Source organism: Lactuca sativa, chromosome 9, assembly GCF_002870075.4.
Source record: "Lactuca sativa cultivar Salinas chromosome 9, Lsat_Salinas_v11, whole genome shotgun sequence".
In the NCBI taxonomy this organism is placed as follows: domain Eukaryota; kingdom Viridiplantae; phylum Streptophyta; class Magnoliopsida; order Asterales; family Asteraceae; genus Lactuca; species Lactuca sativa.
In genome coordinates, this window is record NC_056631.2 from 155,953,165 (window position 1) to 156,025,253 (window position 72,089).

The 72,089-nt window shown below is 39.1% G+C and overlaps 1 protein-coding gene across 2 annotated transcripts; it reads right to left on the bottom strand.

Moving 5' to 3' along the window:
- Positions 1–24,311: 24,311 nt before the first annotated feature.
- LOC111884540 (putative protease Do-like 14) lies at positions 24,312–28,002 on the bottom strand. 2 transcript variants are annotated; one of them, XM_052767506.1, is made up of 11 exons: positions 27,858–28,002; positions 27,632–27,731; positions 27,122–27,238; positions 26,850–27,032; positions 26,632–26,759; positions 26,307–26,518; positions 26,144–26,225; positions 25,410–25,552; positions 25,167–25,287; positions 24,987–25,079; positions 24,312–24,825 (listed from the first exon to the last, which is right to left on the bottom strand). In XM_052767506.1, the coding sequence occupies exons 1-11, from the start codon at positions 27,870–27,872 to the stop codon at positions 24,709–24,711; spliced, it is 1,311 nt and encodes a 436-aa protein (XP_052623466.1). In that variant the 5' UTR covers positions 27,873–28,002; the 3' UTR covers positions 24,312–24,708. The 2 variants fall into 2 exon arrangements, with proteins under 2 accessions (XP_052623466.1, XP_052623467.1); XM_052767507.1 differs by lacking the exon at positions 27,858–28,002 and having other exon boundaries at positions 26,850–27,007.
- Between the last annotated feature and the right edge of the window lie 44,087 nt (positions 28,003–72,089).

A 72,089-nucleotide genomic window follows, 5' to 3' on the forward strand; every position in this document is an offset into this window, starting at 1 on the left:
TCCTCGCTCTCCCTCCAGGAGACTCTGGTTACACTTCCGGGGAGGATTTACTGATCATCCATAAAGGGTAGTGACAAACTCACAAGCTAGTACTAAACTATTCATAGGGCTCTCATACGATATCAAACATACAAAAGATTATGAAACATAATACATTGAATATAGATACATACAATGAAACTATCTGGCAATACATTCAAATGATACGGAGATAAACTGAATCAGACATAGTTTATCTAATAACTTTATATAGATATCAGTACATGATAAAACGAACACTAAAGAATTCCCAAATTATTCCCATAATAATTTGATTAGTTTGGTTATTTTCTTAACTAAAATCCATTTAGTTGTAATTGATAAATCATTCCTTATGCTCAGCATAATACATAAGGAGTAAAAGTGTTTATAAATTTTCCAAATATTATATGAAACACATCAATGTTATGTTTTTGAAAACAGTTATAGTTTGCTTGTATTCCCCCCTGGAAATATTGAAAAACACGGAAAAAGCGTAGGGGTATGAACTCACCGGACGAGAAACGTGACAATTTCGGATGCTAAACGTTGGTCCGGGGCTTGCAAAGGCACGAGGTTCCTAAGTATAATGTAAAGATACATATTTGTATCTAATTAGGCCTTAGATTGATTATTTGTTAGGGACAATTATTTCTAATCGCGAAAAAACCCAATACTAGTGTTTGGAGGGACCCGGGTGGCATTTGGGGACACATTTAGCTAGGATAATGACTTGGGACCTCAAGAGTAAACTCCTTAGGGAGTTTACGGCCCTAATGACCCCCTCCCCATGAGTTTACGGCCGTAAACTCATGGTGGGGTAGTTTATGGTGCAAAATGGCTTGAAACACTTAGGGGATAATTTCTAGGTTTGGTTTAAGGGCTTTAAATAATTTTTAAACACCAAATGACATACTTAAGGGAGTTTACGGCCTAGCATAGGACTCATGGCCGTAAACTCGTATAAACCCATGAAAAATTGTGTTTTTGATTCCAAACAAATCACATGTGATTGCTAAAATTATTTCAAGGCCTTACATGAATTTCTATGGAACATTTGAGGTGTTTTTGGAGTTTACGGCCTATGAGACCCCCCTCATGGCCGTAAACTTTCCTAGAGAGGGATTTATTATGTTTTAAGGCCAAAAACTTGTTTGTAAACACTTCTAAAAATTATTCTAAGGCTTTAGGGGTGTTAAAGTGGCTTTCTAACACCTTAAATGAGTTTACACCCAAGGTTGAGGAGTTTACGGCCCAAGCACATGCCTTGGCCGTAAACTCATATAAATCCCCCAAAATTTATGTTTAAAGTGTTCCAAGGCTAAAGCAATTAATCTAGAAGTCATATCCATGTCTTGTTGAGGTTTAGGAAGGGTTTAAGGGCTTAAAAACCCTATTATTATGAGTTTACGGCCTAAACACCATCCTTGGCCGTAAACTCCTATACAAGTCTCTAAATGATAGTTTAATGCATTCTAGGTTCATTCCTTAAAGCCATCTAGCCATATCTAAGTCCCAAAATTGTTTAGGAGGGGTTTAAAGGCATAAAAACCCACTAAATATGTGTTTACAGCCCAAGCTCCTTCCAGGGCCGTAAACTCATCTACATGGTCTTAATTCATGTATTAATCTCGAATTTGAAGGCCAAATATGCTATACAATGAGTTTAGAAAGGTACCTTAGAGATTTGAGGCCTTAAAATTGAGTTTTGGACCCTTAAACTTGGATTTAAAAGAGAGGTTAGAGAGAGAGTAGAGAGAGGAAGAAAAAGCTTCAAATGGATGTTTAAACACGTTTATATAGGTCCTAAAACTTGGACACTATGGAATTCTACCCGATACCGGCCTTAAACGGGGCTTTAGGTCGCACCCGATTAAGTTTCCGTCACCCGGCGGGGACGTTTCTAAAACTTATGAAATGAATATTTTGGGCTAATTTCATGAGTTCCTAAAGGATTTGGACACTCATTGGATTTATAATAACATATAAATTTAAATTATTCAACCCAAAATGAAAACGGAACGACTGACAAACAGCGAATCTTTACGGGTAGTACGGGTTATCGGTGATGAACAACTTCGGGTTGTTATATTATTTATATGACATCCCCATTTTCACGGCTAGAAAAGACTGATTTTTGTTTATGCTTTATAAAAATCAGAGTACCTCTTTCAATAAAAATGTTGCGGAATTTGTTCCCAGTAAAACATGATAAATACATTATCAAATCATTTCCGAAGAAAAGTATTTTTATTCATTTAAAAACATTTGGATGTCATCGTCAATACAGAAACATAAACATAAAGAGAACTTACATTCATTATCACTAGTGATTTATATCTCCTTAATCTATCAGTGTAATGTGACTTCATATCAACACTTGTGATATAAATAAACTGAGTGGATCAGGTTGGGAAACCTGGTGAGTACATAGGGTTTTCAACCCACAATAATATAATTATTATGTTTAAACATCAAACAATCAACCCAATTACACATCCCCATTATCTTTTTTACTCTTAAGGATCTACCCTAAGAATCAGCTATTCTTCGTTCATTTATTCCTCAGGACCATCCCAAGGAATCGACATGAAGTCCATCGTTTCCATGGTTTACACAATAGGCACTAAGTCTGCATAGTCGCAAGGGATTAGGCACCAAGTTTGCATGGTCACCAGGGTTTAGGCATCAAGTATGCATGATCGCCAAGGTTTAGGCACTAAGTCTGCATAGTCACCAAGGTTTAGGCAGCAAGTCTGCATAATCTCCAAGGTTTAGGTACTAAGTCTGCATAGTCACCAGGGTTTAGGCATCAAGTCTGCATGATCGCCAAGGTTTAGAGTACACTGGGTGAACACATCGTTCACAACACCTACAGGTTGCGAGCCTGCTAGTGTTCCACTGGACTGTCTAGAATAGTCCGTTGTTGTCATCCATACTCTGCTAGATGACGAGGCCCGCATTTGGGAACAAGGCTTCTCACATCGTCCACCTCTCACCCTTACCTCATGGTCTATATCGCCTCTCAACTCATCATCCAACTCATATTTCATCTACCCATGTTTTACCCAACATATTATGTAGATATAAATACATATACTGTTTAAATCATATAAAACTTGTATAAAATCGTTCATCCAGCATAGATAGCAATTATACATATAATATGCACATATAGCACGTAGTTTATATAAAATACTTCATATCTATGTGTAATATGAAAGGGACCATGCACTCACTGGGTAAGGTGGTGAGTCGACACTCGGACAACACTTCGTTACTCTTAAAACAATTATCCCTTGATGAAACCTAGTATCATTACCACTAGAGTTTAGTCTAACGTTTGACGACACTAATTAATAGTCTAGCTATTATTAGTATTATATAAGCATTAAACAATACTTATATAACCCATAATAATAGCCCAAATATTCCTTATAAGCTCCTAATAACATTACTATATTGAAACATAATTTATACTAAAGATAGGGTAAGCGTAGCTCACTTACAGCGGGTTTTCTCGAAAATCGGGCATCACTGGAGCAACGTTCCTGAGCCGAAAGGTTCTTTTCTCGGGGCTTCGGGAGCCTCAGGGCTTCCTTCGGGTGCTAGGGGGTTTACCTAGACTTTAGGTGGGGGTTTTGGGGCTTAGAGAGAGAAACTGGAGAGAGAAAGAGAAGTTGGAAGGTGTGAGAAATGAGGGTGCCCCAACACTCTATTTATAGTTTGGAAATCACCAATACTCATCGATTTGGTCTCCAAGTTGTCGCTTTCTAGGCTAGGTGTCACCATCAGGTGGCTAGCCTTGGGGAGGAAGCAACGGCTGTGATCGCGCCACGTCACCCAAACTCGCATAACACCCTCCCGACTTAGAAAAATCATAAATCTCACATACAAGCTCCGTTTTTGATGTTTTTATATCCACGCGTAGGTAAAAACAAGAACTACAACTTTCATTTAGACTCCGTCGGCTGGTTCTCGACCGATCTTAAATTTAACAGTAGGAGGAGATTATACTGTTAAATGTCCGCGTAAAATTCATAACTTCTACATACAAACTCCGTTTTCGTCTGTCTTTTTATCTTTGAGTTCCTAGTAATGAGGTATTCAACTCTCATTTAGGTCGCGTAGGCCAAAAACAGCTCAAACTAAAATTCGAGTTTTGGGCCGCCAAAACTTAGAAAATTCATAACTTCCTCATACGAAGTCAGATTTGGGCATTATTTTTTTGTATGTTCTCAGTTTAATGTATACTATAAATTTTGTTTATATCACTAAAACTAAAAAGTATTTTATCAAAAATTCACTATTTACGTCTCCCGGTGTCGTGCCAATTTTGCCGTAAAACTTCGACGGGTCATAACTTCTTCGTTATAACTCGGATTTCGGCGTTCTTTATATGTACGGAACCCTTGAGACATATTCTACAACCCGGTTAAGATTATTTATTCTAAATAATCCTTTGTCGAAAAGTCTTTTTCAACCCCTATTATCTCAAAATTAACTAGCTCGGATCTATAGGCGTTATAATTACCCCCCCCCCCCGGGATGATTACGTCCCGAAAGCATCAATGAAACAGGGCTCACATGATCACTCCATACGTTATCTCTTCATCCTAAGTAATAACCGTAACTTTGATGTGTCTTCGAACGAGTATCAAACTCTAAGACTTCCTGATTGCAGGCGGTGCTCAATCTTGCACTTGTTCTCTATCTCACGTTAGACTCCAAATTATGACCTTCAAGTCACATTCTCGATCCTTACTGGAGATTGTTTCTTCTTCTTAAAAACCTTAAGATAAGTTATTTTATTTTTACAATGGACCAATGTGTCATGTTCTAATGACTTATCATTGTATGTTCCCAAGCTTAGACTCATGTCTCTTAGAGTCTTCTAGAACAGACTATACATTTCTTCATGTTCTAATCACATCCTAAAAGGTAGCATTTCTAGCTACAAGCAACTATCACGATACCTCTACCGATCTCTTTAATTATCTTTTATTTCAATCTTCTGACTTTAGTCAGATGCTACATCAAACTTGGTTCTATGAACCAAGTAACATACTTATCGTAGTCGGACTCAATTCGATACGACCACTAGGGTCGGAATAACAATCATCCTCTTAGTCATTACCGAAACGATGGTAACGACATATTTGAATAAAACGGTATCAATTACTAGCTTCTTGGTAACCTTGTGACTTTTCCTGATCCAAGCGTGAGTCCTGTGCTTCCGGTAGTATAGGCCTCTACTACCATTCACACCTACTCATACTTGTACCAAGTATTGTCTCGGAATTTCCCAAGTCACCATACATAACAGTTTAACACACCAGATAACAAAGCGAAGGTTTTATTATTCCTTGAAACTATTACATAGGTGTTCAAGTTCACCCTAGACTATGCCTCTAATACACCATACGATACTATCCACACGGCAACTGCATAACTCGATCTTTGGATATGAAGTCCTCATCCTTGATTCCTTGCGTTGTTTTCTGCTTCGTCGAGGATCATGTGGAATGCCCATTCTAACAACCCGAATTTTTTTTATTTTATAAGCTCAATCGGTCAACTCAACTGAGTGTCAAACTCATTAGTACGGAGTTCTAGCTCGGTTTAAGGTCATTCTAAGGAGTTTTGAGCCTAATGTGTAGCAAAACGAACCCTAACCTCATCTAAGTGAGTTCACGACCACAAGACCATGAGTTTACGGACGTAAACTCATGTGGCCGTAAACTAAGAGCATATATAAGGCAAATGGTCATTTTAGTCATTTTTATCATTCCTTGGCAGATTGTCCTTCATTCTCTCACAACTATCATCCAACCTTCTTCCTAGATCTTCAAAAAACGTAAGTATTCTTCCTAGATTAGTTGATACATCTTATTAACTAGCTTCTTACATTGATTTCATCCACGAAAATCATGTTTGTTTAGATCTTCAAGTTTCACCATGAACACACACTAGTGTTCTTGGCCAATATCAACCATTTCAAGCTTCTAGATCGTAAGTGCTCTTCCCTATATCACATATTTAGATAGAACTCATGTTTAGACACTTAAAAACATCAAGAACACAAGATGAAATGGAGTTTACGGCCAGGCCATCTCCCAAGGCCGTGAACCCCTTAAAGGTTGCCATTTTGGCCATTAACCCTCCTAGATGCAAAGCTAGTGAACCAGGACCCTTCATGGATGAGTTTAGGACCTTAAACAACTCTTATAAACATAAATGGTCATGATTTTAAGGCAGTAAACTCATTAGGGTCGTAAACTCACCAAAGGCTTCAAAGAAAGTTGTCTTTGTCATCTTTGTGTAGAGCTAAAGTCCCTAAAACTTCCCCAGCCTTCAAACTTGCCATTATACATGAGTGACCATGAGTTTACGGCCATAAACTCCCTTGGGCCATAAACCCATGGTAGTAAAATCATGTGAGGGCCATTCTACCTTCCCTTGTTGAATCACATATGATTCTAACACTTGGTCAAGGTGTTTCCTAGTCCCGGAAGGTGTTTCCTTTCTTATAGTTGTTGTAAACACTATATTCATGCCAATATGTGTCATTATATATCATTTAGGACTTGCTGTGTCTCGGGACTTCATTCATGGAACTTCTCATCCTTACACGCGTACCCGTTTGAATCACCCACATCAGGTGAGTTCATACCCCATAATGAATCTTTTAAATGTTTTAACTATTTTAGGGGGGGCGGGGGAATACAAGTTGAACACAATGATAATTGTGTAATTCATTGTTACAAACATCTTTCAAAATGTTGCTTATGTTATTTATAAGTTGTCAATACGTTTCAAAACTCTTTTAAAGGTTATGTTACTTTATAGTTATACAAAACTCTGTTTTTAAGGTACAAGCTAACTTAGTAGATAAACGAGTCTTTTCAATAACAGTCCAAGTAGAACATTAGTAAACTATAATAGGTACAGTTTAGGAGAATGCTATTCATTACTTCTAGTACAATGAAGCATACAAAGAGTCGGTTCATTCATGAGTCTATACTAATACAATACACTTACCTGAATACATTAACATAAATGTGATCCACTGTATCGGAGCATGCCTTCAATGTCATGGCCCGAATTGTAGCCAGAGGATCTTATAGGGAGAGCATGAGTTTGCGTATAGATCTATACTAGATTGACTATCCTACACCTTGCTGCTAGCTACAGCCGGACCTGCAGGTCTGCGGGTGCCAAACGTCATACCTTTTTACGACCTTCAATGTTGTGTTTACCAGTCAATAGTATGGTACAATTAATCACATAATACCTTAATATAAATTTGGTTTAAGGTAGTTAGTACAGAAGTAGTCACTTATTACAAATACTACAGTATTTACGACAATTACAAAAGGATATACATTTCCGGTTAATATATTATTAATACCTTTACTATGCGTCATATTCACATAATCGATGAGGTGGATTAGCTTTCAATAATAATAGTCGTACAGTTAGGTCTTGCTAAAAGAATACTTTAAAAACAGTCGGGTCTTGGTAGAAGGATACTTTCAAAACAGTCGGATCTTGGTAGAAGGCTACTTTTAAAAGTTAGGACCATAATGCTAGTCTTATGATTCCTTAATGTATACACCACAGGATACATATATACTAATAGGTTCCGACAGCTAATAGGATGTGTGCTCTACCCTTCATTTCCTGTTCCTCGTTGGGTTGTGGGCTTGGAACGGATTCACCCAATCTATTATCTACCCGATTCTATATACATGTATGCTTATTATACATTAAGTCATCATAAGGGTACTAGGTATGGGTCAGGTTATAGGACACAGAGTCGAAGCACAGTTTTTCTAGTACAAAACATACTTTCCAAAGTCAGTACTTTTGGTATACAAAACTAGAAATTTCCCAGAAAAAGGTTTAATCCATTTTATTAAGTCGGTACAATTTTAAAGACTTTAGGTGAGTAACTCTATAATACCTTAGTTTATACACCACGTTTATATATAAAACTAATAACCAATATGTAGTTAAATGTGTGTTTTCCGCCTTACTTCCTGTTCCTCGTTGGGTTGTGGACTTAGGGCAGATTCACACAATTAACTTTCTATCCGATATCAGATTATATATAGCAGTATAAACTAAGCTATTATAAAAGTAGTCACTGTGGTCACTATTTTACTATAAGAAATATAGGTTTTCTTAAAGAACTTTTCATTAGATATAAAGGAACCATTACAATTAACTCCATGAGTAACAAGTGAATACACTAGGGTTATATATGACAACGATCTAACAACCAATGGGATGTGTGCTATCCGCCTTACTTTCTGTTCCCCGTTGGGTTGTGAGCTTAGGGCAGCGCACAATTGATTGTTTGTTTACTCTAAGTTTTATATAACTTGTACCCACTTAGCACCCATAGAAAGGCTTATAGTGTCATTTTACTTAACTTTCATTCAAGTAGGAAATATATGATTTTCTAGAGGAACAAGCAAACTTTTCAAAATAGAACTTACAGCTTACACCACTTTTACATATACCTTTTCAACAACATTTTACAGCTTACACCACTTTTACTTATACATTTTCAACAACACTTTACAGCTTACTCACATCACTAAAATATTATGAACTCACCAGCTTAATTGCTGATCAACTCTTTCAAATAACTTGTATTCTCAGGAGGCTATTAGACAGGTGCTCGTGCTGGGGATTTAGAAGATGAAGCATTACAGCTTCGAGTCTTGTTTTGTTATTTATGTATAACTTCTATGTTTTGTGAACACACATTGTAAACACTTTCTTTTGAAATGAAATGGTTGTTTATTTCTTGCTTACCATATACATATCTCGTGATACTTAACATGGCGTCCTCCACCCCCGAACGTTTCCACCGTTCCGGTTTTGGGGTGTGACACCCTTGGCCTTGGTGGCGTTTCTGTCCTTGCCGCCTCGTTTTTCTTTGGGCAGTCTTTAGAAACATGCCCTTCTTTGTTACATCTATAGCACACCCTCTTGTTGGATGTACACTTGCTGGCGTAATGCCCTATCTTTCCATATTTGTAACAAGTCACCTCCTCGCTACATTTCCTGAAGTGTTTCTTTTTACACTTCTCACACCACTTAGCTTCACCTCCTCTTCCTCCTCCTTCAGTCTTTGAGAATTTCCTTTCTTTGTTGGATTTTGAAGATCCTTCATACTTCCTTTTCTCGCCAACTTCAGCTCTCTCCAGACCCTTTTCCCTAATATGGGTCTTAACATTCTTGGCTTCTCTAACGACTATTTTCAAGCTAGTTGCCATTTTGACTGTTGGGCCAAAGTCTGTGGGCAGTCCGTTAGCAAACCTATTGATCTTGGAGAGTTCAGTAGGCACCAAGTAGGGGAATAGCTTCATCCTCTCGGTGAATGCGGTGGCATACTCATCTACACTCATCTTTCCTTTCTTCAGGTTATGAAATTCGTTGTTTAGGTCTTTCAGATCTGTCTCTGAGCAGTACTGCATTTTCAACTGCTCCACGAATGCTTCCCAATATATTCGCATGGCTTCTCCTCATGGCATTGTATCTGCCAACAACTTCCACCAACTTAGCACTCCAATCTACAGTTTTCTGGCTGCAAAGACGATCTTTTGCCTGTCACTACAGTCACAACTCTCAAACAACATCTCCATTTTGGAGATCCAGTCCATAATCTCAACCGGCTTCGGGCTTCCGGAAAGGCTTGGTGGCTTGGCACCCAAGAAGTTCTTATACATTCGTTCATCCTTGTCGTTTCCCCTCTCTAGGCCATTCCTTCATTCTCCTTGAGTCCCAACTTGACTTACAGGGCGGCTATAGTTCCCTTCCTTTGATTGCTCGGGAATCAGCTCAGGTTGATCAATGGGCATCGTAGGTTCGTCCCTATTTTCATGAAACATCCACCTCATTTCTTCCCTTTGTTCAGCTAACATAGCCCGAATTATGGCTTGTACTCCAACCATGGTGATTGGTTCATGTGCAGCTTCTACTACAATAGGTATTTGTTCAATCACTAGGGGCTGTTGATTCCTATTTCCATTTGCGTTCCCAAATCCACTTCGAGTTCTTGCCATTTCAATATATACACCAATTCAGACGTTCGGTGTGTAATGACGAGAATTAAGATAGGAAAGATTTTATTTACGACCAATGTGTAAATCTCCCTATCACTCCGAAAAGTTACATGCCAGTTCTAACACCGTAATTAAACGTTTCGAAGTCTAAACACGTAAAGTTTCCAGATCTGATCGGCAAAAGACCATAGATCCGATCATACATTTAGTATCATAAAGCATCATAAATCATTTAGCACATAAAAGCATGTTAGGCATTTTCCCTAAATAAGCTAGTGTTGTGTCTATTCAGGTGTATTACCTAAGACACTCCTCACAATCATTGCTTAGCATTCTAAGTTTAAGTATAGAAACAAATTCATATTCCTAGTTCGCTTAAACTAACGCTCTGATACCAACTGCGACATCCCCATTTTCACGGCCAGAAAAGACCGATTTTTGTTTATGCTTTATAAAAATCGGTGTACCTCCTTTAATAAAAATGTTGCAGAATTTGTTCCGAGTAAAACATGATAAATACGTTATCAAAGCATTTCCGAAGAAAAGTATTTTTATTCATTTTAAAACATTTGGGATGTCATCGTCAATACAGAAACATAAGCATAAACAGAACTTACATTCATTATCACTAGTGATTTATATATCCTTAATCTCTCAGTGTAATGTGAATTCATATCAACACATGTGATGTAAATAAACTGAGTGGGTCAGGTTGAGAAACCTGGTGAGTACATAGGGTTTTCAACCCACAATAATATAATTATTATGTTTAAACATCAAACAATCAACCCAATTACCTATCCCCGTTATCTTCTTTACTCTTAAGGATCTACCCTAAGAATCAACTATTCCTCGTTCATTTATTCCTAAGGAATCGAAACGAAGTCCATCGTTTCCACGGTTTACACAATAGGCACTAAGTCTGCATAGTCGCCAGTGGTTAGGCACCAAGTCTGCATGATCACCAGGGTTTAGGCATCAAGTATGCATGATCGCCAAGGTTTAGGCACTAAGTCTACATAGTCACCAGGATTTAGGCATCAAGTCTACATGATCGCCAAGGTTTAGGCACTAAGTCTGCATAGTCACCAGGGTTTAGGCATCAAGTCTGCATGATCGCCAATGTTTAGAGTACACCGTGTGAACACATCATTCACAACGCCTACAGGTTGCGAGCATGCTAGTGTTCCACTCGATTGTCTAGAATAGTCTGTGGTTGTCATCCATATTCTGCTAGATGACGGGGCCAACATTTGAGAACAAGGCTTCTCACATCGTCCACCTATCACCCTTACCTCATGGTCTATATCACCTCTCAACTCATCATCCAACTCATATTTCATTTACCCATGTTTTACCCAACATATTATGTAGATATAAATACATACACAGTTTAAATCATATAAAACTTGTATAAAATTGTTCATCCAGCATAGATAGCAATTATACAGATAATATGCACAAATAACACATAGTTTATATAAAATACTTCATATCTATGTGTAAGATGAAAGGGACCATGCACTCACTGGGTAAGGTGGTGAGTCGGCACTCGGACAACACTTCGTTACTCTTAAAACAATTATCCTTTGACGAAACCTAGTATCATTACTACTAGAGTTTAGTCTAACGTTTGACGAGACTAATTAATAGTCTAGCTATTATTACTATTATATAAGCGTTAAACAGTACTTATATAACCCATAATAATAGCCCAAATACTCCTTATAAGGTCCTAATAACATTACTGTATTGAAACATAAGTTATACTAAAGATAGGGTAGGCGTAGCTCACTTACAGCGGATTTTCTCGAAAACCGGGCTTCACTGGAGCAGTGTTCCCGAGCCGAAAGGCTCTTTTCTCAGGGCTTCGGGAGCCTCGAGGCTTCCTTCGGGTGCTAGGGGGTTTACCTAGACTGTAGGGGGTGGGGCTTAGAGAGAGAAACTAGAGAGAGAAAGAGAAGTTGGAAGGTGTAAGAAATGAGGGTGCCCTGACACTCTATTTATAGGCTGGAAATCACCAAAACTCGTCGAGTTCCAAGCCAGGTGTCACCATCTGGTGGCTAGCCTTGGAGAGGAAGCAACGGTTGTGATCGCGCCACGTCACCCAAACTCGCATAGCACCCTCCCGACTTAGAAAAATCATAACTATCGCATACAAGCTCCGTTTTCGACGTTCTTTATATCCACGCATAGGGAAAAACAAGATCTACAACTTTCATTTTGACTCTGTCGGCTAATTCTCGACTGATCTTAAACTTTACAGTAGGAGGAGATTATACTGTTAAATGTCTGCGTAAAATTCATAACTTCTACATACAAACTCCGTTTTCATCTGTCTTTTTATTGTTGAGTTCCTAGTAATGACGTATTCAACTCTCACTTAGGTCGCGCAGGCCAAAAACCACTCAAACTAAAATTCGAGTTTCGGGTCGTGTACTGTTATGCCAAATTTTAGAAAATTCATAACTTTCTCATACAAAGTCAGATTTGGGTGTTCTTTTTTTGTATGTTCTCTGTTTAACATATACTAAAACTTTTGTTTAGATCACTAAGGCTAAAAATTCCTTTATCAAAAATTCACTATTTACGTCTCCCAGTGTCGTGTCGGTTTTGCCGTAAAACTTCGAAGGGCCATAACTTATTTGTTATAACTCGGATTTCGGCGTTCTTTATATGTACAGAACCCTTGATACATATTCTACAACTTGGTTAACATTATTTATTCTAAATAATCTTTTGTCGAAAAGTCATTTTCGACCCCTATTATCTCTAAATTGACTAGCCCGGATCTATGGGCGTTACATTTTATTTTAAGAACATCCCTATGAAAGTTAAGTTTGCAAAACCAATAATAATGGAAAACTCAATGACATGTCCAAATGGTATCAATACTAGAACATAAACTAGAATCTAACTACCCAAAAGCCCCCAATCCTCACCAAGCCATCATAGCATGCTACCTGTACCAATGCAAGGCAAAAGCCACAAGCAAAGAAACAAGTATCAACAAATGCTAAGTGAGTCAACCGTAAGTATAATGCTAGGAAAACCACACATAGCATAACATCACACATTCATCACTTGGATATCTTTAAGGTCTACCGTTATTTTTTACCTTTTAATATTAGATAAATATTAATTATTGCTAACCCAACCCCTGGGTCCATCACTAACCCATAAGGTACATACCCCACACGCAGGTCCATCACTAACATGTAAAGTAGACACCCTACACGATCACTAACCTGAAGGAAAAACTCGTTCACTACTAAGTGACTGGCCCAACCCTTCTGTATTGGGTCCATTAACAACCCAAGAGGCAAATACCTCGTTCACTACTAGTGTGACCGACAAGACCTAATCCCCAAAGTGAGGCGCGAATCTCACCTGTAACATTGCTCACAATGTGTTGTGTTCGCTACTCCAACGATACAAATACAAGTATGTGCATTGTTGTTTGAGAGTGGTACTTATCATTGCTTCCCATCACTAGAAACTTCCCACCCAAATGTGATGTTTGATCTAGCGCCATCACTAGGCCAATATCATACTAGTTCTCGTAATCGTGGACCATGTCTCGAATGGTGGTCTAGAAAAACCACTTGGCATCACTATTGAGTTAAGCTCTTTCCCTTTAGGTGTATTTCAACATATAAGGCCCTCACAAGTATCCAGATAGGATACACACTGTAACACCTATTTTCCACACTGGTTTAGCTTAAGACTTAACGGGATCATATATGGAGTTTTTGGGAAAAACTCCATGCCACGACGTGGTGCATGGATGCCCACAACGTGGCATGACTTAAATGGAACGTGTACATCTGATGAGTGCTAAAAAGTGGTAATAGGATGGCCACGATATGGCAGTTGTTCTGGCTCAAGCCTATAATTTTAGGGTTTCTCTCATATTTAAGCATCACACACCAAGGATTAGGGCATCCTCTTAAGCCTCTAACCCTCTATCATAAAGCCCTAACCTCCCTTTGAGAGTTTTGGATCATTTTGGTGCTCTTGGTACACTTTGAAGGAGAAGAATAAGGTTTTAGAGCAAGGCTCAAGCAAGCCGCTCTACTCCACCCTTGGAATCATTCTTTGGACCATTTTTAAGACTTAATGCTCCTACCTTTATGAGTCCTTCCTTGTAGATCTAGCTTTCTTTGTATGTTTTATTCCATAAGAGGAGTTTGTATGTTGGAGTGAGATAAAGTTTACAACTTTATGGCTCATTAAGGTACATTGAGCCTTATACCTTTCAGATCAACAATATGGTTGAGATTTGGGAGCTTTGCATGAGTTTTAGGTCATATTTCTTGCCTTTTAACATAGATTGGGTAAAGTACATGCATGGTTCATGCATATCCATAAAGTTGACATTTTTATGAGCCTTTTGAGTCAAGCTTTCTGTAAAGTAGGATTTGAAGGCTTAATAGATTAAGGCCTAAATCCATTAAGATGTTCCCAGCTATTGGCCACGGCGTGGCATGGAGAGTGCCACGACGTGGCGATGGAGGACTCCTCGACTATTTTGTCCAGACATATCCATGACGTGGCCAAGGAGGGCCCACATCGTGGTGATTGCTAATTGAGTTGATTGTGACTGAGTTGTGGATCGGGACTGAATTCGTTAGCCACGACGTATCCAAGGACTGGCGATGACATGGAAGGCAACTAATGATGATTTTGATTGTTGACTGTTGACTTTGACCGTTGAATTTTTTCCTAGGTCGACTTTCATTCAATTGGCTAGTTTTAGAAGGTAGACTAAGGGTTTGCCATGTGTGGTTTATTAGGACGTGTTTAGCACCAGTTCATTGGCTGTGAGAATTGATAGTTGTTGACTACGTCTGCAAGGTGAGTCTTCTCACTATACTATGTAGGATACTAGTTGTCTTTGTGATACTTGCATGGAAGACCAGGGTCTGGCCATTGGCATATGTATGAAAGACCAGGGTTTGGCTCCTAGAAATTGTATGAAAGACCAGGATTTGGCTCTTGTAAATTGTATGCAAGACCAGGGTCTGTCCCTTGGCATTTATATGTAGAATGCTAGTTTTCATTGTGATGCTTGCATGGAAGATCAAGATGTGGCTCTTGGCACTTGTACATAGGTTCAGAGTTTGGCTCCAGGCATTGCAAGGAAAGACCATGATTTGGCTCATGGATGATAGTGATAGTAAGACTATGGTTTGGCCCATAGCATTCCCTAACCTATGTATGATATGTGGTATTTTGGGGAACTCACTAAGCTTTGTGCTTACGGTTTTGTGGTTTAAATATTTTCAGATACTTCCAGTTCCAAAGGGAATGGCCCGACTTGGCTGCACATCATTCCCTGATGGCTTTTTCCGCACTGTTTATTATTGTTTTACTCTGATGTTTGAAAGATACATTATATTGTGAATGATTTTGGAACAAATGTTTGAATTGGTTTGATGGTCTAAAAATTGTTGGTATTTTTTGGAACGTTACAAGCTGGTATCGAAGCCTTGGTTTAAGGGATTCGTTCACACTCTCGGGTGTGTCTGAACTCAAACTGAGGATGTGGTAATATTTTTGAAAGAAAATAATTTTTCTAAGCAGATTTTTACAAAGAAAGGGGTGCAATGCGTGCAATCGGCCGATCTAAAATAAGTGATTCCCAAAATATCCATACATGTTGATATGTTATAAGTGTTATAGTATGATATGCATGGTAGAAGTTAGAATAAGGAACTGTTCAGGGTTGCATGCTAGATTGCCTATTAGGAGAGATGTCTATTAGGAAAGATGCCTTTTGATGCCTTGTTGCCTATAGAGTTCTACTGATCGAATGATGCTTGCTTTGTGCATTGCATGGATTATATTGATGTTAGTTAACAATTAAATGCATATGTTAAGTTACATGATGCAAAGGTTAAATAAATTTAGAATAAATGATATGGCCCTATTGTGCTACTCTTGTCTGAGTCCAACTGTTGTAAGGCATAATCTTTTAGTCAAAAAATTATTTAAGTTTTGTTGCATTGTAACATCACGAAAATGCATGGAAAAAGTTTCATTTTTAAAACATTAATCCATACAACAATTGGTTTCCAAAAACATTCAAGGTGAAACATAATATTTGAACATCTGTGTAAAAGTCATAAATAGCTACCATGAAATAAAAGTATGGGGGATGTTGTGCAGTCATGTCGGGCCCTTCCCTTCTGAACTGAAAATACCTAAAACCGTAACCATAAAACTATAAGCACAAAGCTTAGTCAGTTCCCTAAAATACAACATAGAACATGTATACAAATATAATAGCACATGGTTGTGTCAGGTCCGTAGCAACCCCGAGTCCATAATGACTCTATGTAACAGCTTGGTACTGTGTCGAGTCCATATCAACCCCCGGGTTCGTATCAACCCCGAGTCCATAATGACTCTATATAACAACTTGTTGCTATGTCGGGTCTATATCAAACCCCTGGTTTGTTTCACCCGACATACAAAAGCATACAAACATATAAGCATGGGTCACCAAGACGACAAGCACATACAGGCATATCATCAAGTGTCACAAAGACAACCATGATCCTATAAACATAAACTAGTGGGCCGGCATTGGTTCCTTCGACCCACGAGTACATTAAAGAGACTCACCTCAGTTTGATGTCAATAAATCACACAATCAAGCTGCTGCTACCACGACTTCTCATATTGAACATGTCCAAGATCAATCCTAATCAATAATTAGGGTAATAACCCATAATCAAAGTTCCAATCATATTCTATCATGCTAAGGGGTAAAAGACCATTTTACCCTTCTCATACTTGACCAAACAATTCATGGACCAAAACCCTAAATGACCTAAAGCCCAAATGGACCACAAAGATATTCTGGCGAATACGCCCCACGTACCACCCTAGTACGCCGAGTGTGTTGCTCGATCAAAGAAAGGGTTAACGAGCTGAACTCATTATGCGCACCAGGAGGGTACGCCCAGCGTAACTCGTTGATGCCTAAACTCAATTCTAATCTTCTTAATACCTTAATACTTTAAGCCCAACACTCATATCTAATTCTAAGGGGCGTCTTAAGTCATAAATTTCCTAACTTTATGACTTTGCATGGCTTAATGGAGTCTAAACCAAAGCCCTAGATTCATAACTTCACCAAAAGGTTGTTGGGTTATTTATTGTGTTGTGTCAGATTAATTATGTATGTATTTAACCTTTATTGTTATCGGATTGGGCCTGTCCATCCACATTTATGCAGCTAGGGTTAGGATATTAATAGTGCATGCATGCAACGCTTTTAGGGGTAATCGATTGTATTGCCGTACATTGTCTTTATAGAGAAGTTCACACAGAAATCTTATTAGGATTTGATAATATAATCATTCGACATCTTCTTGATTAATTGTTCTTCTATTTTATTTCCTTAATAGTTAAAGGATCTTTCGATCTTAAGTTTATTGTTTCAACAATTGGTATCAAAGCGACAGATTGTGTAATACATACGCATATCTTCTATCGATTTCAACTAGGTTTTTGAGTTTTTGTTGGATCTGTTCTAGCTGTCTTCATTGTTTTCATCAATTTAGACGTTAGATCTGGGTCATTGTTTCACCCTAAACTCAATTAGTATCTTACATATCTGATTCTTTACAGTTTCGATTATCTTGTCAAAGATGAATCAAGAAGATCCACATACTCTATCTTTCAATATCTCTAGTAGTATCAGATCTATTACTAGGATCCCAATCCTTTTCCTTCAAGATCCACACGCCCGACATCGGACCTTGGTCTGGAATATCATACTAGCATATAATGCCTAGGGCTAACCCCCGGGTCTTCTTACTCATAACTACATGGGTCGGCATTGTGGCCTTAGACCCATTCACACAGTGAGGAGACTCACCTGCACTGCTGAACCTTGCTGATAACCTTCTGGATGCTAACTGGAATTTCCCGAACTGCTACCTCCAGCTCCCCGAGCTACCAATACCAAAATAACCATTAGCCCAATACAATAATCCTCCTTAGGGTAAAATGACCATTTTACCCTCTAGTCCCACTCGGTCCAAATTTAAAGCCCAAACCATAATGAAAAAAGGCCCAACACTAGGTAAGCTTCCCAAGCCCACTAGTGGCTCACTAATGGCCTAATTTGATATATTGGGCCCAATACCTTATTGGGCCTTGCCCTAAGCCTAAACATATATACTTGGCCCATATTAACTGACTCATGATGGCCCACTAAGGCCCAAAGACCCAAAGTCCAAAGCACAGCCCACACCAAGGCCCAATTACTCAAAACCCAAACTAGCAGAGTACATGGGGCGTACTCCTAGGTACGCTAAGCGTACTAACTGATGGCTTGTACGTCATGCGTACCTCCTTGTACGCCCAGCGTACAGCCCTGTTAAGCCACTTTTCTATTAAGTGCTTAATACCCCGTTCCAGAGGCTACAAACTCATGCGTACCTCCTTGTACGCCCAGCGTACAGTCCTGTTAAGCCACTTTTCTATTAAGTGCTTAATACCCCGTTCCAGAGGCTACAAACTCAGATCCAAGTCCTCTTCCACGTCTTAATCCATAAAGTTGCTTACTTGATGGCTTGCAACCCATCAAATAAGCCCAAACTCAAAATGTGACAACCTACTTCCATGAAAATGGTCCTATCTCTTGCATGGCTCCAAAAAGACCATCAAGGTATCAACTTTTTGCTCTAAGGAGTCATTTAGCACCAAGGGTGGCAACCCCTACCTGGAAATCGGATATAAGCTATAAAGCTTCCACCTTTGGACCAAAAACTACTCCATAACTAAACCACACTAGATCTAAGCACCCTTAAGTAAATTTGTGAACTTTATACCTCCAAAGAGTTCCAAAAGATGATGATATCTCAGATCTACGAGCTCCAGCTTCCAAGGTTCCTCCTTGCCAATCTTCTTCCTTTCCTCTTCCAAGCTTACACCACCAAAATGAGCTTATTGAAGTCAAAATCACCCAAGGATGAAGAGATGAGGCGTTCTAAGGTTTCTCTGAGGTTGAGGGACAGATAAGGAGGCTAGGTTTTGGACCATTATGTTCCTTATATAGTGGCATGCTCTAAAATTAGGGTTTCTCGGCGTACCTCCTGTACGCTGGGCATACTCCAAAAAGCTCCCGCATCCCTTTCCTTTCATACACTGGGTGTAACCCAGATTACGTTGGGCTTACCCACGCGCCTCCTACTTTCCATGCATGGCCCTTCTTTGCCAACTTTTCCATTAAGGGACCATAAATGACAACAACTTCAAAATGTTATAACTCCTTCATCCTAAGTCCGTTTCCGACGAACTTTATATCCACGAAAAGGTGGCGAGAAGCCCTACAATTCTAGCGATACACCCTAGCCCAAAACTCCTCAAATAAAAATCCGAACCCTTGAAAGACCAAAACGCCCCTAGCCTTGGCCTCCGAAATTCTTAAATGAATATTTTTAGAACATGGTGTTACACGCATACGGGGATGCTGACCAAGTACGCGGGGTGTACTTCTTCCTACACAGGGCGTACCCTCGCAAATCCCAAAACCTTGTTAGGTGCTTAATAGCTTAAGTACTTAAGCCCAAACTTCAGATCCATGGTTCAAAAGTACTCCCAAATCATAAAGTCTCAAACTTTAACACTTTAGATGTCCAAAAAGGCCTTAATCCATTAAGACCTCCCACAAGGAACATGGAGCCAAACTAGCTAAAGGGACCTCATTTTTATGTCTTAGAACCCATCCTAGGGTCTGAAAGGACAGCCTAAAACGTCCAAAACGAAGCATGCATAAAAATGGTACTTATGGGATAAAAGAACACCCTAAAGCTACCAATATGAGATCCAAACAAACCAAGCATAAAGGTGGCACCTTTTTACCTTCTGGAGCTTCTTAATGAAGTGATGATCCAAGATTTACTAGCTTGCTTTAATCTCTAATCACCTTGATGCAACTCTTTCTTTTTCAAACCCATAAGGAACACACTCTTAGTTCAAAACACACACTTATGGAGTTAAGGTTTTCCAAAAAACGACTCAAGAACTTTGAGGCTGGAGAGATGGGAGTAAATGGTCCATAAAGATGCTTAAATACTCCACAAACCCTAAAAATTATGGTTTTCACCCGGACACACGTACGCACAGCGTACATATGTGTACGCCAAGCGTACTACTCATGCTCCCAAAATTACCATTTTGCCACTAGGGCTTCCCATGGCCACTTCTTTCCAATCCAAGGACAAAAATGACATAATTAAAACCCAAGGGATGAATTTGAAATTACTTGAAAGTTGGGGTGTTACAATTATGAATATCTATTGGTCAGACTTGTATAAAAAAACATGGTTACCTAAATGTGGACAAAGACCAAAGTTCATTATCAATTTTGGTAATATTGGGTTCTTAATGTGAAGTGCAAGTAGTCATAAGAACCATTGATGTGACATGGAATCGGGTCATAGGGTCTTGGTGTCGGATTTGGATCATAGATCGGGAGTAGGTGTTGTTAACGAGTTCCCAACTTGATTCCTAACTGCCATCAAAGAACAAACCGTTAGAACCGCCTTAGGAGCAGGCTCCGAAAATCAAGTTAGATTGATGTGTATGAGGAGATGGTTTCTCTTATATGGATAGAACCATCTTGGTGGGAGGAGTGTATGTATATAGTGGAGGCTCATGTCTAAGAATGAGAGAACCTCTTCATTGAGGATGAGGTTTTTAATTTATAGAGCTAGGGGACATTTAGGTCGGGCCATGGGCCAGCTCAGCTAGTTAGTTAGGGGTTAGATTGTGTTGTCAGGTAATACTACATGGGGGTGTTGTCATGCGGTGTTGCCACGTCGTGTTGTCATGTGGTGTAGTCATACTGTGTTTTCAAGCAGTGTTGTCATGATGTTTAGGTCATGTAAATGGACCTAACATCATCACCCACAAAAATACACTAACAACATAAATACAAAAATGAAGTACACAAACCTCTTACAAACACACATTCCATAATAGTTCTTTGCATTATGCAGTTATGATTTTGTCTATATGATTACAAATCGTACAATAACATACGTAAAAGTAACATGGTTCACGATATGCTTAGCGAAAGGCAAATCTATTCTTCGTGTCATCAAAATTCTTTAGTTTCTTTTCTTTTTCGGACTCCGGTATATATACCAAGGATCCGAGATAACGAACTTAATCAAACAAATTTAAGTTCTCATTTTTAAACTGAAAATCCAAATATTGTTACCAAAGGAGTTATCATTTAAAAATACGAATGAAAACGTTACTACCTCCATCCCAAATTAATTATCCACATTTAACTTTTGATGTCTTTTTTTCTGAACTTTAATGTTAAATATTTTTGTTTTTGATAGATAATACATGATGCAAAATACATGAATAGATTGTATTTTAAATGTCCGTTCATTGTCATAAGTTTCATTAAATAATATATAACACAAATAAAAAATTTTAAGGTTAAAGTTGAGGAAAAAATACTTCAAAAATCAAAAGTCGACAATTAATTTGGGACGGAGGAAGTATTAAATTATACATTAGCTAGATTTGAATTCGGTGATGTTTAATTTTCTTAAAGATTTATTCAAATCAGTCTTTAAAAATTCCAGTATTAAAACTCCATTATAATTATAAAATTCAAGGATTCTTTTGTGTATCACTCACATAGTCACATTCTAACAAGGTTGCAATTTCCAATTTCATGTTTTAAGAGTTTTTTTATTTTGCGAAAAAGTTTCACATGTTAAAAGTTAAATATATCCAACATGTTAAATATTTTTCAAGACTTCGTCACATCTCTTTTTTGTGGTGTTTTCTCTTCCAGTATTATTTTTCAAGTGACTAGGGGGTGGGGTTTATCGGTGTCCAATTTCTCTTCCTATGCGAATTGGTTGGTTTGGCTAAAAGGTTTGCAATTATCGTCTGTTTCAAAAAACATTCTAGAAGGTGTTTTCTATGTTACATGGTGGTCCATATAGCCATATAGGAGTTCAAAATTCTCGCTTGATTGGTGTTACAAAACCAAAGGCAACTCGTGTTTTTGATAATATTGTTTCTAAGTCTTACTTTTGGTGTAATGCTAGATGTAAGAAAGACATTAATTGGGTGGGGTAGCTTTAAAACCCGAAAATTGTTATTATGTAATGTTTTTCTTGTTTACTGGCTAGTTTCTTGCTAGTCTGGTCATTTTATAAAATCTTGTTGGAAAAAAAAACAAAAAAAAAAAAAAAAAAAAAAAAAAAAAAAAAAAAAACATGTTAACATGTTAACACAAATAGAACATACACAGCGTCATAACATATACACATACATTGTTGAGCGGCAGTAGAATAGGATACCTAATTTTGAAATCAAAACTGCATTGAAATCGCCTTTAGCGGTTCTAGTTCCAATTTCAAAAAGATTAGAACAATCCTAAGCAATTACGGTTTTCATTTTTTTAGGAACCATTGCTCTGCTAAAAAAAAAGTTTGTTATAATTAGGATTATGGAAAGAAAAAAGAAGCTATAATTTTGAGTTGATTGTATATTTATTATGTAATAATTACCTATTATTTTTTAATAATTATAGTTAAATACGGATATTTTGAGATGTAATGATTAGAGGGTCAAATTACATTCCATAACGCAATAGGGTATGGGGGACATGCGAAGCAACTCTACCTCACCATCATCTCCTTCCTTCTCACCACCATCTTTTTCCAAGTTTGGTGTACGTGCTATGAGATGAGAGGAAGAGAGAGGAACATAGAAGAGAGAGGAAGACATATGAAAAGAGAGGTATGACCAGGGTCGGTCCTGAAAAATAAAATATTCTTAAAGGCCCAGAACGAACAAGAAAAAAAAATGACCCTTGTCTTTATTATAATTTTGTATTTTTAAATAAAAATATATAATGAAAAAAAATTAGGCTTTGTGCACTTGCCCACTTTACCCCCCCCCCCCCCCCCCCTTCTAAGCCCCCCATGAGTGTGACCATTGGTTGTGGTCTCTCATGTTATATACCACATGAGGTCATAATTGTGGCTCCAGTTCATCACTACGAGACTTTCAAGATGGTGCGCATGATATTGTCCTCCTCCAACTCATCACCACGACAGCTTCATGTCATGTATGTCTATGGTTGTTCACTATCTGGATAAAACCGAATTATCCAATTGAACAATTTGGATTGGACTATTTGGTTCGAATATTCAGATTTTTGGATTGATTTTCAACAAAACCGAATTATTATTTATAATATATATCTGTAATTATTTATTAATTTTATAATTTATTTTTTCAAATATGTTCAAAACGTTTCACCAGATAAAAAAACATTAATATGCATTTTCTCTCAAAAGTTTTATATCTATAAAATATTTAACTATAATATATCTTCTTAGTAGTTGTTTATAAATTTCAAATCACAACTAAATAATTTGTGTTTGTTTCTTGTGTAAAGTTGGGTAATACTATAATTATATGTCGTTTTAAAATGTTTCGGTTTTCGAAAACCGAATTATAAAAACCGATCCAATCGAATTGTAATCGGATCGGATCAGATTTGAATTTAGTTTGGACTATTCGGATCCATGTTTCGAAAACAAAAATCAATTTGGATTCACTTGATTGGGTTGGATCAAACTAATCCATCCAAATGAACACCCTTATGTATGCCCATGGCCTAAGGGGTCCAAATATCAATATTTTTTTTATCTTTTGTCTTCATTAACTAATAAATTTATTTATGTAAGATTGTGAATGACTTCCATTGGCTTTTACATTGACATGAGTATAATTAACTAATTATTGTAACAAAAATGTTATATTTGCCTTTGGATTTTAAATTAATGCTTGTCTTTTGTTTTATAATTCTAAATAAAAGTTCTAAAGCATATAAAAAGTGATTTTTAAAACACATTGAATGTAAATTGGTTTATAACTTATTTGATTTTGTAACTGATTTTTTTGAAAATAGGTACCAAAAACCTGATAGTTCCGAATCCAAAATATTGATAAACAATACAACCAGTTCAGTTTCTAACATTTTAAGAATAACCGATCCGACCGACGGATACCCGTCTATACTGATCCCTACATGTATTAAAAGATTCTTCTTTTATAAATATCGAGGATAAGTTACCTTGTAAGATCCTTAAAATATTATTCTCACTTAAAAACCAAAATAATAACTAAAAATGTTAATAACAATTACAATTACAATAAAACGAAATCAATATGATTACTTATTTATTTTATTCATATTATCAAGAAGAATGTTAGCAAATGAACATACACCAACTTAAATGCAACCTAATGTTAATCACACGAGCAACTTTCTGTTTAGGAGCTTATGTGCATGACTTTAGGCAACATTCACATTTATCACATTTAAACCAAGTTAAACACCAATAATAAGAAAACAAAAAAGTAGTACCTTTATAATATATATATATATATATATATATATATATATATATATATATATATATATATATATATATATATATATATATATATATATATATATATATATATATATATATATAAATCAATAATTTAGCCCTAAAACTACAAACTTAGGGCCCCTAATTCCTACTTAGACAATAAGCATTTACATATCCGGATTTGCTTCCTCGGGTATCACAGTCAACGTAATACAAGTGTTTTTTGCTCTTTTCACTACAACTTTCATCGGTTTTCCAACTTTATCCCCCATAATTTCAATCACCTGTCATTAAACGCCCAAACAAAAAAAAATTATTCTTTCAATTTCAACAACCCTGAGCTGGCCCACACTGCCCAAATCTAACCAAAAACTCAACTCCCATACTGCACATGCTGAGACTCGAACCTATTGAAATTTAAAATATTATTAAAATCTATAATTACCTCTTTTATGCTTGTGACTGGCTTCCCCTCGAATTCAACGACAACATCTCCTGGGCGGAAACCAGCTCGTTCCGCAGGGGATCCAGGGCTTACCTGGTCAGTCACAGTCACAGTCACAATCACAATCACAAAAAGATAAAATATAAAATAATATTTAAAAAAAAAAAAAAAAAAACATACCATAGGTACAAGAACACCTTTGGTAACATTGGGAAACATGACATCTTTTTCTTTGAGCTGAGCGACAATCATATCATTCAAATCAAGCATTTTCAGACCAAGCCAAGGTCGCACCACTCTCCTATTACACCAATTTTAAACGTGATTATTAAGTTAATAAATAAAAGTTAATATATATATATATATATATATATATATATATATATATAAAAGTGAGGTTATTTTTGTAAAAATTGTTTTTACCCATTTGTTTTGAAATGGTCAATAATTTTGGAAACAGAATCGATTGGTACAGAAAAGCTCAATCCATCAGCTGCCAACACTTTCATGATATTAACACCTATTACTTCTCCATCAATATTAACAAGGGGCCCACCAGAATTACCCTATACCATTACCAACAACATCAAAGTCAAAACAGATTAAGATAAAGCTACAAAGAGACCAAATGACCATTTTACCCTTTTCTTTTTCCTTAATTCCTCTGTGTAGAGTGTGACTAGATGGGTAATCACATTGTGCTGTAAGCATAAGGTCTGTTTTTATTGTTACTTTTGTTTCTTTTCTAGACTGAATAAACCGAATGAGAAAAAATGACTATTTTACCCTTACATTCCGAAAAACAAATTACACCATATTCATCAATTTTAACATGAGAGTGGGGAGGAAAAAAAAAGAAGGGCAAATAGGTAAGGTTAGTGTCTTAATACATTAAGCCCATTAAAAAAAATCTTAGTTTGTGTTTACTTTTCAAGGGCTATTATCAATGATGAGGATGGGAAGGGCATTAACGTCTTTTGTCCAAACAAGATATCAACATCAAGTCCCTATCCCACCGCTTTGAGTGGGACAAAAATTTCCGATCTTTGTTCTATTCACATTATTAGTCTGAGAGTCTGAGCCCCAGTTCAATGCATGTCAAACACAGTCCAGCCTGTTCTGTTTTGTCCTTTACAAAAAGATGAAATTTGGAGTACCGCATTGATGGCACAGTCAGTCTGCAAATACTCTCTCCGCATTCCTCCAAGTCCCAAATCACTACTCTTACGATCAACACAACTAAACACAAACAAAAGAACATTAGTAATCTTTCCATTAGTGTGGGTGGGTGGGTAGGGTGGGGTGGGGGGGTAATGTTACCTTACGATGCCAGCTGTAATGGTGTTTTGAAGGGATAAGGGGCAGCCCATGGCTACTACCCAATCACCAGGGCGAAGAGAGCTTGAAGATCCAAGCTTTGCAGTTGGAAGTGGAGTTTTAGATGTTATCTTGACAATAGCAATATCAGAATGCAAATCAGCATTTACCACTATACCCTCAAAAGTCCTCCCATCTTGTAATGTCACATCAACCTGCAACAATAAGAAATAGTAGTAAAGTAGTCACTAACAAAAACTATTTCATGTATCATGTATTATGAAGAAATTGAGCAAGAATTGTATAACTTATAAGTCTATAATATAACCTTTCCTTTAGATGAAGATGTGAAGCCTTGAAAATCAACCACTACATGAGCACATGTCAATATGGTACCATCATCATCTATTATGGTTCCAGAACCGATGCTTTTTCCCACTGTTAACCCTTGGAAACCTTCAAAAAAACTATCACTTGTTTAATAAAAATGCTACCATAAATTCATGAAGTTGTGTTTATGAGTTTATATATATTGTTGAAACAAACCTTTTGGAACTGAAAGATTGACAACAGCTGGGCCCACTCTAGCAGCTGCATTTGCAATTGTATCCCTGCCCAGACATCCACAACAGGGTTTGGGGGATTCACTGGTCTCTTTAAAGGGTGGCTCTTTATTTACACCAGGTACAGAAGTTGGGTTAACACTAAAAAGAGATAAAGGGGGGTGTCCTATGAGAACACCAATGGAACTAATCAAAAGAATGATGACAAGATTCAATGAAAAAAGTAAGGAAACATGAATAGAATGAATGACAAACCATGTCTTGAAGGAGCTGAGGAAGAAAATGGAGAGTTGAGAACAGTGTCTGACATACCCCATGATGAAGATAATGTGTAATGTGATAGTGTTGGAATGGAAACTCGCATTGACATATCTACAGTGAGTCCAGGAAACATCAGATGTAAGAATATGTAAATAAGTGATATAGTAAAATTAATGAAGAATAGTATTCATGTATTGAAGCATATGTTAAAATGTTTTGATCCCAAATCATTTCTTACTTCTTTTATTGAAAATTCAAATTAGTAAGATCGGATTCTTAATTATGAAAATTCAAATTCGCGATACCACATTGGTGGACCCTAAAACTGGAACAGTGCCCTTAATCCTTAATTCGAGCATAATAACATATACAGCTTGATTTCGCATAACTGAGAAAATGGACCACAATTGTGGTGTGGAGATGGACAGATGGTTATAAGCTCTACTAAATTGCTTCTCATGAGCAAAAATCATTTCTTATAAACAGAAAAAGAACGCTACTGACCAGAATCTTCGATATCAAGTTTATAGGCGAGTCCTGATCCCGCAGTAGCCAAAGCAACTAATCGGATGAAAGCATTGTCTTTAGACAACGAAACTTTTCTCTGCAAAAAGGATAAAAATGAACAAGAACATGAAATGTGATTCGAAAATTGCGACTGCGATGTTAGGTTATCATAACTCTCATCAGAAATTGGAGAAACGAAATTTAATTGAATCTAATATCTTACCAAGATATGTCTCATGGCTTAGACAAGAGCAAGAGACGGACTTTCGTCTCAGAGAATTCTATGTAAAACCCTGAATGCCCTGTTCTGAAAGAATAGTCTCCGGACGTGGGGAAGAAGGAATAGACTTTTATAATTGGGTCCTTGAGTTTTTAGCATTTGATCAATTAGGCCACTTTAGTTTTTCTTTTTGAAATAGAGCCACTCGACTTGTTTATGTAATAATTTCGAAACAAAATAGATAAAATAGTTCGAGTATAAATTCTGCCAAAACTTATACGGAACGGAAACATATTCCTAGTATTTGCAACTTACCTTGATATATCTATCTATAATATATATAAATTATAAAATAAATATATTTGTTACAACATATTTATTTAAAATCCTTATTCTCTCGATTTCAACTTAATATAAATATTTTATTAATTTGATATATTATTCAGTATAAAATAATATGATTAATTGTAAAAAATTTAAAGTATCAAAAACTTAAATTGAAATATCAAATAATTTTAAAATATATTTAAAAATTGTTTTTTAAGTTGGCTTAAAAATATTAAATATTTTAAATATAAATATGAATAAACATTCATTTAAAATTTCATAACTCTTCAAAAAATAATCCAAAACTCATAATTGTTGGCTAGTTGGAGCTTGGAGATGGATCATCGAGTGAAATTACTAACATAAATTTCATAAGAACACTATGGATTGAATAAGAAATCGGACTTAGAAGATCCATATTACCATTAACACGAAATTATAGAGAAAGGGAGAAGGAAACTACCTCTAGTTGCTAGTTTGAGAAGTGATTAATCTTCAAGCATCAAAGTAAACACGAAGGTGAAATCGATGGTAAGAGGCTGAAATCGTGGAGGAAGGGAATGAGGAAGACTCTAAGGTGTCTGGATTGCCCTTAAAATAACTTTTTTACTTTTAAGCTTTTTCAAAAAGTTAAAAAATTGGAAAGATGTTTGGAAATTAAAAAATAATTTTTCAAAATAACTTTTTGCAAAAAAGGAAAAATGACTTTTCAAAAGTCATGAAATTGTATCTTTTTTTGACTTTTGGCCTTTTTAAAGGTAAAAGGCATTCAAAAGCAATGTTTTAAAACCCGGGTCGACCCGACCGGTTTAACCGGTTGGACCGTGACCCGGGGTAGAAGGCGGATCAATTGAGAACGGTTTTTTATAAAAAATACTGACCGGATCGAACCGGCCAGATTTCCCCTAAACCGCGGTCGAACCGTTTATGTCGAATTGATTAAAACCGAATTGACCCGTTTTGACAGGGCTTGGATACAAGTAGCGAACGCCAAAACAACAATCCGTTTGCGGCTTCTTCGGTTTTCCTACTCCAAATCACTGATAGATGCAAAACAACAAAGTTGAGTTTTTCTTCTCCCGTTATCTGATCGATTAATGTGATGCTTTATTCTCCTATCGACTGCGAAGTTTGTTTCATCTTTTTCTTTTCCGATTTCATCTTTTGAAACATTTCATGGTTTTGAAACCTGTTTTTTTTCTTCTCTTATCGACTGTGAAGTCTGTTTCATCATGGTTTGAAACCTGTTGCAAAACAACCAACGAAACCTGTTTTTGATTTGAAATAGGTGAAATCTGAAATCAATTTTGAAATCTTTTCTTTTGAAAGCTATTTTCTTTTGAAACAGGTGATAGTTTTGGTTAGTTTACTGATTATTTATTGTTAATTGATCATTGTTTCAAGGTTTCTGATTGTGTAGATTATGTAATTAGGATCCAATTAACATATGTTTATTGATTATAACATTGCTTTTCAGACCAAGCCAAGGTCGCACCACTCTCCTATTACACCAATTTTAAACGTGATTATTAAGTTAATAAATAAATAAAAGATAATATATATGTATTTAAAAGTGATGTTATTTTGGTAAAATTTGTTTTTACCCATTTGTTTTGAAATGGTCAATAATTTTGGAAACGTAATTGATTGGTACAAAAAAGCTCAATCCATCAACTGCCAACACTTTAATAAAATAATAGTTATATAAAACAATGAAGTGAATTATTCGGTACTTGATTTGTATTTAGTACATGTTTTGGAATTAATAACAGTTATATTTGTTCTTATATTATGATGTCACTATCTTTATCGAACGAAATGTAAGAAATATAGAGATCACAAGAGTTTGCAACGCATACAAAATCATAAAGATTTAAACATGAGACAGTGTCTTTGGATATAATTGGTTGATTACGATTGTGAAATCAACTACCATGTGAAAAAAGGCAAACGTGGTGGCTTAATTTTTAAATAAAAAACGAAACTTAGGGACGATTTTGGAAAACATTGATTATAAAGAAACAATCTTTGAATTTACTCTATATTGAAATATGGCAATATGATTATATTTGTAAATATCCAAAATTATGTTATTTAATTTAAAAATTATATGGTTATTTTGTTGAATATCTTTTTATTTTTTTCATAAGTAAATAAACAATTTATAGCCTAAATTGGATGTTAATATTAATAAATATGACTTATGGGTATCTTATAAGTTGTGAGACTTGATGCCATTAACGATGATAGATGATATGATTATCCAATAAGCTTGATAGTCTAAATTGGGTGTTAATATCAATAAAGATGATTTATGGGTATTTTATAAGATGTGAGACTTGATGTCATAATGATGATAGGTGATATGACTATCCAATAAACTTGAAAGTGTATATATTTAAATTATATTTCAAGAAAATAGTTCAACATTATTTATTTTAAATAAAAATAGATAATATATAGATCAATAGATTGTATCACCTTATCAATACATAACATATAAACATATAGGCAGTAAACAATTATATTGTTTCCACAGCAAGGTTTCAACACTTAATTTATGATATACATTAGAAACTCAAAAGATGTCTTACAAGTCTTTTTATTTAATGATTATATATCGTATCAACTATATTGTTCAAATATAAAGTAATTTATTATCAATCCAAAAGAAGTAAGGGGCTGTTTGGTAGGATCTGAATTTTTAAGATCTGAATTTTTAAGAGGTCTGAATTTCTAAGAGTGTCTGAATTTTTTAGATCTGAATTTTTATCATACTGTTTGGTTGAAACATCTGAATTGCTATGCTGAATTGTAAAAATGACCATTTTACCCTTGTATATTATTTTTGCTGAATTTAAAGTTTATGTCTATAAAATAAACGAACCAACTTCTTAAGTAATTATAAAAAAAATTATAAACACCATAAAATTTTTAAATTAAACATATATTAAAATTATAACACAAATTCAAATCAAAAGGAAGCTTTTACCCTTGTAAACAATTTCCTTCAAGAACATCAAATAACAAAGCAAATCTTGCATATTAACAACAAAATAATACATACTAAACGAATCACAAGCAAGAACAAAAATTCCACCACCAAATCCCTCAAACTAATCTAGAATTCAACAATAAATATTTTGTTTATTTTTCTTGGTATTAGATTGAACAAACCATCTCTATTTCCATATTTTTCTCAAAAAAGAGGTCCAACTGTTGTCTATAAAAATTTGGTTCAATTGGGCAACCATCTTCATGTACCTCCAGATACTTGCAAGATACTTGCAGCACCAAAAGGGTTGCACAAGACGAAAAAATTGATGTATGTGTTGAGATTGGCTTTTCAGGGAAAAATAAAAGAAAACCTTACCCGGAACAATTGGAGTCGTTGGCGGCAGCGTCGAAGATGATGAAGGCGTCGAAGACGACAGAGTCATTGAAGCCAGCGGCGATTTCGTCAATGGCAAAGGAGAGAACACAAGACGAGTTTTGAATATCAGAATCTTTTGTTGCAGATCGAGAGGTCGGACAAAATAGGGGTGAGGGTCGATGGAGTAGAAAGGAAAAAAGAAACGGATGAAAAATTATTAGGGTAAGGGCAAGGCGCGTTCTTTTTTAATTCAGATGTAATATTTTATCTGAAACTTTAAGAGGTTTTTTGAAAATTAAGAGGCTTTTTTTCATACCCAAACAAACACTCTAAAACTTAAAAATTCAGACATTGCCTCTTAATTTTTCAATTAAGAGGCTACCAAACAGCCCCTAAATATATTTTCATGGTATAATAAACCAAAAAAACAGTAACCATAATTGCATAATCTTCAAACTAATCGACCCCACAGTCATATTTCGAATTGCTTCCTTTTTATCGATGAAAAAATTATACTAAAAAGATATATATCCTTCAGCCACTATATGAAAACCTTTAGAGAGATCTAAACTAAAAATATATGTTCTTGAACTATTCATTGAGTACATTGGTGATTCTAAAGACAATATGGAGTTGTTGAGGGAGGTAAGAGATTTTGACTCATCCTACCATCGAATCAACGCACATATTTATCTTTCTCATTTAATTTCCAAATATTGTCTCATTTACAACACTTTAACAACATTACTTGAACACATTGATAAAAAAATTTAGAAGAAGTCGGAGATGATACACGAGTTTAGAAAAAACATTGAACATCATGATTTAATGTTCTTTCAAGTATATTGCTAATATTTTTCCATTTTTTAGATGATTTTGTTTTTAACATGAAATGCAAGTCTACTTGTGGTTTTTGGTTTTTTAGGTTGTGAATTGTTGAAACATGAAAGTGACCCTTTTGAACTTATCTACCGCAACGGTTCAGTACCTGCAGCCAATTCAGCACCGGAGTCAATCTCTACAACTGAGACCGCAACCATTCTCCATCAGCAACCATATCAGCATCAGGAGTATTCAAGTCTTACTTATCCGCAGTCTTAGTTATTTCCTTACTATGTAATTCATTTTGTTGTCCAGCATGTCTTGCACGACTGCTCATAGAGTTGTTTTTTTTTCTAAACTCTATAAATAGAGACTCTTTCTTATGTATTATGTACTCGTGATATATCTGAGTGTGAAAACTCTTAACTTCTCAATACACAAGATTTCTCATCTTCATCTGTTATCAATCTTATTACTCTTCACACTCAAACTGCTACTGGAACATAATCTCTCTTTGAAGCAAGTCTTCTAGACTTAATCACTAAACTTGATCTCGCTTACTAACTTGGAGTGACTGCATTCCTTGTTATGAATAAGTTTAAGTGTATTCTTGATATAACTTTTGTCATTTATCTTTCTTTACTTTCCGCAACTAACTATCTAACTATCTAACTATCTAACTTTATTATTGTTGAGCTTTTAGATCCTTAGAGATTAACTATTCCGCAATTAACTTGTTCTAACGTTTGTTCAAGTGTGTCTCCAAGTTTTTCTCTCAACAATTGGTATCAGAGCCAAAGTGGTTGCTTTTTGGATATCGGAACTCTGATTTTCTCATTAAGCTTTCTATACCACTAAAGCTCATTTTTTCAAAAAAAAACAAACAAAATGACACAATCGTTATCTCTGAATGTTTCCAATAGTGTTGGTGGTTCTAACCGAGCCCCAATACTAGTAGCAAATGAATATCATCACTGGTCACAAAGAATGGAGAGGTACTTAAGAAGATTGGGTAGAGATGTATGGAGATCCGTGGAAGAAGGACCACATGTTCCAGTCCTCACACCAATCCAAACTGACGGTGCTGCAACCAGACTAGGAGGAGGTCAACCAACTATGAGCCGTCCTACCAAAGATGATCTCGATAAAATGGAAAATGATGTTGTTGCTTTTTATGAAATTTCATGTGGTGTTGCTCCTGATAACTTTGATATTATCATAAACTGCAAATCAGCCAAATAGATATAGGATGTACTCAAAAACTTGTACGAAGGCTCAGAACAAGCACAAGATAAGAAGCTCACAACTGCACTCAACGACTTCAACCACTTCAAAGCTCACACTGGTGAAAGTTTGGAAGACTCCTTCAAGAGATTCAACCTAATAGTCACAAAGTTATCAAATGTTGGTACCATCCGCAGCAACCATGAAACCAATCTCCAGTTCCTTAATGGTCTAGGAAGACATTGGACTACGGCCAAAATGATAGTCCAAGGTGACAGAAAGATTCACTCTTTATCACTCTACAAACTCTATGGAGAACTTCAAGCACAAGAATCCATTGTACTCAAAGACTGTGCTGACTTCGGAGGACCGCTTGCTCTCATAGCACAAGCTCCACCGCAGTCACCTTACTCTTAATCGTATGACACCCCACCGCAGTCTTACGAAGCAAATTCTGAGTATGATGATGAAGAAGACTTTCAGAAGGCTATTGCTCTAGTTAGCCAACAGTTCAACCGCATTCCACCTTCCTCTTTTCGCAAGAATCAACAAGTCAACAAACCACCATTCAACCGTAACTTCGGTCCTCAGAACAACAACTCTCGGTATTCTAAAGTCTCTCAAAACAATCAACCCAAGGAGGTACCATAGTCTCCTCAGAACAATGACTCCGGTACTCAATCAGAAGACAAGACTGATGTTGTAATTTGTCACAAATGCAACAAAGAAAATCACTTCGCAAAAGACTGTAAGGCCAACATAGTCAAGGACAGAGCATTCTATCTTAGAATGGCTCAAGAGTTAGAAGAAAAAGAAAAAGCAAGGGCATATGTGGCTCAAGTTAAACGAAACCATCAAGTTTGGTCATCAGGAGATGAAGAAGAGACCATCAGCAGTGTTACAAGAAAAGGGAAAATCTGCATGTTGGCCACTGTGGATGATGATGGGTCAACAATGTTGAACAAAAACTACTGCTACATGGCGAAAGATGGGACTCTAAGCATCGTTGAACAGGTAAAACTCATGATCCAAACTTTAAATTATAGCATGCATGATTGTCAACCCTACATAGATGATCTTAACGACACTTGTGTTGCCGTCCTTTCAGACTATAACAAAGCCTTAGATGAGAAGAACATAGCGTCCCAAGAGATGTTCCACGTGAGAGGAAGACTGGATAACAAGAGACTTAAGATGGCAATGCTAGAAAGAGATCTAGAGTTAGAGAAAGATGCTAGAATGTTAAGTGAAACTCAATTAGAAATAGCCTTGAATCAAAAAGATTTAGCTCAGAAAGAAATTGTACGCTTGAATCTTTTAATTGAAAATTTGTTTAATGAAAGTGAGGCTATTGAAAATTTAGTAAACAATGGAACAATAGACAATACGTATAATTGGGGTTGGTCAAATGGATATCCTATCGCAATGGATTCCTCACCCCGGTTCAACAAAGACAGAGTGTATGTCCCTCCTGATAGAGAATTTCATTTCCCTGTCAATGATAAGACTTTTCCCGAAGATATTAAAACTTACTTCGGTAGAGTACACAATTTGAGCAATAATTGTGTCATTGAGGAAATTGTGCCTGAGGATTCTAGTCACATACGTGATCAAATTCCCATCAGTGGCACAACTCACTCCAATTCTCAACCTTCATCCGAAGTTGATGAAGAAATTATCGTTGAAGGCCCCGAAGTCTCAGAGGACTTTCCATCTTTGTCCTCAGACTACAATCAACTGTCCCAGAAATGTCACACCGCAGTCTCATCTAAAACCTACTCTGCAATAGTAAAGTCATCTTCACCACAGTTAAAAAACATTGACTGCAACTCTTTAGTTCAAGGAACTACAACTCTTCAACCGATTTTTCACGAATTGCCTATAGAAAATTTTGAGGTAGGCCAATGCTCTCAAATTCCAGAATCTTCAAGTTCTGATGATTCTAGCCCACGTTTTCAAAATAATCCAAAAGGTTCCAAGAAACCGCAGCTGAATAACAATGACTGCGGTTCACCAAAATTTTTGGCAAAAAGAGCTTTCAAAGAGGAAATCAGATTTCAAAACAAAGGCAGACAAAGTTTTTCAGAAAATAGAAAACATGTGAGAATTCCTAAATCCAGGAGTCCAGAAAAATTTGTTCTCACAAATTACATTTCAAAAAATTCTTCTTTCATGAAAACAAACAAAAAAGAAAAGTTCAGTTTCAAAAGTCACTTCTGTTACTTCTGACACAACCCAAAAAGGTGTCAAACCTTTCAGAAACTATGTTTTTCAGATCTACTCTTCAACTGACCCAAAATGGAAAGGAGTTTTACCCACTCCAACACTTCTTAGATCAAATCAAAACAAATGGAAATGAATTTTATCAAATCCACCTAGAGCCATTCAAAGATTTACACGTGCGAAACCTCGTTCAAAACAAACTTTTCAGAACACAAACGTCAAATCTTTCAAAGGTTACCCACCTCGGACTAACTTCAAGTCCAACACACCCCATAAACCGCTGACCAAGCACAATGTCAGATTCAATGACAAACCCTCTTTTTGCAAATGTCAGTGCAGCTGTCAAAGGTTTTTATCTCGTGTCAAGTCAAATCAAAGCCAGAAATCTCACACTTTTCAGAAAACTCGTAATAATCCAAATCTGAACAAACACCTAGGACTCGGTTTGAAAATTGACAAAAGACCTGTCCATGCAACCTCGGACCATGCATCATTTAAGAATACATCAATTGTCCTTGGCTCCAAACTTGTTTGGATACCTAAACTAACCGTTTAAATCTCAGGCTTTGTGCAAGGAGGAATAAGAAGAATAATGGTTAATTGATAGTGACTGCTCCTTGCACATGACCGGAAGGTTAGAGTACCTTCGGGATTTCAGGCCTATATGCAATGGTGGAAATGTCACGTTTGGCAACAATGCAAACGGTGTCATCCAAGGTTACGGTGTTCTCACTACGGGGAACTTTTCTATTCAAAAAGTTGCTTATGTAGAAGGTCTTAAACACAATCTTATCAGTGTTGGCCAACTATGTAAGGTAGGACATCGAGTTAAATTTGACAATCAATTTTGTTACATAATGACGAGTGATCACAACACCTGCTTAATCAAGTCACGCTGCGAAGGCACGATGTACCCTCTTGATGTTTCTCTTATCATTGGCAAACCGCAACTGTGTTTTCTGTCCAAAGCTGCATCCAAAGTCTGCTGGATATGGCACCGCAAGCTCGCTCATCTCAATTTTCGCTACATCAACAACCTTGTCACAGGAGAACTAGTTTGTGGTCTCCCCATTCTCAAATTCAGCAACGAAACTCTTTGCCCAGCATGCGAATGCAGTAAGCAATCCAAAGCAAGTCACCCTCTGATAATGGATTCTTCTATCTCTGAACCACTGGAGCTACTACACATTGATCTCTGCGGTCCCTCAACCGTAGCCAGTCTTCACCACAAAAAGTATATACTAGTTATTGTTGATGACTATACATGCTTCACATGGGTCTTCTTTCGTAGACTCAAATCAGAGACATCGCGGATCTTCATTAACTTCATCAAAGAAATCGAACTTCAAATCAAGCTTCCAGTCAGACGCATCCGCAGTGATAATGGAACTGAGTTCACTAATCATCTTCTAACCAGTTTCCTAGTTTCCAAAGGCATCTCTCACAATTTTTTAGCACCCTATACACCACAACAAAATGGTGTAGTAGAGAGAAGAAATTGCACACTCGTTGAAGCAGCCAGATCCATGCTTAACTTCGCCCAACTTCCTCTCTATTTCTGAGCCGAAGCAGTAGCAACCGCATGCTTTGTTCAAAACCGAAGTATCGTGTACAAGCGTCTCAACAAAACGCCATATGAAGGGTTCAACAATCGCAAACCCAATGTTCGTTTCTTTCATATCTTTGGATGTAGATGCTTCGTGATCAACAATAAAGATCAAATCAGTAAGTTTGCACCAAAGTCTGACGAAGGTATCTTCCTTGGTTATTCCACTAACAAGGTTGCATATCGAGTGCTCATCAGAAGAACAAGGTTGATCATTGAAAGCTTTGATGTTAAATTTGATGATTCTCACATCCGCAGTGCACCTCCATCCACCGAAACAACTGCAATCATGGAAAGTGACATTCCAGCCAATTCTTGACCTCTAAATCTAGTTGAAATCAACTATGATGATTTGTTTGATCCCATTGAAACGGCGAAACTATCCGAAGTCCTAGTGTCATCCACAACTCAACAACAACATGCTGACGTATCTGGACCTTCTCTATCTGAAGTAGTATCTCTCAATACTTCCACCTCTCCGGTTGAGGGGGAAAGCTCTACTCCGGATATTGCTACAACCGTTGAGGTTTCAGTACCTGATGCTGCTTACATTCCTACCCGAAGTGAAGTCTCACCATCAAACGAACCTTCGGACGACTCAGATGACGAACTCATAGAGAATATTGACACTAGATCCGATCCTAGAATTGTCACTATTTCATCTGCATTCCAGGGGGAACCTTCTCAAGTTCCAGAGGAACTCCCATCCGCAATCCAGGGGGAACCTCAACCTCTGCCAATCTCTCAAGAAAACCTTGTTTTAATATATCAAGATGATTCAACAGGATGTTCTCAAGTCCAGGGGGAACTGCCTTCCCCAACCAAAGATTCCTCTGATATCCAAAACATTCCTTATACCGCTACTGTTGATCATCTAATGCCACGTCTTCATGTATGGACAAAAGACCATCCACCAGGTCAAATTATCGGGAATCCATCAGCAGGTATCCAGACTCGATCTTCCAAAGATTTATCTGACCATTGTCATTATGCAGCATTTATGTCTTCAGTTGAACCTCAAACGATCAAAGAAGCTCTGCTTGAACCAGACTGGATAGCTGCAATGCAAGAAGAATTAGAAGAATTCGAAAGAAACAAAGTATGGCAATTTGCTCCTCTTCCACAAGGTCATACTATTGTCGGTACAAGATGGGTTTTCAAGAACAAGATAGACGAATCTGGCTCAGTCATCCGAAACAAGGCAAGACTGGTTGCCAAGGGCTATAGTCAACTAGAAGACATTGACTACGATGAAACGTATGCTCCGGTAGCACGAATGGAAGCCATCCGGATCTTTCTAGCATACGCAGCCCACAAAAATGTCAAGGTACACCAAATGGACGTTAAGAGTGCCTTCCTCAATTGTGAACTAAAAGAAGAAGTTTACCTTCAGCAACCTCTAGGATTTGAAAATGATGAATTTCCAGACTACTGCTATAAGATCGAAAAAGCAGTCTATGGCCTGAAACAAGCTCCAAGAGCTTGGTATGAGACACTCTCTGAATTTCTTGTCTCATCCGGTTACAAAAGAGGAGTGATTGATCCCACATTATTCAAAAAAGCAAATGGTGACCACCTTATGATGGTACAAATATACGTGGATGATATCATTTTTGGGTCTACTGATCAAGATATGGTAGATGAATTTGCAAAGCTCATGACCAACAAATTCAAAATGAGCATGAATAGAGAGATCAACTTCTTTCTAGGTCTTCAAGTCAAACAAATTCAGCAAGGAATTTTCATTCATCAAGAAAAATACACCACAGAACTTCTGAAGAAATACTCAATGGATAACTGCTCTTCTGCTAAAGTCCCTATGGCCTTTGAATATAAGATCTCTGCTGATCCCTCTGGTGAATCTGTGGATCACAAGACTTATAGAGGCATCATTGGTTCGCTAATGTACCTCACCGCAAGCAGACCTGACATTGTCTTTGCAATTGGTGTATGTGCAAGATACCAGGCTAATCCAAAAGTGTCTCACATGACCGCAGCCAAACAAATTCTTCGGTATCTTAAAGGAAGCAAATCTATGGGTTTATGGTATCCTGCAGGCAACGACTTCAGTCTTCAAGCCTTCACCGATGTGGATCATGCAGGTTGTAAGCTCGATAGAAAAAGTACTTCAGGTGGATGTCAGTTTCTAGGAGGAAGACTTGTAAGTTGGTCTTCAAGAAAACAAATGTGTGTATCTCTATCTACCGCAAAAGCAGAATATGTGGCCGCAGCCAGCTGCTGTTCCCAATTTCTCTGGATGAAGACACAATTACTAAACTACAGTAGGGATGTTATTCGGTCGGAACCGAACCGAACCGACCCGAACCCGAATAAACCGAAAACCGAATAAGGGTAATTATATGAACCGAATAAGGGTAGGGATGACTACGGGTACAGAATGTTGCGGATACCAATTTACTGTGACTCAGAAAGTGCTATAGCTATCTCATAATCCTATTCAGCACTCCAAGACGAAACACATTGAGTTACGGTACCATTTCATCAAAGATCATATTTTGAAAGGTAATATTGAACTCATCTTTGATCCTACTCATGAAGAGATTGCTGATGTTTTTACAAAAGCTCTGGACTCTTCAAAACTCAATACATTCTTACAAATGTTGGGAATGATGAATCCGGACCCACAGTTCTTTTTGAAGTGTTAGCTACTGCAGACCATCCGTGGTCTCCATTGCGGTTCTAACTGAGAATTACATATGATAGATGGTTTTGATACTGCAATCTAGGTACCATAACCATATGTCATACATATCTCTCATGGGTCTTAATGTTCCTTTATTTCTAAAGTTTGTACAAGTGTTTGTCTCACAGATTCTACGAAATCTTTCTTTCTCATCCACAATGGAGTTTCTCAAACGGCTTTGATGAATTCATCCGCAACCATCTCAAATAAATTCCAACCGATTCATTAACTCTTGAAACCTTGTGTGCTATTTAATGATCCTTCATTTGTAACAGCCCGGATTCCCAGGTATTATTCATTTATCTATTTTGGTAATTTGTGAGGAGACTCGGCGAGTTGGAGCCTAGACTCGCCGAGTATGATCGCGGATTTGGACGTGGGTTCGCGTCCGGACTCGGCGAGTCCATGCTGTTTAATGAAACTCTAATTTCTCGGGTTTGAGACATATTTAAAGGGCCTTATGGCCGTCATTTGCGCTCATCAGTCCCCAGAGTGAAACCCTAGAGCATTTGAGCGATTTTAGTGAGGGAAGGAGCCATTATTGATCTTGGAGTTGTTGTCTAGCAAGGAAAGAGGAGATCTAGCCAAGAGGAAGCAAGAGAGGGGTGGATTCTTGAAGAACTAAGGTCCAGGACATCACAATTGAGGTACAATCTCGAATCATTCTCTGTTATTGTGATATTCATGTAGATTTAGGGCTTTTGAACCCATCTGTGGCTAGATCTAGTGTCCTCATGGTCCCTTAGCGAGTTAGGGTCCTGGATCTGGACCCATGGAGATCCAGAGCACCTCTTTACCAAAGCTTTATATGCATTCATGGAGGTTTTGGCTTGGGATCAATGTATTTTAGGCTAAAACACCATTCATGAGCTATTCAATGCTTGATGAGCATCAAGACTGGGACTTTACGTGGTCAATAAGCTTAAGGAGACTGGATCTATGAGTTAGGGAAGCGGATCTGACCTCAGAAGGTCGTTTGGGGTTGTGCATGGAATGCACTCGCCGAGTCCATTCCCCAGACTCGGCGAGTTGGTGCGGGTTGTTCAGCGATCACGAACTAGGGGTTGAGTAACCGAGTCGGGTGAGTGACTCGGTGAGTCGGAAGAGATTCAGAGGGATCGGGTTTCCGTAAGAACTTGGCGAGTCCACGCCAGACTCGGCGAGTCGGGTTGACCGTTGACCGTTGACTAGTGTTGACTGGTTTGACTTCGTGGTATTAGTCAGCCAGAGTCAAGTAGTATTAAGTAGAAATACGCTTGTGTTGTAAGAGGACGATAGCTCGGGAGATCGAGCACTAGTGGTTACGAGATTTACGAGTTACCGAGACACGCGAGGTGAGTCTTCTCACTATACATTACCTTGAGTGGTATTTCGAGTTGACCAGGGGGTCTTATGTGCTATGAGATTATGTGTTGTCTTAGAGATTTTGTGTTATGTGTTATTTGTATGTTGTATGGTTATATAGACCGGGCCGGAGGGCCCAACGATTCTGACCGAGCCAGAGGACCCAATGAGCTGTGACTGGACCGGAGGGTCCGATGAGCTGCGGGACTGGAGGGTCCCGCCGAGACATCTAGACTAGAGGGTCGGATTTAGCCTTGAGTGGCGTATTCGTGGTATGTGGTATTTTGGGAACTCACTAAGCATTTATGCTTACAGTTGTTGTGTTTGATGTCTCAGGTACCAGCAAGGACCGTGGGAAGGCGACGGCTTGACACGTACACACACTGATGGAGTTTATTATGTGTAGAGATCTTGGGATTTGTTTTGAAAACAATATTGATTATGGATTTGGAATTGTGATGTGATACATTATGTGATTTTGAAAACGAAAAAATATTTTGAAAATTTACGGTGTTACAAGTTGGTATCAGAGCCTTGGTTTGAGGGATTCGGATGCACCTTCAGGCGTATTTGAACTCAAACCGAGGATTTGAGAAATTTTCAAATAAAACTAAAATTTTCTAAAAAGAAAAAGAGGTTTTGGAAACTAGCAGAGTGGAAGGTGTGTACGGTCAGCCAGCGCCCGAACGGTGAATCCCCAAAATACCCTTACATTATATGTTATGAGTTATGAGATATTATGTTGTGCATGTAGAGAGGCTAGGTATTCCTATTAGGACTAGAGTGGGCTTGATTTGTGATGCCTTAACTTAGGAGATCGCTGCTGCTATGAGATACTTTGAGAGTGAGTAGGTAGCAGTGAGGAGCTCAGGAGAGGGCTATTGAGGGTAGCCAGTACGTAGCGAGAGTAGAGTAATTGCGATTTGGGATCCTAGGAGGAGGACTAGGGTTGTATATCGATTCGGTGTGGACGATAGTATTGGGCCCGTACTATTGAAGACACCGGATTGGTGCGCAGTCCAAGTAAGAATCCTTGGGGTACCAGAAGTTGAGGATGATTGAGTTATCGAGTGTGAGTATACTCGAGAGTTTCCCTGATATTTCCTTATGTTGTATTTCAGAGGTTAATCATGGTCGGGACACGCCAGAACACCGGGAGCAGTGGGGTGAGTGATGAGGAGATCCGTCGGATCATCCATGAGGAGGTGGCTGCTGCCATCAGAGCCGAGATCCGGAGATGTTTGGGTCTATTAAGACCACACTGATCAAGAAGTTTGACGAGCGTTACGCTGCTTTGACTGATGCTGCTGTTGCTGCAGCCACCGCAGCTGTTGCTGCTGCCAGACCCCAGGGTGGTGATTCATTGTTGTACCGAGAGTTCAGCAACACGAAACCACCAGAGTTCGATGGTACACAGGATCCGATCACCGCTATGAGGTGGATCTCAGACATAGAGGGGTGTTTCTATACGTGCTCGTGTCCGGAGCACTTGAGGGTGCGGTTTGCACTCAACCAGCTTCGCTTGGAGGCGAATAACTGGTGGGAGTTTGCAACCGCGGGCTATTCGACAGCTGAGATGACTGCAGTGACCTGGGAGAGGTTTACTGCGATGTTTCGTGACGAGTATGTTCCCCAGGTGGAGAAGGAACGTTTAGCCCAGGAGTTTCTGACCCTCAAGCAGGGGATTGAGTCGGTGACAGTGATTACGAGGATGTTTCATGAGCGGACGTTGTTTTGCTCGGAACTGGTGACCACTGAGCAGGCTCGCATGAGCCGTTATCTGAGTATACTGAGGAGGGACATCCGTGAGTTCGTGGAAAACTCAACTTACCATACATTTGCCGAGCTCCAGGAAAATGCTCGGAAGAGGGAGATTGAGCTCGAGACACAGGAGAGGGAGGATACCGAGTCTCAGAGGAGTGATCGGCGACCGGCGCAGTCGCAGCCGGCCGACAAGCGGGCAAAGCCCGCTGATTCGAGGAGGAGTAGTTCGAGGGGCCGTACTTATGGGAAGTGCGGCAAGAGTCATGATGGGTCATGCAAGACTGGGGTATGCTACAAGTGTGGGAAGGAAGGACATTTCGCGAGGGATTGTCCTAAGGGGTTCTCGGTTTGCTTTCATTGCAACCAGACCGGCCATCGGAAGATCGAGTGCCCCCAGCTTCAGAGGTCAGCGCAGGGATCTGCACCTGCGATTCGAGCTACTGAGACCCGGCCAGCGAAGGCCGAAGCACCGAAGGCTAGGGGAAGAGCCTTCCAGTTGACTGCGGAGGAGGTCCGCGCAGCGCCTGACGTCGTGGCGGGTATGTATTCTTTATCTATTTTATGTTGAGTTTATGCTATGGTAATTGCTATATGTTATGCGTAGGTACTTTTCTTGTGAGTTATGTACCTGCATTAGTGTTGTTGGACTCGGGTGTGAGTCGGTCATTCGTATCTGTGACTTTTAGTCGGCACATTCGTATTCCGAGAGAGGCGTTGAGTCAACCTCTGTAGGTTTCCATAGCCGATGAGCGTGAGGTGTGTGCTACCGAGGTGATACGTGGGTGCGTACTAGAGATCTTCGGGGTGGAGTTCCCGATTGATTTGGTACCGATTGCCATGAGGGATGTTTGTGTTATAGTAGGCATGGATTGGTTGAGCCGTTTCGGGGCTGTCATAGATTGCGAGTGTCAATTGGTGACGATCCGAGATCCTAGTGGGGGAGTGCTGATAGTTTATGGCGAGGGGACTCGTGGTGGTTCAGTATTCTGTTCGGCTGCCAGAGCGAGGCAGAGTTTGCAGCAGGGCTGCAAGGGGTTCGTAGCCTATGTGACGGATATGCGAGAGGCCGTTGGGAGGCCAAGTTCAGTGGATGATGTGCCGATAGTGCGTGAGTTCTCGGACGTGTTCCCTGAGGAGTTGTCGGGTGTGCTTCCGAGAGGCAGGTGGAGTTTCGTATCGATTTGATTCTCGGGGCTGCGCCTATCGCTAAGGCGCCATATCGCCTAGCGCCGCCAGAGATGCAGGATTTATCCTCACAGCTACAAGAGCTGTTGGGGAAAGGGTTCATCCGTCCCAGTAGCTCTCCCTGGGGAGCGCCGATCCTTTTTGTCAAGAAAAAGGATGGTTCACACCGAATGTGCATTGATTACCGGGGGTTGAACAAGTTGACGGTCAAGAACCGTTATCCATTACCGAGGATCGACGATCTATTCGATCAGTTGTAGGGGGCGTCTTGGTTCTCCAAGATAGACCTGAGGTCGGGGTATCATCAGATGAGAGTTCGAGATGAGGATATCCCAAAGACGGCGTTTAGGACTTATTACAGGCATTACGAGTTCGTGGTGATGCCATTCGGGCTCACCAATGCACCAGCGGCATTCATGGATCTCATGAATAGGGTGTGTAGGCCGATGTTGGATCGTTCAGTCATTGTATTCATTGATGACATCCTGGTGTATTCGAGGACCAGAGAGCAGCATGAAGAACATTTGAGGGAGCTCCTCGGAGTTCTGAGAGCGGAGAGGCTTTTCGCCAAATTCTCCAAGTGCGATTTTTGGTTACGGGAGGTCCAGTTCTTAGGGCATCTCGTTAACCAAAATGGGATTTTGGTTGACCCGGCCAAGATCGAGGCTGTGATGAGTTGGGAGGTGCCGAGGTCACCTACGGAGATCAGGAGCTTCTTAGGGCTGGCAGGCTACTATCGGAGATTTATCAGAGATTTCTCCAAGATCGCCGTGCCACTTACCAAGTTGACCCGGAAGGGTGTTACTTTCTCATGGGGACCAGATCAGCAGACCTCTTTTGAGACCCTTCGCCAGAGATTGTGCGAAGCTCCTGTACTCGCACTACCGGAAGGGATGGAGGATTTCGTGGTGTACTGTGACGCATCGATATCGGGGATGGGAGCGGTGTTGATGCAGAGAGGGCATGTGATTGCGTATGCATCGAGGCAGTTAAAGCCTTATGAGACGAGATATCCCACCCACGATCTGGAGTTAGGGGCTGTGGTGTTCGCCCTCAAGATCTGGCGTCACTATCTGTATGGGGTTCGGTGTACGATATACACGGACCACAAGAGCTTGAAGTACTTGATGGATCAACCCAACCTGAACATGCGGCAGAGGAGATGGCTGGATGTGGTAAAGGATTATGACTGCAAGATCCTGTACCACCCGGGCAAGCCTAATGTGGTAGCCGACGCCCTGAGTCGTACGGCAGAGGGTGCCCCGATACGAGATATCTGTATGAGGTTGACGGTGATGACTCCGGTATTGGATACCATCAGAGGGGCCCAGGCCGAGGCAGTGAGACCGGAGAACCGTAAGAGAGAGCGAGTTATCGGGCAGGTTTCAGGGTTTGTTACCGATAGTCGCGGGCTTATGACCTTTCAGGGTCGGATTTGGGTACCGTTTGTTGTGACAACCCAAGTTGTCCCGTTACATTTCCCCGTTACCGTTAACGGAATATTCCACTATATAAAAGTTCCGTTAACTAGAGGGCGTCAATTTAATAAACATTCCATTTGTTTACATTTAACATGCTGTTAAGTCGTGATAAAAAGAAATAAAAACACATAACACCCATTTCCATTTATTTGGAAAATGTTAAGTTTTATTGTTACGACCACTAAATCGGGTGCGACCAAAAGCCCCGTTTAACGGCAGTATCGGGTAAAATTCCACTGAGCCCCGACTCGGAACCCTATCTAAGGGTGAGTGGAGTCCATTGGAGACTTTTTACACTCTCTCTCTATACTCTCTCTCTAGACTCGTTTTCGCCCCGAATCCGCAACCAAACGCTTCCAAATTGTAAGTCCGCTTACCCTAGCTTAATCTAAACATATTGATTTGTGTTTATAGCTAAAAATCCGGACTTAGAAGTTGTTAGAATGGAGTTTACGGCCTAAGCCCCTCCTTAGGCCGTAAACCCCCTTAAACAAGGCCAAAATGACCCAAACTTGTCTCTAATGGCTTGGAAATAAATAGAGGAATTAGCCTAAGAGTGTTTGCACATTTAAAACATTCATTTTGGGGTATAAAAGAGAGTTTACGGCCCAAGCACTTGCTTAGGCCGTAAACACCTCTAAACCTTGTCTAAATGTCCCAAATACACTCCAAAATCACCCTAGGGCTCAACACATAAATTAGGGGCTTATCCTTTTGGGTTTAGAACACTTAAACATAAAGAATGAGGGTGTGAAATGGAGTTTAAGGCCCAGACTCTTGCCAAGGTCGTAAACACCTCACAAACATGCAAAAGTGCCCCTAACTCACTCCTAAAACACCCTTAGGCTTCATACATAATTTAGGGACTTAGTATTTGGGGTTTGGACCAATTAAACACAACAAAATGAAGGGTCAAAAGGAGTTTACGGACCAGGCATGTACCAGGGCCGTAAACACCCTTAAATATCCCCAAAACATTAATTTTGTCCCCCAAATGGCCTTAGACTATTACCAAAATGCTTAGGAAATTACCCTCTACCACTTAAGCCTTTAAAAACACCAAAAGAAGGTATGTATAGGAGCTTACGGTTGTAAGCTCCCTTGATTATGGCCGTAAACTCCTCAAAGGGGCCATTTCATGCCTTAAACCCATTTACACAATTGATATTTGAGCCTAGCATAAATCTACCATGGAAATGAGACACTTTAGCACACTAGATACCCTCATCATGAGTTTACGGCCATAAACTCATGGTGAGTAGTCCCTCGGCTGTAAACTAAGTGTTAAGGGTTTACTCTCGGAGAGTAAACTCCATTCCTAAGCCATACGCACCTTTAGACGCTACCCGGGTCACCCAAACACTTACCCAAAGTGTTTTCCGCTCCTGTGAGCGCTTATATTTGTTTAATTAGTATTAAATATACTAATTGTATGTGAACATATGTTATCATATGTTAATTAGGTCATTGTGTGTGTTCGAGTCCTTGCGTGACACCGAGCACCCAACCGGCACCTTCGTCGGGCCTACTTACACCAGGTGAGTTCATACCCCTAAATGAACCTTTTAAATGTTTTTACATGTTTTATAGGGGGGAATACAGGTTAAACATGCCAGTTATCATATCAATCACATGTGATTGATAACCCGCATGCACAAGATTTTACCATTGTACACTATTTTACCGAGTAGGACACTATAATGGTTTTCTAAAAGGTTTTCATTGTTTCAAAACTCTTACTTATACAGTTTTGTCTAAATTCATTCTAAACTGATTTATGAAAGATTTCCAAAAATTTTCAAACATGTTTTTACAAAAGAATACAAATTGTGATTTTCTCCGAATATAAAGGTTTTTCATCAAAGTTCTCTTTCACGACGTATACTTTTACTTGTTAGATACTGTTGCTTCGCTTATACTTATTTTATACTCCTACTTAGTAACGCTTTCACTTATACTTGTAGTCGCTTATACCGATAGACACTCTTACTTCACTTATTGTCGTCTCTACTTCGTGATACGCTTATACTGGATCGACACTCCTACTTCACTTGCGACCGTTTCTACTTCACTTGTTCGACACTCTTACTTCACTTGCGACCGCTCCTACTTCACTTATTAGACACTCCTACTTCACAAGAATCACTTTTACTTGATACACACTCAGCGTAGTTAGATGTATGTTTGTGCTTGTATAGATGCATATAAATAATGATTGAAGGACTTAGGAAGGCTTGTCCGCCCTATTTCCTTTTCTTTGTTGAGATGTGGTTTGGTGGGATCGGATGTCCATCTGAAGGTCGTTTGATTCATTAGTTATATATTATGTACACAAGCATAGACATATGGGTTTACTTCAATCAGTTCAGTTAAGAGTCTCTACCTCTAGTCTACACTTACATTAGAAACCCACTACTGGGAAGTCTCTACCTCTAGTTCAGCACTTACACACTACCCACTATTTGGAAGTCTCTACCCACTATTTGGGATGCATCTTCAGGACACGACCTTCTCCGTCGTCTAGTTGGTAACCAGAGTCTCCTGTAGGGAGAGCGGACATTGGGTGTATAGATCTATACGGGATTGACAACCCCGCACCCAGACTGCTAGCTACAGTCCCGGCCTACCAAGCCAATGGGTGACAAATGTCACATTTTAGACGCTTGTAAGGCGTCTGGTACTCTAGTTAGTATGGTTACGAGTATCCCGGGTTACCTTATAATTCATTGGCTTTAAGGTAATGGTATTTCGCCAGCAATTTACATTGTATGCTGGTAATTCATTTTCAGAGTCACACTGTTTTAGACCTTGCTAGACGTATCTTTCATTTGATATTGTCTGCGGTCTATATTCACTGTTTTGGACCTTACCAGTTGTACCTTTCATTTGGTACCTTCTGGGGTCTATGTCTCTATTTGTTAGACTGAACCAGGCATGTCGTTCGTTCGATACTCTCCTGGAGTCTATGATTCCTTTGCCTTAGTCAGCAGTCCTCACTGCTGAGGCATATGTTATTTCCCTGTTGTCTCTTGCTTTCTTTAATAATCAAATTCAGTATTTTGATAACGATAGCAATTAAGGGAAAACCACTTTTTACCACATAACACTGACCAGTCTTGGTAGACGACTGCTTTGATTAAAGAAAATATAGGATTTTCTGGAAAGAACTCTAATACACTGTAAACACTTAAACTGTTACTTTATACAGTTATTTGAATAAAATGTCACTAAATACTTATGAACTCACCAACATTTGTAAAAATGTTGATACTCGCTTTTCAAATAACTTGTATTCTCAGGTTAGCATTAGACAGGTACATCCCAGGAGCTGTGATGAAGATAGCTTAGTACCACGTTGTATTTATTCTATTTGCTTGTATACTTTAATACGTTGTAATGTAACCATGTAAAACTATTACTATTAATGCAATGTTTTGTTGTACTTTGATTACTATAATGCATGTGTTGTGATACTTGACATGACGTCATCCACCCCAGAACGTTTCCGCCATCCCGGTTTTGGGTTGTGCATGGAATGCACTCGCCGAGTCCATTCCCCAGAATCGGCGAGTTGGTGCGGGTTGTTCAGCGATCACGAACCAGGGGTTGAGTAACCGAGTCGGGTAAGTGACTCGGTGAGTCGGAAGAGATTCAGAGGGATTGGGTTTCCGTAGGAACTCGGCGAGTCCACGCCAGACTCGGCGAGTCGGGTTGACCGTTGACCGTTGACTAGTGTTGACTGGTTTGACTTCGTGGTATTAGTCAGCCAGAGTCAAGTAGTATTAAGTAGAAATACGCTTGTGTTGTAGGAGGACGATAGCTCGGGAGATCGAGCACTAGTGGTTACGAGATTTACGAGTTACCGAGACACGTGAGGTGAGTCTTCTCACTATACATTACCTTGAGTGGTATTTCGAGTTGACCAGGGGGTCTTATGTGCTATGAGATTATGTGTTGTCTTAGAGATTTTGTGTTATGTGTTATTTGTATGTTGTATGGTTATATAGACCGGGCCGGAGGGCCCAATGATTCTGACCGGGCCAGAGGACCAAATAAGCTGTGACTGGACCGGAGGGTCCGACGAGCTGCGGGACTGGAGGGTCCCGCCGAGACATCTAGACCAGAGGGTCGGATTTAGCCTTGAGTGGCGTATTTGTGGTATGTGGTATTTTGGGAACTCACTAAGCATTTATGCTTACAGTTGTTGTGTTTGATGTCTCAGGTACCAGCGAGGACCGTGGGAAGGCGACGGCTTGACACGTACACACACCGATGGAGTTTATTATGTGTAGACATCTTGGGATTTGTTTTGAAAACAATATTGATTATGGATTTGGAATCAGTTTCAACTTTCTCTCTCATCAACCCACGATTACCTGACGTATTACCATGCGTCCACTCCACCATTAAATGCAAAACCTCCTTTTAAGATTTCTCAAATCTCTTCAAAAACCGTTTCATATTTGTGTGGTTGAGATTCAATCCCAGAATCGTTGATTCCCCCCAAAACCCCATTCAACTTCTTACCCCCTCTTATCCTTTACCTAGGGTTAAAATCCTTTTACCCCCTTTTATAAACCCTTCTTCTTCTCTATAATCGTTTACACTCTCTGATAATCGATTACTCTCTCAACTCTCCAAGAACTCACAAAAGCTCTCAAGAACTTCAATCTCACAACTCTCAATGGCGAAATCGGGTGCATCTAAGAAGCAATCCAAGGCTTCAAGTTCGATGAATCAAGCCGGTTCCACATCACCAACAATCGCTTCAAGCAATTTCAGGGCTGTGTTTGACGTTCATCCTTCTTACAATGCTCTAACAAAACTGATGATCAAGCATCTCAAGAACCACATCCTTTTTTGGCCCGTTCGACGCATTCACCGATGTTGTTCCCGTTTCTACACTTTTTAAATGTGCTCTGTCTGCATACAGACCAATGGAAAATCCCCAAGAAGTGCATCTGAACCTCGTCAATGATTCCTTGGTCATCTTGACCAAAGAAAAATTCTTAACCTCCATTAACCTGTTAATCCATCCCTCCATCAAAATCTTCACTCCATCCTTATCCGATATCACTACCGCACTGTACCAAATGGGTTACCGGAAACCAATCCGAGGGGTTGGTGAGTTTAAGAAAAATCAGCTGCCTGCGGTTTGGCAGTTTGTATGCCACTTCGTCTTCCGATGTCTATCTGGCAAAACCGGAGGCATCGACAACATGGGACTCAAGCTCCTTGAACTTGTATGGAGCATCTTCACCGGCCGTGATGTCAACTACGGTCAAATTCTTTGGGATGACTTCCTCCAGTACATTCCCAAAGGATAACCAAAGGAAAACCCAACCGAGCTCACGTTTGCTCGCTTTTGGTCTCTGTGTATTTCTGATCTGCATGCGGATGCTGGTCTCGACATGGAAAGTGACATCAGTTTCTTTGTCACTAAGGATCTCAAAAGGTATACTCCTTCCTCTGATCAAACTACTTTTGGACCTATCCGCAGGCTCCCCACACACATTCTTTCACTGCTTGGTCTTGAGACTACTGATGTCTCAGATCATATTGAGGCCGCGGAGGGTATTACCCCATACCCTTCTACCCCACCTCTTCCTTCTTCAACTATTCTTCCTGAGGGTACCGCAGCCCCCTCTGCCACTACAGTCTCTAACCCTTCTCAACGGAGAAAAACAATAGCTTCTAAAAAGAAAGTTACAACATCCAAAAAGAAAGCTCCAAAACAAACCGCACCCTCCAAGAAACGTAAAACCAAAACCACCACTGTATCGAGCAGTGACTCTGAGGAAGATAGACTACCCATATCTATCCTCAAGAAAAGAAAGACAACTGAAACTACTAGCCATATGCGTGACCGGACTGATACTGAAGCCTCTAAAAAGGCTCCGGTAGTCCTTGGGATGGCCGCACATCCATTCAATGCCACCCTCGAATACCACTCAAACTCATCTTGTGAGATTGTTTCATCCTCATCTTCTGAACGTGGAGACAGCCCCCCAGTTGTATCTCAAGTAGATAAAACTGGTAATCGCCCTAAGGTCTCCAGGGCTTCCAGGTTGCACATCTTTTCTTCTGAGGAGTTAGACTCCATCCTCTTGCAAGTATCCCAAACACTACAAACATCATTCCATCCGCAGGGCGTCTCTTTCGCCCATGCCAGAACTGGGCCGAGGCCAAACTTGACCACGGGTCAAGGAGACCAAGGAAGCCCAGGAAATCCTACTCTGCTTACATCTGTATCAGGTGGTTTAGGCACGATGAGCACTAATGTGCAAGGATCCGTGAACCCAAGGGACACCTTGGTGCGACAATAAGGAATTGACGATGAAGACTCGAATGACTCTTGGAGTCGGTATCAACCAACCACTGATGCTGAAATCAAGAAGTATGCTGCCTTCAAAAGGGCGTTCCAAGCCCACAAGGAGCAGCAGGTCAAACAACAAAAGCAAAAGGAGTAAGAAATTCTGTCCATAGCCAGATACTGGGCAAATGTCATCAGCAACGCCCACACTGCTGCCACAATTCTTAAGGTTCATACCTGGATGGACCAAATGGCTGAAACTATGCTAAAAGCTCAAGCCTCTACCGCAGCCGCAGGTACATCAAATGTTCCTCCTTCTTCAACTCCTGTTCCACCTACCGCAGTCAACCCATCCCAAGACAAAGAGCCAACTATTGAACTCAGCTCGGCCCCAACCTTCGGCTTTGACGATGAAGACATTCAAGAGGTCAACAAACCGAATCCATCAGATGATGACCTCATGATGTTCGAGGAAGAAGAAGAATACAGCGGTTCTCAGCACTCCACTTCTAAGCCCAAAGAAAAGAAGAAGAAAAAGAAGAAAGATGCGGTCACTCACAAAGAATTCCTCAACCTTCAAGCCAAAGTTGATCAAATTTTGGCTGCGGTTAAGCCTACCCAACCTCCACCAGAAGATCTCCCAGGACCGCAATCCCTAATTGAGCGCATCGAACGACTCGAAACGAGAGAGCGTCTGGACGCTGAGCGCATCTCTCTCAAAGTCGAGATGGGGATACGATCTCTCGACACCAACCGCAGGGCCGACCATCAAGATTTCATGGCCGCAACGGAACGCCTCATCACCGAGGTAACCACAATCAAACAAGGATTACAAACAGCCATTGCGGATCAAGCTGCCCAGTCACAAAAATAAATAGAGGAAACTCATACTGCCTATGAGTCCACGATTTCTGTCCTTCATGCAACCATCGCCCGCATGCAGAAATCCCTCACATCAAACTTTCATGGCCCAGAGATACTGCAGCTCACAAAAGATATTCACAAGCTGCTCTTCAACTCTGCTGTTCCAAACAACTCCCAACTGGCCGAATCAATGAAAGCACACTTTGCTGAGGTTTGTGCCAAAGTTGATGGACTGAAACAATGGCTTGAGGAAGCATCGGGGTTGCATTCCTCAAGAGGGGGAAGTGATAGAGAAGGTGATCGCGGTGAGCGCTCAAATACATCCATCCGACAGAGCCCTCCAATCACCACAAATAAAATTCCCACTCCGCAGCCTTCTCCTCCACCATCTCAAAATATTCCATCTCCCCACTCATCACCCAAAAACAACCTAAACCGTCCTCTGACGCTTCCTCATCTGAAGAATCTTGAGGAATATATGTCCTCAGAAAGCTCTACAGATTCTCCTGCTACTGCCCAGAGGAAACATGACTGGAAAGCAGCCAAGCTAGCCGAAATCATATGGAGAGAATGTGGTTTTGACACTATGATTGATGAATCGCTGATCAACTCATGGGTCAATCCTCTGCGCAGGCTACTTGATGAAGACTACACTCCCCACCTCACATATGCTGAACCACCATCAGATGGTTATTGGGATATTCCAATTTCTCCCAATGCCAAGTACTTTGTTGTATTTGACTCCTTCGACCGCAATCTTCCTGATCACAAGCGTCTGCCAATGGAATTCGAAAGACTGACTCGATTCTATGTGAAGCATGGCTCTTCAGTAGAAAACATTTGGTCTAACGATAGACCATCCGCAGTGAAGAACTACAAGATGCGGAAGTTCATGAAAGCAGACTTTGCTCAATTCACTCTGACCAGAAGAGAGCATGATTACATCCGCACCCAGACAGACTTCCCCTGCATGAACCTTGAAGAAATATTTCTCATTGTCAGAGTTTTCAGAACAAGTCAGAGAAACATCCTAAGATGCAGATAGCTCTCTACAAAGCCAAATCCTCCCTCAAGGAAATTGTCTGTGACTTTGCAAAGATTGATGCGGATATCTACCCCACCATTGTCAAGAAATTTGACCTTCCACCACTTGAACAAGTGTCAATGCTTACAGAAGGTTTTGAAGAAAGATCTCTAGGCGCAACCAACTTCCCAGATCTTGGCATCATATTCAAACGGAAAACGGACAATGTCAAATATTTCATTCCGATGAATACCATGCATCGCCTGCCCAAGAAGCAACTTGACATATGCAAGACCGCAGTGGAAAGATCAAAACACACTACTGCTGAAGTCAAGTTCGAGATCTCTAGAAGAATCTTGTGGCTGGAAAATGTTAGAAAATTTTGGTGGATTTTGATCAAGTTTCTCAAACTTGATAACTGAACCAAAGTTAAAAATGTTACTTAGGGGGAAATTGTTGAAACATGAAAGTGACCCTTTTGAACTTATCTACCGCAACGGTTCAGTACCTGCAACCAATTCAGCACCGGAGTCAATCTCTACAACTGAGACCGCAACCATTCTCCATCAGCAACCATATCAGCATCAGGAGTATTCAAGTCTTACTTATCCGCAGTCTTAGTTATTTCCTTACTATGTAATTCACTCTATTGTCCAACATGTCTTGCACGACTGCTCATAGAGTTGTTTTTTTCTAAACTCTATAAATAGAGACTCTTTCTTATGTATTATGTACTCGTGATATATTTGAGTGTGAAAACTCTTAACTTCTCAATACACAAGATTTCTCATCTTTCTCATCTTCATCTGTTATCAATCTTATTACTCTTCACACTCAAACTGCTACTGGAACCTAATCTCACTTCGGAGCAAGTCTTCTAGACTTAATCACTAAACTTGATCTCGCTTACTAACTTGGAGTGACTGCATTCCTTGTTATGAATAAGTTTAATTGTATTCTTGATATAACTTTTGTCATTTATCTTTCTTTACTTTCCGCAACTAACCATCTAACTATCTAACTATCTAACTTTATTATTGTTGAGCTTTTAGATCCTTAGAGATTAACTATTCCGCAATTAACTTGTTCTAACGTTTTATCAAGTGTGTCTCCAAGTTTTTCTCTCAGCATGAATAGGGCTGGCAATTCTCGACACGACACGCGACACGACACGAAATAAATGGGTTTGGGTTGAGTTTTTCAACCCACCAACCCGTTTATTAAACGGGTCATATATGGGTTTCTCAAAAAATAAACGGGTTGATCCGCCAACCCGTTTATATTCTTAATAAAAAAATTATTTTATTTTTAAATGTATTTATGTATCAAGTATTAATATTTAATAAGTATTACATAATATATACCATTTATTCATAAACCATTTGACTATGTTGACATTATGACTCGTGGTGGATGGTCTAATGTCATAAGTCGTAACGTATAAGGTTAAGTCTGTAACATGTTTCTATGAATGTTTTTAATTTTCATTTGGATATTTAAGACTTAAATATCTAAAATTCGGACCCATGAACCCAAATCTGACCTACAAACCCGCCAACTTGTGAACCCGTATAAATAACTGGGTTGGTGGGTCATATATGGGTTTATGTTCCAAACCCGTCAACCCATGACCCGCCAACCCGTGACCTGTATATTTAAATGGGTCGTGTTTGGGTTGACATATTTTGACCCGCTAACCCGCCAACCCGCGACACGCCAACCCGAACACGACACGATTGTCAGGCCTAGTTGTGAACAATATCTTCGATGACACAATTTTTTTCATAACATTTTGTGACTAATCATTCTCCGTCCTTTAAATGATAAAACATTTTACCTAACCAATAGTACCATTATATGATAATTTATAATAACACATACTCGATGGTATCACAAATATATGTTCAGGAAAATTAAATTGGCGTGTCAAACTAATTTATAAAATATATTCAGTGGCATCAATAAAATATATTCGGTGACATACAAATAAATGATAATTTATACCAAATTATATTACGTACTCACATCAGAGTATATTTGGTGCAAGTAAAGCCACTTAGCAACATTCTACTAAACGATAATATGCTCTCAACAACTATATATTTGGTGTTGTGTGCAATTAAATTTACTGTAATATGTGAAATTCGATGTAATAGTTACGGTAGTTGGTTTTATGGCGGGAATGTTAGTGATCATTATGATAGTAATAATCTTATTAAAAGAGAAACTTGAGGACATAATCTTCAACAATCAGGATCATTCATTGTATTTTCTTGATTAATTTCAACCATTGGATCATTTTGATGATGTCATATAAAATAAAATTAAATTAATATTAACTAAATTAAGTTGACTAAGTTTGGAAAGTTGAAAACTTATTAATGGTGACTGGAATTTTCTATTGGAATCTATACAAGTGAAATAAATGTCAATATAATTATCAAAACATAAATATGGTTTCTTCTTTTTTAAAATCAAGTAATTTGTATATATCTTTCATAATTATAGAATTTGAAATCAAAGAATTCAAAATAGTGTGATATGAATCACAATATTTATTTCTTCATATCCTTTCCAAAATCGTTGTTCAAAATTATGTTAAGTATATATATTCTCATTCAGTTGTTATCAAAATTTCGTGAAATTTGGACTTTACAGCATCACGTTCGAATACCAGCTTCATAAGGCTAGCAATTTTTTTTGATTTACTTATTAATTTCTTACTTCTGATTATAGTTTATGTGTTCAGTATATATATATATATATCAATGGCATATTAATGGGTTTTTGATAAACGGAATTTCTATTCTCTCTGTCTCTCTATCTCTCTCTCTCTCTCTCTCTCTCTCTCCCTCTCTCTCTCTTTCTCTCTCTCTCTCTCTCTATGTGTGTGTGTTTGGATTGGATTAAGTAAAATTTAGTTTAATTGGTTATGTGTTAATTGGATTGGATTATGTGTTTGGATTGGATGAAAAAATAAATAAAGAAAAGTAAAAATATAGTAGCTTCCAGAAGGGTTTAGTGTCTATATATTAAAAGAGAAACTTGATGACATCACCTTCAACAATCAGGGTCATTCATTGTGTTTCCTTGATTAATTTCAACCATCGAATCATTTTGATGATGTCATCATAAAATAAAATAAAATTAATATTAATTAAATTAAGCTGACTACGTTTGGAAAGTTGAAAACTTATTAATGGCGACTGAAAAACTTAATTGGAATGTATTGAAGTAAAATAAATGTCAACATAATTGTCAAAACATAAATATGGTTCCTTCTTTTTTAAAATCAACTAATTTGTATATACCTTTCATAATTATAGAATTTGAAATCAAAGAATTCAAAATCGTATGATATGAATCACAATATTAATTTCTTCATATCGTTTCCAAAATCGTTGTTCAAAATTATGTATAAGTATAATCTCATTCAGTTGTTATCATAATTTCGTGAAATTTGGATCGGATGAAAATAGAAATAAAGAAAAATAAAAGTGGAGTACCTTCTTGAAAAGTTTAGTGTATACATATATTATTTCTTCAAAATGACTTATTTACCCTTGCAATAAAAAACTACTTTTTTGGGAATGATTCATATATTTCTTTAATATATGTTTGTGTTTGTGTTTCTCAATCAGCATATGTTTTTTTGTCCAAAGGTAAAAAAAGGCAATGTACTTTTGATATTGCCTTATTATACATACTTGCTGTAAAATGATTTGTTTACATCAGAATGATAATGCAGGTGTTATCATCCTCCTACGTATGGCAAATCTCAAAACTTGGGGTGGTAAGAATATATTTTTCATTATAAATGTTCATGTCATTACATTAATATTTTATTTATAAGATAAATTAATTTATAACTTTAATTGTTATTTCCAGGTCAGCCTCAAGTGGGTAACTGTTTGTTTCGGTCAAGATTGCATATTAATGATGACATGTCTCACATTTCAAAATTCAAAAAAACGTACTGATAAGTTATTAACAAACTTAATGATCGATTAGATCTTCTTAACAGGTAATGCGATGAAGTAAAAACAGTAAATAAGACAAGTATAAATTAAGATGTGTCGAATGATTAGATCAAACAATCCTCAGCAGAGCTCAACTAAGAACTTCCGCTGTAGAGGATTTTAGGGTTACAAGAACGATAATAATAAACTTGCTGAATAATTCTCTGATCGTTCTATTCTATCGTTGCTTTCTAGGAGGCATACAAGCTCCTACATATACTAAACCCTACTAAACTCACGGATGGACAGGCCCATACCGGAGATACAAAATGGACTAGCTAACGAGCTCAATAGACGCAATACATTACACAAAACACGACCCAACAATCTCCCCCTTTGCGTCAAATTAGAGCGAGACTACTTCTTCTTGCTTGGGCCAGCAACGGGAACCTTCTTTACAGTATCAAACAGACGTGTGATAAGAGCAAGGATAGTCTGTCTGAACCGAATGTACCATTGAATCATATCATCAAAGTACTTGATATCATCCGCTGTGTTCTGCTTGCATCTGTGGATGATCCCTAAAACGTGCTCCAAACAGGCAGTGGTGTATAGATGTTTGTCAGCCAAGGCGAAAAGACATTTCTGTCCTTTGTTCTTGGTAAACATGACCGAATTCCTCCTCGAGTCAATCTTCCCCATCTGCATCATGTTGAGATCATTGGCAGAGCCAACAGGAGATATTGTAGGTTTCTTCTTAAATACGCTCGCAATCTCCTGATCCATCAATGCAACTTCCATGATGTAGCACACGAGAATCCTCTTGAAATGGTCGATGATCCGACCGTATTCAGCTTCGTTGGTGAGGAGAATGTTGTGCAAGATAATCCAATCATGGGGATTAAGGTTGGGAAGATCTGCAAGTGAGATGGCATGTTCGGTCTTGGCAGATCCCCGAAGTACCTTGAACCGAACGTTGATGAAGTTACCTTCACTGTACGGCTTCAAGACCCAAACGTTGACAATTTTCTGAGCGCTCCAAGTCTGATATTGGGGTTGAGCAGCCTTCAAATAGAAATCGATTAAGTCCCGATCAACCTGTGGATGAGGATGAGGGAACTCTGCAACGTTGGAAAAGGCATGAAAGATAAAAGCCTTTCGGGTCAGTGGCATGTCGAACTGTGAGTCGATAGTGTTAGACCGATCTAAAGAGATCACAGGTTCCAGCCACAAGATACTCGGTGTGTCGATGGCTTCTTTAATCATCCTCTCAAGAGTCCAGGAAGGAAACAGAGTTTTCCTGCTCTCAAGAAGGTCGTGGGCTTCCTTCTGTTTACGTTCGGCTTCTTCAGCCTCTCTTGCCACACGAGCACTGATGTCAGCCTCATTGTGTCGACTTTTGCGCTTCAACAAGTCGGCAATTGTTTCTTTATCATCATCTTCTTCCTCCTCAGCAATCTTTTTGCCTTTGTCTTTCACACCAGAACCGGAGGCTTGGCCTACTGGAGGAGGTTCGGTTGTGTGTGTTGTTGTGGAAGTAGGAAGTGGTTGAGACATTGTTTCCCTCTCTCCCCTTTTTTCAGAATGGACACGAAATCAAGGAGCCCTTCGATTTTGCTGAGTAGAGCGAGGGCGGGAGCGAGCTTCTCTACAAGGTCACGCCTCACAGTGTAGTTAAGAATTGGATCATGTGCTTCTAGGATGTTGGAGATGGCAGAGTGGACATCCGAAACACACGATTTGATGACCTCGCTTTCAGATCGAAGAGATTCAATCTCCTGTTGAGAGTTGGAGAGTTGAATGCTCTTGACCTTCAGAGCGGTAGTCTTCCTGGCTAGAACATCCATGAGAGTGTTCTCGGCAGCCAAATCTTCTTAAAGCTTGGAGAGACGTTCTTCGATGGTTGTTCGAAAAGCTGACTTGTCGTCAGAAATTGTTTGACGAAGAGAAGCAAAGGACTTCAACTCAGTTGCGACTGATGTTGCCAGCTGGTGGACAATAGGTTCTAGCGTAGTCTTGGCGGTGTTGGCACTCTCCTGTAGAGACTTCAACAGGGAAGAGGCATAAGTAAATAGTTTATCGACTTTTTCGGTCGCAGCCTGACAGGCTTTGGTAGAGGCATCTATGGCAGTGGTGGCTGAATCAAGTGAAGCTTGCTGAGCTCTGGAGAAAGCATCAACAATTTTCTGAACTGCAGCTTCAGATAGGGATGACTGAGAAGTGGAAGAGGAGGCGATGAGTGAGTCAATTTTGTCATGGAGCTCCTGGAGATGCCTTTTAGTGACAGGAGCGTCGTTATCGTCGTCGCTTTGTACTTGAAACGGGCTATAGTAGACCGAGTCAAAAGTCATATTCTCCCCGCCAAGGAGTGTTTCTTCCTCATCTGATGCGTGACCAGGAGAAGATGGTGGTGGTGAAGCTGGTGGTTCGGTAGTATGGGTAGGTTCGGGTAGGGTAGTTTGTTTGGGTGTAGGTGTGGGTTCGGTTTCTGGAGTAGTTTCGGGTGCTGGGGTGGATTTAGGTGCGTCAGTATGAACCCCCGTATCAGATACGTTGGTTCTAACATCTGCAGTGGTGGTTGTGGTTGCTTCGGTGAATATTGGTGGTGGTATTGGGATGGAAGTGGGTGGTATTTGAGTAGTGGAAGTTATGGGGGGAATAGAAATATGAATGGTTTTAGGTGGAGAGGAAATTGGAGAAGTAGAGACATGAACTTCAGGGGTTGGAGATCGTGGTGGAGTGTTACCACGTTGATAGCCTGCAGAATCAGAACTGTCACCCTCAGACTCGCTTGAGGAGGAAGCGATAATCAACTTTCGTCGCGGTTGGGTTTTTCTCCTCTTCTGATGTGGAGACTGAGCAGCTCTGGTGGGTTTCCTCTTCTTTGGAGACGGTCCTTTCGCCCCCTTGGCCACTTGTTTTCCCTTATCAGCCTTCTTTCCTCTTGGAGCAGGCTTGTCGGCGTCATGAATTGATTTTAGCATCTCCGGAGTAAGATCCCTCGGACCAGAACTTCTGAACTCCTTGTACGTCTGAATGATCATGTTGTCAGCCGGAACATCACCATACATCGTTTCTGGGATAGACCCATTGAATGGAAACTTAGAAGCATCCGACACAATGATCTTCGTGGTATGGAAGGTACCAATCGAAGACATTGGAGCACCAACGACAATGGGGACGTGGTACTTGTCCATCACCCATTTCGTGATAATGGTCCAGAACCGAGCATACGAGATCTCTAAGTGTCTGGAAGTGGAGGAGAGACTCTGAATAAGTTGTTGCCACAGAACTGACCCATAGTCCATGTTGATGCCATTGTAGATCCCATACATGATGGAGAGAAATAATCGACTGGCTCCATCAGACCCGGCGCTTCGTTCAGATAAACCCTTGAACAGAACAGTGAACATCCCATTCCACTATGGAGGTAGGCACGACTTCTTGAATTTCGTCACCGTAGTAAGCACCTCCGTGTATCCCATGTTGTAGAACATGTTGAACAGATGAACCATGGGGATTGATTCCGGATTGACCCTGGAAGAATCCACGTCAAACCCTAACAATGAGCAGAACCGCTGCTTTGAAATCGACGCCTTGTGCTCATAGACATCAAAGAAGATTCTGTCAACGACCTTGTCGTAGTGAGCGGTGGCAAAGATCCGTGACAAGAATTCCATCGGAACAGTTTCAGCAAAGATGGGGTACATGAATGCGTCATACGATTGAGGAGTTAAATCGATGATCAAGCTTTGCTGTGGGCGAATGGGCAAAATGTGGGACGTTGCGTGGACTGAAGAAGAATATGCCATTGTTTTGAAGAAAGTGGAAGAGATGATGAACAGTGAAGTTTGAAGGATTTCTGGCTCTCTGGAAATATAGGCACGGTAAAGAGGTAAATGGTGGGTTACTCTGCCTTTTATAGTGAGGGTAAAGGAGAGAGAAAAATCTTCCCAAATCTTCAATTGAAAAACGAAGGGTTTTTCGGAAGTGACTGATTCGTGACAGTTGGTGTGCCGATGATCACGCATGAGAGAGAATGTCAGGCCCTAATAACACGCCTTCCCATCAGGCGCCGTTTGGAGATGAAACGGTTCAGATTCGCACGCTTCCCTCTTGCGCTGTTTGAAATCAAATCGATTAGACTCCCGCCTGAGTCATTATGTCGTCATCTTATCCCTTTAGAATAAAACAACATCTTTTAAAAAAAATTCTCCCACGTGGATCAATATTTACCACATCCTTTAATAAATCACCAATCCAATTAAATGCCTTGTAATTAATAGAACCTGAGTTTTGGAAAATCAAAGATTTTCGTGCTTAGGGTGTAAAAGAAAAGAAATAAAGCAACACTTTTGGGAAAATATGTGATGTCAATAAAGACATGAAACAAATGATCCCGGGCACGAATCTCTTCCTTCAAAGTCAAGAGAGACTTTAAAGTGTTTGTGTGGTTTCCCGTTGAATATCGATCAGACACTTATTAAGAAGTGTTGAAAGGCTTCTTTTAATTAGGCTTATGAGGGTGGATATCGCTTCGATTCAAAATTCCTAATCTTGATATAAGACAAAAATCGAACGAAGTACTTGTGAGACCGGTGTAGTCTGTTGAACAAGTAGGTTGGAGATAATTTAATTTGGCTAGGAAATTTATAAAATCTCAACAAAAATTAAAATTGGATCCCAAGGGAAGAAATGTTATGGGTGTTAACAATTTCATAGGAATCACTCAAAAGAAAATTAGAGATTTCATGTTGTACGTTCGTCAATTCATTAGTGAAAGCTTGAGCAAATTAATTGTTCACCGTCAATGCATAATGGGTATTGAATTTTGGGTTTCACTTAGCACGTAGTGACACAAAGCTAAGATCATAAACACAGAAATTGTGCAACCATAAACCTCAGTGGTAATTTCTGAGAGTCTCAAGGGTTACGTTTGTGAAACGAATGTGATGGAGAAATGCAATGTAGATGGTGTAAAGAAATCAAAGTACCTCTGCTATAAAAGAAAACAGGACCAAGCAGAAAACTCATATCTCATGTGAGAAGAGAGTTAGGTAGCTCATGATTAGAATAAATAAGAAAGCCTAATTGGGAAGACAAGGTTTGTTTATACCAAGTCAGTAAGGCCTATTATTCAGAATCAAGTGAGGCTTTGGACACATACAGCAGCATGCTTCTAGGGACACTTAGCTAATGAAATTTTATACCCACAAGAAAAGGAAAAAAAATAAAATAAATAAAATAAAATAAAATAAATAAAATAAAATAAGATAAAAAAAAATATTTTTGGAGTTTTTGAATTTATGAAAAGAAAAAAAATATTTTTGGAATTTTTGATAAAATAAAAAAAATAAGACACACAAAAAAATGGGAACCGAACCCGAGCGTTCGGTCTATATCGGTTGAGAAAAACTTTGGAACCGAACCCGAGCGTTCGGTTTATTTCGGGTGAGAAAAATTTTGGAAAATTTATACATAAGATCTACAACCAAGGAAACTACCTTTGAGTGATGAGCGAAAAGCAGATAATGCAACCGAACCCGAGCGTTCGGTTCATTTCAGTACATTAGCACAAGACCCGAACCCGAACGTTCGGTCTATTTCGCTTCTTGCTTTTGAGCTTGAGAGGTAATTTTTGGTACTGACTCTGATTCCATCATACCTAGCCCTTGTAGTATTTTGTTAAAAGATGCTTCAGGAAGAGCTTTGGTGAAGATGTCAGCCAGTTGATCAGTGGTTCGAACAAAGTGTATTTCGACGTTCCCATCTTCCACATGATCCTTAATGAAGTGATACCTCAGTGCTATGTGCTTAGTCTTGGAGTGTTGTACTGGGTTATGACAGATCCTAATTGCACTTTCAGAGTCGCAATATAGTGGGATCTTTTTCATATTGAGTCCATAGTCCCGGAGCTGGCTTTGGATCCAAATCACTTGAGAAGTACAGGAGGCAGCTGCGATGTATTCTGCCTCAGTGGTAGACAGGGATACACAGGTTTGTTTCTTTGATTGCCAACTAACCAACTTCCCGTCAAGGAATTGGCAGCCTCCAGTGGTGCTTTTCCTGTCGAGTCCACAACCTCCAAGGTCTGCATCTGAATAGGCTTGAACGAAGAAACCTGAGTTGGATGGATACCATAAGCCGAGAGAGGTAGTTCGCTTGAGATACCGGAGTATGTTCTTCACTGCAAGCATGTGAGGTTCACGAGGATTTGCCTGAAATCTAGCACAGTAACAAACAGAAAACATTATATCAGGCCTGCTAGCATTAAGGCACATTAAAGAACCGATCATTTGGCGATATAGCGTAATGTCGACTGCTGGCTTATCCAAGGATGGAGTGAGCTTGGTGCCGAATGCCATTGGAACTTTAACCTTTGAGTCTCCCATCATGCCAAATTTATCAAGGAGAGTCTTCGTGTAAGCTTCCTGGTTAATAAAGATGCCTTCGGGTCCCTGTCTAATATTTAAACCAAGGAAAAAGTTAATTGGACCCATTGAGCTCATTTCAAAATTAGTCTCCATCAGCTTTCTGAATTCAGCCGTTAAGCTAGGATTCGTTGAGCCAAAGATGATATCATCGACATAGATTTGAACAATCATAAGGTGGTTACCTTCCTTCTTACGAAAGAAGGTTGGTTCAACCGAACCTTGTTTGAATTTGGACATTTTTAAAAACTTGGTTAGCGTTTCATACCAGGCCCTCGGTGCTTGTTTCAGTCCATATACCGCTTTGTCCAGAATATAACAATGATTGGGGTATTTTTCATTGACAAATCCAGGTGGTTGCTCTACGTACACCGTTTCTTCGAGTTCTCCATTTAGAAATGCGCACTTTACGTTGATAGTTAGCTTTGTTTACTTCTTTTTATAGTTTATTTTAGCATATTTCATCCATAATCTAGTTAATTTTCATGCATATTTTCCTTTTTGTTATTTTATGACTATTTCGGGCACTTTCTAGTTTCGTGAGCTTTATTGCAGATTTCATGGAGACTAGTGGAGCGGGAATGTTCGGGACGTATGGAAAGCGATGGGAATTGGTGGAAAACAAGGATCTTAGGCTTGATGGGTGGTGGAGATGATGCATGGAGCGAGCTTGATGATTATTTGAAGGCTTGGAGAGAAATAAACATTTAAATTTGCAAGATGCGGGAGTATATTCAAGCATGCATAGATTATTAATCGGGCGAGTTTGCGAGATATGAATCATTTGGAGAAGCCAAATTGGGCTTAAATTGAAGAAAACTTGAAGAAAAATGGGCTAGGAGCTGATTGGGCTCGCACTGGGCCAAGTGGGCTATGCTATGGAGGCCCAAAACCTCAAAGATGCTACATTCAGGGACCACCCGCGCAACCCACCCGCGCAACAGCACGCGGGTCGCGCAACCTCCTGCAGGGGCAATTTCGGAAATCCATTTGGAAGGCTATTTGAGGAAGGTTGGTGCCCATCTTTTGGAGACTCTTAGACATCCGATTTTTGGAGATTCTCTCTGGAGTTTTGAAGACTTTTGAAGGCCAAGAACACTTGAAGAACATCATATTTTTACCTCTTGATTCCTGCTTAATGTTTGGTACAGTTTTCTCTAACTTTGTTTCTTTGGGTTTAGCCATGCTTGGCTAAACTAATCTTGGTTGACTTTTGGTTAATCCTTTGAACTTTTGTTGAATGTTGAAGAATCCATGAACATGTTCTTAAATCTTTATGGGAATGTTTTGTGTTTTAACATCTTATCACTACTTGTATGTTTTAGTTCATGAGTTTAAATGTGTTTGTGGTGATTAGTTGGCTAATTTCTTGATTAAGTAAAGGATCCTCAAATTAGCAAGCAACAAATGATTTTTGTGTTGTTTTTGCTTCACACAATCATAAAAACATTTCCTCCAACATGGTGGTGAAAGCATTTGACCCCTCTTGGATTTGGTGACTTTTTGGTTCTTAATGCTAGTTGACTTTCACTAATTACATGCTATTTGGAATTAGTGACTTTGACTAAGGAAATTGTTATGAGCTTCTCTAGCCATTTCAACAATTAAGAAAAGTCTAGGTAATCTCAAGCTCCTTGGATTACTATAGCCAAATTAAGGATTTAAATCAAAGTATTGCACCATTGGATTCTAATGATATGTTCTTCAAAAGTCAAAGTGAGGAAACTTTAAGTCAACCATCTCTCCCTCATTGGTTTTACATCAAACTCTTATTTTTGTTGCATTTGTCTATTTAAATCATTGTTAATTCTAGTTGTTTCAAGTATTTCAAAACACCAAAACCCCCCATTTTATTTTTGTTGTCATTTTCAAGTATTTTTACAAAGAGATTTTTCATAGAGTTATAAATTGAACCAATCTCCGCGGATTCGATCCCTTTACCACTATACACTATTTTAGTGTGTAATATTTAGGGTTATTATTTGTGTTGGCCTCGACAACCACCAAATTTTTGGCGCCGTTGCCGGGGATTGGTTTATTTTTAATCAATTTGTTTCTCTATGCCTAGATCTCATTGTGCAGGTACTCAAATTTAAAATCCCAAAATAAAAAAAAAAAGAAGTATGGTTCGGAAATGAACACTCCTTGCACCGAAGACCAACTTTCTGAGCTAGCTCAGTTAGTTATGATGATTGAAAGTAACCAAAGTGTACAGCCCACACCTCTTCTTCGTGATTTTTGCGCCCAAAATGGACATCATTCCGACATGTGTCCATATTTACAAGGAGAATGGGAAGAAGTGCAAGAGAAAGGAAGCTACTACTGGTCAAACCAATGGAGTTATGATCAGCCTCAACATGATCAATGGTGGGACAACAACCAAGTTTGGGAAAATAACCATTACCAAACCCATACCAAACATGGGGAAATAACCAATACCAACCAACTCCACTGTTCCAAGAACCCTATCCTTACCCTCCTCAACAAACTGAAACGCCAAGCATGTCCTTAGAGGACATTGTGAAAAGCATTGCCACTTCTACCCAAATTTTCCAGGAAACAACTCAAGCTAGCCTCAAAAGCTTAGAGCAACAAATAACACAAATTGCTCAATCAATTAGTATAATGGAAGCTCAAGAAAAAATACCATCTGAAAAGAGCCCATCGCATAGCGCATGTTCCATTCCTTTGAATGATGAGAAATTTTTTGATGGCCCAAGAGTGTTATATGAAGAAGAGGAAGAAGAAGTAGAAGTGGAAGAGGTTGTTAAAGAAGAAGAAGAAATTGAAAAAGCTGACAATGAAACTATAGAGGAAGTGATATGGGTTAATGAAAGAGAGGTTGAGCCGCCCACTAGCATTAAGAAACTAACTCCATTGGTAGACCAACCACAAGAGATGGAAGCGATAAATTTGTCGGACTCTTCAAAGGATACGTATCACAAGAAAGAAGACGCCCAACCGGTCACCTACTCAAAAACCATGTCAAAGAAGGAAGAGTTGGTCACCTTAATGAACAAGTACAAGAAAGAATATGGTTGGATGATTGCTATTATCAAAGGTTTGAGTCCGATATGGTTCTCCCGTAAAAAGAAAGTCAAATACAAGAAAAGAGTCTCAATGGAGGTGTGGAAATTAAAAAATGTCGACATGGGGAAAATTTACAAGGTTAATGGACATCGATTGAAGCCATTCAATGAAGTTTTTGATTCAAATGTCCAAGATGTCGTCCATTTGGACGCCCCAAAGTGTTAAAGTGAAGTTTGGAGGCGTCTCGCCAAAGACGTTAAAGAATGGCATTTTTGGAAAGCATTGTGTTTTTGTGTTTTTAATTTGAATAAATGAGTTTGGAAGATATTTTTGGGATTTAAAAGAGTTGTTTTTGAAGAAATCAAGAGTTTCTAGGTGTTTGGGGCTGTTCGAAGCAAGAACGGGTGAAAAACGAAGAAAAATGAAGCGAAAATGAAGATCAGCATCAGCGGGTTGCGCGACCCGCGTGCTGTTGTGCGGGTGGGTTGCGCGGCCAGGTGTGATGAAGCGACATTGGCCCAAGACTTAACTGCAAGGTCTGCGCGACCCGCGTGCTACTCTGCGCGACCCGCGCACTGTGCTGAGCAATTTGGGCTATTTTTGGCTATTATTTGACCAGGTGTTGACCAAAGGTTTTAATGAGTTGACCTTTTGACTTTTTGTGACCAACATTGACCGAAATTGACCCTTTTTGACCCATAGATTAAAATGTTCAACTTCCCTTCTTCTTCATTTAATCATCTTGACCTCCCACTCCATTCCTCTTATATAACCTTCCAGCAACCACCTCACCGGAAAATTCAAGATTGTCGGAGTTCTACTGGTTGTAATTTCACGAAACCACCGCCACAAACATCTCCCGTCATCCAATCCTCCGATTTAGGTCATTTTTGCCCTTACCTTAAGCATTGAGGACAATGCTTGTTCTTAAGCTTGGGGTGGGGCATTTCATTTTCCTTTTATTTTTTCATGCATTTTTAATTAGGTTGCATAACATTTTAGTTTTAAGCTAATTTTCATTCATTTTTTTAAATCCAAAAAGATTTTATTTTCTTCTTTTGTACTTTTATATTTTTGCATAACATTTAGCTTAGGGCATTAGCATTCATGCATTTTTGTTGTCTGTTTATTCTCACCCCTGGATGCCATGGAATAGGTTCACAGTTATTGTATCATTATTGGTCCAGGATCTTGTTGTTATCTCACCCATCGAATCGGGACCATTAGCTGCAGTTTGGGATTTCATACTTGGGATCAGATGCTGGTAGCTTAAAGGGGTAAGTGATCATGGCCAGGTAGTTTTCATGAAGAATTATGCATACAATACTAATGACTGTAGGATATACTATAGCAATGGATGTCTTAGCCTTGCGGTCACTACCGCCGAGAGGATCACACTTGATCATGTTTGAACTGTTAGGATGAAGCACTAGTGCTTGTCCCCGAGTAGAATCCATATCCGGTCTCTTTACATCACCATATCTTTTTGCGATTTTCTTAGGATTTTAGAGAAGTCTTTTAGTCCGCATGTGGACATTTTCATTATTTTTGAAAAAAAAAATCACAAATTTGAAGAGGAGCTTACAGTATATCTTTATGCTCCACACATGGTCATTTTCTCGCTTAGACCATTCGGATTATATTACTACCCTTTCGGTTCCACTTACACACTTTAGGAACCAAATTTTGAGTCAAAGGGTTGTTATTACATTACCTTCAAGTATAACAAAAAAAAAACAAAAAAAAAGGGGCAGGCAAATTCCCAGCTGCAGAAATCTGAGAAGGGTGACCGGTTCAATTATTGAACTAAATCTTCCAACATTTTGGTCACCCAACGTTTGATATTCATTTATTTAGGTATGTTTTATTGTATATAGATCGAATTGTTTTTCGCAAATTGGTGATGTTAGGGAGACTGTCGAGTCAGATACTACGGGAGGTTTGGGCCAACACCAAGTGATCCGATTCCTACAACGGTGCCCGAGCGATTAAACCTAGTTACACATGAGAGAAACCGGCAAACGTGAGATCAGAGTGTACACTTAAAGAAGAGCTCCACCCGAGCCCATCCAGCTGCTTTCTCCCTACTACAGATATTCTTCATTGTATGCATGTTCCATTGAGGCTGCGACTGCTCATCCCTCCTTACTCACCTAAAGGAGTTATCCTGGTTGTGGTTTATGGTCCCTTTGTCATCGGATGAAAAATTCGTGAGGTAATAGCAAGATCAATTCTGACCATGTTGACTAACGGTGATCAGGTTCTGCGGCTCTATCCATTCTTTTTATTTTCTCTAGGATAGTTCATCCCGAGTTCATTTTAGTCTTGTCTTACTTGAGGACAAGTAAGGTTTAAGCTTGGGGTGATTTGATAGTTAGCTTTGTTTACTTCTTTTTATAGTTTATTTTAGCATATTTCATCCATAATCTAGTTAATTTTCATGCATATTTTCCTTTTTGTTATTTTATGACTATTTCGGGCACTTTCTAGTTTCGTGAGCTTTATTGCAGATTTCATGGAGACTAGTGGAGCGGGAATGTTCGGGACGTATGGAAAGCGATGGGAATTGGTGGAAAACAAGGATCTTAGGCTTGATGGGTGGTGGAGATGATGCATGGAGCGAGCTTGATGATTATTTGAAGGCTTGGAGAGAAATAAACATTTAAATTTGCAAGATGCGGGAGTATATTCAAGCATGCATAGATTATTAATCGGGCGAGTTTGCGAGATATGAATCATTTGGAGAAGCCAAATTGGGCTTAAATTGAAGAAAACTTGAAGAAAAATGGGCTAGGAGCTGATTGGGCTCGCACTGGGCCAAGTGGGCTATGCTATGGAGGCCCAAAACCTCAAAGATGCTACATTCAGGGACCACCCGCGCAACCCACCCGCGCAACAGCACGCGGGTCGCGCAACCTCCTGCAGGGGCAATTTCGGAAATCCATTTGGAAGGCTATTTGAGGAAGGTTGGTGCCCATCTTTTGGAGACTCTTAGACATCCGATTTTTGGAGATTCTCTCTGGAGTTTTGAAGACTTTTGAAGGCCAAGAACACTTGAAGAACATCATATTTTTACCTCTTGATTCCTGCTTAATGTTTGGTACAGTTTTCTCTAACTTTGTTTCTTTGGGTTTAGCCATGCTTGGCTAAACTAATCTTGGTTGACTTTTGGTTAATCCTTTGAACTTTTGTTGAATGTTGAAGAATCCATGAACATGTTCTTAAATCTTTATGGGAATGTTTTGTGTTTTAACATCTTATCACTACTTGTATGTTTTAGTTCATGAGTTTAAATGTGTTTGTGGTGATTAGTTGGCTAATTTCTTGATTAAGTAAAGGATCCTCAAATTAGCAAGCAACAAATGATTTTTGTGTTGTTTTTGCTTCACACAATCATAAAAACATTTCCTCCAACATGGTGGTGAAAGCATTTGACCCCTCTTGGATTTGGTGACTTTTTGGTTCTTAATGCTAGTTGACTTTCACTAATTACATGCTATTTGGAATTAGTGACTTTGACTAAGGAAATTGTTATGAGCTTCTCTAGCCATTTCAACAATTAAGAAAAGTCTAGGTAATCTCAAGCTCCTTGGATTACTATAGCCAAATTAAGGATTTAAATCAAAGTATTGCACCATTGGATTCTAATGATATGTTCTTCAAAAGTCAAAGTGAGGAAACTTTAAGTCAACCATCTCTCCCTCATTGGTTTTACATCAAACTCTTATTTTTGTTGCATTTGTCTATTTAAATCATTGTTAATTCTAGTTGTTTCAAGTATTTCAAAACACCAAAACCCCCCATTTTATTTTTGTTGTCATTTTCAAGTATTTTTACAAAGAGATTTTTCATAGAGTTATAAATTGAACCAATCTCCGCGGATTCGATCCCTTTACCACTATACACTATTTTAGTGTGTAATATTTAGGGTTATTATTTGTGTTGGCCTCGACAACCACCATACGTCCATTTGGAAGACCTCAAAGTTCTTGTGTGCAGCATAGGAAAGAAATATTCAAACAGATTCCAGCCTAGCCACATGAGCAAAAGTTTCCTCATAATCGATTCCTTCCTCCTGGCAGTATCCTTTCACCACTAGATGAACTTTGTTTCTAATCACATTGCCTTCCTTGTCCATCTTATTTCTAAAGACCCATTTGAGGCCAACAACCGAGGCATCTTGAGGAGTTGGAATGAGGCGCCAGACTTTATTTCTTTCAAATTCATTAAGTTCGTCTTGCATAGCTTGAACCCAATCGGAGTGATCAAGAGCAGTGTTAACTGTCTTTGGTTCAACTTTTGAGACGAAGGAGTTAAACATACAGAACTCTACTTTTGAAAATAAGGAAGTTTGCTTAGCCTTTAGTTGAGATCGGGTCAGGACCTTTTCAGAGACATTACCGACAACCTGTGAAACAGGATGATCTCTGGTCCATTTGACAAGAGGAGGGTAAATTGGATCATAGGATGGATCTAATTCAGCATTTACCATCTCTTCTAGTTCAGATTGACTATCATCGTCATAAGACATATCAGCATTCTCCCCCTCGACAGATGAGCT

Coding starts and splice junctions, on each gene's coding strand:
- LOC111884540 (XM_052767506.1), bottom strand. Junction 27,239..27,631: donor ACTTGATATCGAAGATTCTG/GTCAGTAGCGTT, acceptor GACTCACTGTAG/ATATGTCAATGCGAGTTTCC. Junction 25,553..26,143: donor CTGACTGTGCCATCAATGCG/GTACTCCAAATT, acceptor GTAATGGTATAG/GGTAATTCTGGTGGGCCCCT.